The following is a 60,948-nucleotide window of genomic DNA, read 5'->3' as shown; positions in this document are numbered from 1 at the left end:
TCCAAAGGAACAGTGAGCTGCAGTCACCCCCTCTCTGAAGTTACTGAACTCTATGGATGTGTATTAGAAGTGAATTTGGCTCAGTTTTTAACTACTGAGCTGATAAAAAGTGTAATACACATAATAAATCTGTCAATTTATAGGGACTGGTGCTTCTTGCAAGGAGCCTCGATTCCCAGCACAAACTGGTCACCAAGCTAATGTTCTGAAGGAGAATCTTTTGTCCCGATTTCCTGCATTTATTGAATTGTTTATAATGCAGGCCACAGGGTCTTTTCTGTCTGTTTGGTCAGATGTAGGTCAGCAGTTCAGTGGATTTAAATGAATGATTGATGGCAACCTCCAATTGGTTTGCACGGAAATGGCATTGGGCCAATTGCCCTATTGTGGAATGTTATAGGAGCAGAGGAGACATAATTATTTCCAAATTTGGCCACAATCCATATTATATCCATATTTATCCATATTTTGCTGCAAATGGCCTTGTTTTCTTTGGCAAGATATCCCGTGGGCAGAGAACATATCCTTAGTAACTCGCTGTTCTTATGCTGGGTATATATCACTGTTTCAGACTGGGTGGAGTTTTCAACAAGCTCTCCTCTGTGGAGAGGCCAAGACTCATGACCCTTGATAGGCATGCAGCTCTCTCCCAGAATCAGGCCTCTGGCTCCTTGGCAGCCTGCCTCAAATGCTGCTGTTTATGGGATCATTCACAGACCTTTGAGTAGCAATTAATTATTTAATTAATTAATTATTGGTACAAAACTGTTGGCAATAGCCTGGGTTTCTGCCTGCAACATTTGTGTGAGCTATGGAGTACCAGTTGTATTCCTGTGAAATTTTTTAGGCTGATCTAACACCTTGATGTTGAATTCAACCATCTCACCTCCCAGGAAACAATCATGACCACCACAGGACTTCCACTGGTGCATAAAGATGCTCATTGTGCTTCCCATTGCACTGGTATTGCTCAGCTGTGAAAAACCACAATCACTGTTTTAAACAAGAAGATGATTGCTAAAAGAGAGGAATCTCCCAAGGGATTGTAGGTGTAAGTTGTTCTATGTGCAGAAAGCAACAAGCTGTGTTGATATCTGCCCAACACACATATAGGCTTTGGACTCATTGATGTTAAAATAATTTTGAAGATCAGGAATAAAAGTGTGTGACTGCCTGTATGTATTTACACTTTTCTTGCAAAAGACAAAAAAAAAAGAGATGCCTGTTTTTTTGATGATTAATATTGTTTGTCTGCATGAAGATTGTTTTCTCTGAGGTTTGGATGCATGATCTTTTGCAGCTACTGGGCCGCTCCACTGTAAGATTCTTCCAGAGGATACTGCAGAGGAGCCAGCTGCAATTAAAAGTGAGAAGACTGTGTCCAAGTACTTTGACTTCTAATTCTTTGACTTCCATTATCTTTAAATTATATCTTTAGTGCTGTCACTCTGTCAGAGTAGGATCACCCTTGCCTAGATCTTTGCCCATGGTTTAGTACAGCCCTAACCTGACTAGGAATCTGATGGTTTTCTCTTCATTTCACTGGGGAGTATTAAAATGAATTATCCTGATATAGAGACTATAAAATAGGTTAAAAAAAATTCAAGCACTGATTCTCTATGCGCCAAAGACCTTAATATCTTGAACCTCATCAGCAATAAAAAAAGTTTGAAAATGCAAAGTGTTGTATGTCTGAAGTCTTCAGGTTAAACAAAATGTCATTGTCCCTCTGTTGAGAGTTCATAGTCCCAAATCTTTGCTCAGTCTTTAGCTGGAAGAAGTGGACAAGGAACTTAAAGTGGGCTAGAACACATCAGGACTCCTAAGTGTAGTCAGGACTCCATATAAAAATAATATTGTCTTGGAAAGTAAAAAGGCTGTGTCCTGCATCTGCTGAGCAAGGGCATTCAATCTCTTGGTTCTTTCCTGTGTGCTGGCAGGTTCACAAAATAGGATGCATTCTGACTACAGCTAAACAAGCAGCTGGAGGGATGTTGTCTCTGTGCAGAGACCACAGGCCTGTCGCTTTCTGTGTGCAGATGTTCTGCCCATTCCCCATCCTTTGTGTAAAGGCTCCAGCCTTACAGGAGGGTGAGCATGCTCACATACAACATTGGTGTGACCTGAGACTGAGCCCAACAAGTGCCTTCTGTCCCACTCTCCCAGAGCTTGTAATTTAATCTCTAATGTGTGTACATTTTGGTAAAGCACTCTGAAACACCCATCAGGATCAATCAGACTTTGTGTAGGTAGTTATCATTCACCATCCCTGGTATTCAGCCCTTTTTGGAATCAAGAGAGGGGATTGTCCAGCTCTGCCCTGCAGTGGTGTGGCCTCACCTCGAGCTCTGTGTTCAATTTTGGGCACCACAATATAAAAAAAGGCATTAGTCTATTACAGTGTGTCCAAAGGAGGGCTATGGAGGTGATGAAGGGCCTGGAGGGGAAGCCATATGAGGAATCGCTGAGGTCATTTGGTCTGTGCAGCGTGGAGGAGACTGAGGAGAGACCTCACTGGGGTCTTCAACATCCTCACAAGGGGAAGTGGAGGGGCAGGCACTGATCTCTTCACTCTTGTGACCAGTGACAGGACTTGAGGAAATGCCATGAAGCTGGGTTGGGAGAGGTTTAGGTTGGATATCAGGAAAAGGTTCTTCATCCAGAGGATGGTTGGGCACTGGAACAGGCTCCTTAGGTCAGTAATCACAGCACCAAGCTAACAGAGTTCAAGAAGTATTTGTACAATGTCTCAAGCACAGGATGTGACCCTTGGGGTGACCTGTCCAGGCCAGGAGTTGGACTCGATGATCCTAATGTATCCCTTCCAACTCAGCATATTCTATGATTCTATGGTTCTATGACAAAATGGTAAGCTACACACAAAACTGGCAACTCAAAGCAGCTCAGGTCAGATTTGTTTGCTGCTGTAAGCTCCTCAATATCTGTGGAGTACCAGCATTGTTTCATCTACATTCAAGTGTAAGAGACCACCAAGGAATGAAGGCTCAATACTGAGACATTTGTCATTTCTGGTGCTGTTTGTAAATAAACTCCCCAGCCAAAAGCTATTGCATATTTTGAATTCCAAGAAGGCAATGTTCTGTGTCTTCCTACATGTGCCAGTTAACTGCTGAACAGTTAAAAAGGGACAGTGAAAAAAAATTACCCTGTTCAGTCTAAGAAAAGTGATACATCTGTTCTCTTGAAACACAGTTCTGCTTTATCTGGCTTTACTTTCAGTGGAAGGGGAGACACACAGTGCTTTCCTATTGCCACCTGTTTCTGGCAATGCAGGATCTGCTTGTAAGCCACTTAAAGTTCCCGTAAACAATAATTACTTCGGATCTTGCTAATAAGAAACTGCTCTCAGCAATATGGAAAAGAATGAAAAGTAAATAAAGGCCACATGTTTACAGAGCCCTTCCCATGTCATTAGCATTTCTAGTTGATAAAGTGTATTGTTTCTTACTCCTGTGTGTCGATGATGCTTGCACTGCCTGTGGAATGCCAACAAAGGATGTTGTGCAGGTGCTCCCTAAGTGCCTTGGCTTCTTCAAGGGCCTTTTTTCAGATCTTTTTTCCAAGCCAAGTGGGAAAGGTGAACCTCTGTGGAAGCAAAATTGCAAGTGTCTTCTTTATTTTGTTCAGCACTGAAAGTTTTGCTGGTTTTTGCTTTCTTAGGGTGGTAGTTCCTTTCCTAATAGGTACTTAGGGAAAAACACCTGGAGTCATCTATCTCTGGTCTACTTTTTTCATATCTGGTTTATCTATTTTTTTAACTTCAAACAGGGGATGTGTATGTGTGTGAGAAGGAGATCAGGCATCTACATTTAGGTGTTTGGTAGGAAGTGAGTGTCTTCAAGGTTCCTTTATAATCACTGGAGCTAAGGCCTCTGGAAAACCATTCAGGACATCAAAGTCATCCACGCTAAATCATCCTCTGGAGAAGCATCTCTCCTTCCACCGCCTTTATAGGGAACCCACAGAGACCAGGCTGAATTACCACAGCTGAAATAAGATGCTGCCAAAGGTGGCATAAATACACCTGCACTTTGAGCTACTACTCACCCACTGAAAGACTTGAAAGGCTTCCAGTTTTCCCATTAATGCAGTCACTCTGCTCACCTAAGCAAAAAATTAAAAAAAAAAGAAGTCTTTGCAAAAAATTATGTATTAAGCACCAGTCTTTATCGCACCAAACAGCACTTTTAAATCCTCTCCTGAGGAAGCTGTTGACACATGTTGGAGTCACTCTACCACCTTCTCCCAGTAAACGCGTCTGTAATTGTATTTGTGTCTATGGTTACACGTGGAGGTGTTGGCATGCTGATCTAGGCCTGCAAGCCAACCAGCACAGCCTATGGCTTCATGGCCCTATATGGCAATTCACCTGTAAAGGTAACCAGGATCTCCCTCTGAATCTCTTTGAGGCCTAAACTAAGGATCTCAGAAAATGATAAATGGAGCTGTTATGTGCCCAAGATGGGTGGCAATCTCTGGCAGTGAAATCTGTGACCTCCTGTTTGAAACCTGGCTCACATCACCCCAAATGTTATGAAGAACGCTCTTTTCAGCCATGCCCTCTCCAGAACAAGATGTCCTCTGTGGAGCAGTATGCTCTGAAAGGCCAGGTCTGGCTACTCCCTTCCAGCACTGCAAGTAGAAGAAAATGGCTTTAACATAAAGGAGGACAGAAAAAGTATCTAGAGGCTGGCCAGAGGCAGGTGGGAATGGGCTGAGAAGGTGGAGGTCTCTTTGGTCTGGTGACATGGCTGTGTGGATTCACTGTCTAAAATCCCTTGTGAAGAGAGAAAGACATGGAAGGAGTCATTGGCTGCAGTCAGTTTGGGGTGGGGGGAGTTTTCTTTAAGGCTGGGTGCAGGAAAGCTTGAAAGCACACATTTCAGCATACTTAGAGGCTTTTCTGACATGAAGACAAAACTTGATATGCAAAGTCTGTACATTTGGATTTCATGTTGCACTACACCCCCAGATTTGGCCTTTATCTTACCTTTACATCAGGATGTTAGGCAATTCACCACCACCTGCAATTTACTTTGACTCTGGTGATTGTTAATTCTTACAGCATGGATTGAAGACATCTTTTAGAAAAATTTACAGTTTATTATTTGGTCATTAAGTTGAAAAGATCTGTGTGCCTTGTAAAAGGTAACAATAAATATGATGAAAGTGTAAAGAAAGCTAAGTGATACTAAGAAGTTAGGTTATGGTCTTCTCTTTATTCATCCATGAATAAAAAAAATGAAAGGATGAAAGGGCATATAATGAGACAGAAGAGAGGCACATTGAAGACAGACATGGATTTTCTTTGCATGCAGTATGTTGCCATTCCTGAACAATATCCACATGCATAAATGTAACAGGATCCTGCAAAAGGTCAGGCATTAAATCCAACACCGACTGGAATAGCAATGATCAAAATACAAATTTCAAGATTATTGAGTGGGCTTCTGACGTCAGCTATGCTATAGCTGTCTGTCACAGCATTGTTTGTGCTGTCCTTTGAAACACATTCCAGTTAACACAACCAAAGCCTGGGAGCTATTTGCTCTGCCAGTTTTATCAAGTGTAATAGTCACCATGTTCCTGCGATGGTCTGTCACCATCACTTTATTTATATTGGATACCATAACAGTTTGGTGGGATTCTGGCATTCTGACACTACCCAAGTGACTGCTGAATGCTGTAAGTGTACTTTAGTTATTTCTTCCACAAGTGAACTCATATTCTGCTCTGCTTACAGATGCTTGTGTTGGCTCCTAGTGGGAAGTTTCAGACCTCTTCTGGTCCTGTATAAGTCTTGTCTAAACCAGCTCAATGGCAGGACATAATTCCCAGAGAGCCTGGAACAGCTTCTCTGACATGAGACATATAAATGCTTTATGAGACCTCTAAGTTCCTGAGAAATGCTGCTATGCTTTGGCCCTGCACAGCCAGGTCCTGGTTGCCTCACAATCAACTTTGCTGACAGTCAACTTGGCCCTCCTAGCTGTCTGCCTACATCTGTACAGTTTTGTTCCAAGGAATAAGCCTTCCCCTTCTGCAGTCCTGGTGAGGTTTAGTGAGCCAGGGACCTCTGCACCATGCTTAGCTGTGCAACATGGGCACCCCAAACACTGCCTGATAGTAGCTGAGACCCAGGACTGAGCCCCTGAAGGATGCCTAGGGATGACCTGATACTGATGCAATTTCATATGTAATGGGATCAGGTCAGACAGGAGACATATGGGCCTTCTGACCTCAAATCTTTTCATTTTAGAGAGGAAAAGGAAAAGATTCAGCCTTTTCAAAGCTCCCCTCAGAGGACACTCTCAGAGGTAAAACTGCTGTGCTTGCAGTTGTTGAATTTCTGAGCTGTGCATTCTTGCCCTTTCCTTCTACACCAAACAATGAAATGTTTGCTGCTACTGTCCAGGAATTCATCTGTTGGTATTTTAATATGCATGTGTATGATCGCCCAGTTTCTACAATTACACTGTGGGAATCTTGTTTCTAAAAATACACCAATCTCTGCTGCTCTCCAACACTAACATGCAGTAATGGATAGTGTTCCCTAGTTGCCAGCCACACATAGGAAGAAGTCAATCAATGGAGCTGGCAATATATAAAGACTACAACAATTATAATTACAACTAATTTCCCTTTCACTTAAAAACATCGTCTTCTAGCCTGCGTTTTCACAGCTTAAGCTTTACAATGCATTAAAACAATCATGGGCTTCCCTTTGCTAAATAAAATCCTGTTATTTTGCTTGAGAGCATCTTTGGAGTAGCTCAAAATGGTAAGGTTTATTATAGGAATCTTAAACCAGCTCCTACTCCAGCAGGTGCTCTGGTGCTATGAGACCCCAAAAAAATATATTAGACCCACCAAAACTGAGAGAGATTTTGCATCACTCAAATTGTGATTGCTGTATTTTGTCTAGGGAAACACGTGTGCACACAGTCTTTTACATTTAAGGTGTAGCAAACTCCCTGATCTTTGTCTATCTCCTCTTCTGCATTATTTAAATCACAGTTGAAAGTACTGTGAGTCAGTGGAGGCTGTGAAAAAAAATGATGGAATGCCATTCATTGTTACTATTATAAAAAGCCATATTTTGGAAGGATTTTGCATTACAAATAGTGCCTCTGATTCCAGAGGAGCTACTCAGTGTATAGCCTTACTCAACTTTAACATTGTATATTTTGTCCAAATAATGTCTGCCTGGTAGGCAAAGGAGGGGGCTTGGGAGCCTGAACTTCAGTGTTGTATCCAAAAGTCACAGCGATGAGACATTGTGTGGGTATCAGTGTATTCCAAATTACAGCACTGACTGCTGAGTAATGGCTGTTGTGTCTCTGTTCTTCCCTCTCCCTGCCCATAGAATTAGAGCAATAATATTAGAAATGGCAAGGGTCATTCATGAATTAATGTTAATTTTAGATTTTGTCAGTGCTTTGGAGTTGTTCACTCAGTGGTACTACATAAAGTACACCTTTGTTTGTGTCTGTTAGAAGACACACAAAGGTCTGAAGCCACCGAAGAGTTCTTCTAGCAGTGGGGTTTCCAGCCATGGTTCTCTTGGAGGGAGAGGATTGGCCATCCCTGAGAAAAGGCAATGGAAACAGAGGGGAATGCACATGGAAGCCGTGTTCTGCACTCATGCAGTAATCCAAAACTGCTCCCAGTTTTACTCCTCGGAGTCTATTTAATAGCCACTGTAGCTCATTGTATCTTTCTTCCAAAAATGGGATGTAAAAGGAACCCCTTAATCCTTGCTGCAGGCTTTTTACTTTTAAATTAAAATACTTTGTTTTCCCCTGGAGGTTGTAGTCAATCTGTTACTTTCCTGACAGTGTTTGTTCTACCTAGAGCCATATTCTGCCCTTGGCTGTGGTCTGGATCTCTCTTAGACAGCCATTATCTTTCCCACTGAACACAAAATTTCTTAGAGAGCTGCCAGGAAAGAATCCTCTCTGCCAGGCGAAGGCAGAGCCACTGAGCACTGTCAGACACCTTCAGCATTCACATCCATGCTTGGCAAGAGGCTGCTCCACAAAAAAGAGCTTTACTTCTCTGCTCCATCAAAGCAACTCCAGGCTGTGGCTCTGCTGTTAGTATCAGATTGCTTATTACTGAAATCGTGTTTTTCTCTGCTGCTTAGATCTAGTGTTCAGCTTCAGTGGAATTTTTCTGATTAACCAGATTTTTGTTTATGCCTTTCAGAGTCAAAAGGAAGCCCTGCTCTACCAACCAGGAGTCAGCATAGCTCTAGTTTGCTGTCACTTCTTATTCCTGAGAGAGAGTAGCAGGTCTCCTCCTGCCTGCTGAAAGACACCTCCTTCTCGGGATCTTTCACAGAATGACCCCTCCTGGCATCACAGCCCTGGTCTAGCAAGGCGCTAGTGAGGAAACTGAAGCCTCAAAACTTCAACAGGATAAGAAATGTGTAACTTCTGAAGAATGCTGGAGCCGCCATGATGTTTCAGAGCCAGCCTCTATTCTTAGAAAAGTGGTGAAAGTCATAATTTAAAAATAAAATCAAGTGCAGTGCTAGCAAAGAGTCATATTGGTGGTATTCCTGTTAGTGAATCCCTCAACGTCAATTGGCTTCACTTGAAGCTCAGAAACACTCCACCAAAATAAGGCCCAGCTGTGAGGTGTCTGTAGCACTGATCTGAACTGCAGAGAAGTACACATGGCTCTTGTCACATCAGATGTCCTCCTCACCCCCTCTCTTCCCCCCAAAACATGCCTGTAGTTTCCTTCAGTATTACAGGTCTGAGAGCCTTCCAAGGGACTCTGTAGGAGTTAGCCCATGCAACTGTTGAAATTTAGCATATACTCCCTCCCCCAGGTACTTTTGCAGGTGCTGTGCTTCTGCTGTCTATTGGGGACTAAATGATGATTTTCTACCATTCACAGCCATTTCTGGTTTGCATTGAGGCTACCAAATGCCATGTTTTATCTCAGAATCTCCAGATGTCAACATATTCCTTCTCAGGGTTGTGTGCAGTAAGCAAAGGGCCAATCTCTCTCTGACTTTGAGCAGGGAGGGCCACAGATTAATACTTATGGCTCAGAGCTAGGAAGAACTTCCTGTGCAACATCTGAATCAGTCATTTTATGGAGAGAAAAAACATATAACTAGCTATATTCAAATCCTGTTCATCTGCTGCTTTAGAACTATATGAATTTTGAGGTTTCCCTCAGAAAACTTTCCCTGTGATTTACAGCCACAAGAGGATGTAGGGTTAAACCCTTTACCCACTTGGGTCACACAGAATTTTTCTAATAACTTTAACTGAGAGAAGCCGAGACCTGAAAGTTTCCTATTGTACTCAGTCAGGGCAACGTGAACTTTACTTATGGTGACACCACAAAATGAAACACCGGATCTCATTAATGATATGCCTCTGGAGATGATCGGGTGGTTTTACTCACCCTCTAACACTTGCCTATGAATCCAGCCCCACCAGAGTGAGATGAAACGTGTGTGAGTTACACCGCTGTTTTACCCTGTGCAGAAGTGATCAGTGACCTGTCTCATAGCCTGGCTCTGCGGTCTGAGTCATGCCTGTTAACTCCTGAGGCTTACACTGCCCAGCGATGTCACCAGGAGTCTTGCAAGAGTCAGCAAGCTGTTCTTTCCTCTAAGGAAGTTATTTGATTGTTCTGCATGGTGCACTTAAACTGTAAAGCAATTTTACACAAACTGTACCAAAGCTGCACATCTCATTCTAAAGTTTCACACTACAGTGTGATGAGGGAAAGAGTCTGAAAAAGTCAGGAGATAAAAAAAGCCAGAAGTTAAAGAAGTCAAGAGGGCATGTAATGAGCATTGATAGTTCAGATAAAAGAACAACCTAGTGAAGATTTCATGTTTTATCATTATTAAAAGTTTATTGTGAAATCAGCACAACACATAAAAATAGATCTGTGGTGAATGATACATATTACTGTTATTGCCTGGTCGTTTTGTGAACACTCTCACTTTTTAAAATCAGAAGGTAATGAATACAAGATGTTTCACCAGCGAACTGTGAAACCAGTGCTCCTGCAGCAGAGAGGCTGTGCTTCATGTTGATTCTATCCAATGTATAATGCAGTCAGAAATAGTCCTCTATTCACATTTAAAAATACACTCAGTTTTAGAGTATGCCCCAGCTGAAAATAACTGGAGAGTGAGAGCTAGAAATAACTCCTTTCTTAGGGACCTATTTCCATGAAAGTCAAAGGGATTTTTGACATGGATTTTAAAAGCAGAGGGACATAGTTATTTGTTGAGAGATGGAGAGGCCTAGCAACAGGAGCTAGGGAAGACCTGTGGCAGAGTAGGAGTTTATTATTTTGATCCTGCACAGGCTGCTGAATCTCCTTGTAGTAATTGTCTATGTTCATTACAGCAGTGATTGCTGGGAGGAGCTGAGAGGGTGTATCAAAGCCAGATAGGGTGTCTACAGCTCTTTTTTTTTTTCTCCCTGTTTGGGTTGGCCTTGGTTCTAACCCTGCACACCATTCACTGCAAAGTGACTTTCACCTGTGTGCTTTGTGATCCACGTGAGAAAATCAGAACAATACCATGATTACAAAACCCCTTGCCAGGTTCCTACACAGGTGTAAGCTTTACTTCCTTACTTCTGTGCTTATCACAGCAAGCATTTAGTGCTAACTTCAGCCCCTGACTCTTGTTCCTTACATTGTCATGTCAACTCCAGGGGTGCTGGGAGGTTGCTGACTGACTCAGCAGAATGGCTGTTCTGCAGTTTTCTGCATGGAAAGGTCTCTGTGCAGCCTCAGTACAGAAAACAGTGCTGGAGTTCTCTGGGGGGAGCATTTCTGTAGATAGGAGGCCAAATGAGCCTCACATCAGATATACTGCTTGAACATCTGTAGGGAAAATATACCTTAGTAGACTGGCTACTCCTATATTCTCCTGTCATTTATTTGGGAGCTTCTTTTACATCAGGCAAGTAGGAACATGAACCAATCTATGCTGTCCAAGCTTGTAAGCAACGCTGGGTTTTTTTGCCACAAGTCTTGGTAGGGGGTTGCAGCAGGTGGCAGCTAAAAATGTGGAAAAAGCCCATCCCTGGGAAGCTGCCCTGCATCTCCATAGCCTATGCCCCTGTCTGGCTCTGAAATGCCCACTAATGAACTCCTGCTCTGTTAGGACTACAGCACATCATGCTACCCCAGCCTCACTACCAAGCTGATGAGTGCTGTGGCTACTCTGGCCTTTTTTCCTCCACAGTGAATAATTTCAAAGCCGAAGATAAAAATCTCAGTGCTATTTCCTGCATGAAAATCTCTGGGCTTCAGTCTCAGCCTCACAGCAGGAGAGTGACAAAGGTGGAAAGCTGGCACAGCAGAACGGTGATTCAGGCTCTCCCTTTGGTTTTCAGGCTGTTTACTCAAAACAGCCCCTGAGAAAGATGCTAGGCCTCAAGCACATGTCACATTCAACCAGTTCAGCAATATCATGCCTAATTCTGCTCAAACTAGCCAGGGAGGGGAGGGAGAACTTCATATGTTAGTGCAAGTTCTCATAGACAACATGTTCATATTCAGTACAAAATGTTCTTTCACGGTGGGGCAAACATTTCTAATTGTGACACAAAAAGAAGGTATTTTGTAAGAGTTTTAACAAGTTGCCTGTGAAAAAGTGTTTGTGTGAAATATATTTAGACAGACTACCTCACATGACACTGAAATATTTCAAGGCTCTTTCTGAGCAAGCAATAACCTAGTTTTTGGGTTTTTTTTAATCAAATAAGCTTTATCACAGCCAATCCCAAACATAACTAAATAACTTGGTTGTGATTTTTATTTTTCATTAATTGTAATTTTTTCTTTTTCCTCTTTGGAAAAACAAAGCTATGCTGAGTGTTTCCACTCCACATGGGTTTTACCCATTCAAGACTTCTTTCATTGCAGAATCAACTTCCTCATTCAGAGGAAACCACAGAAATACTCAGCTAGTAAATTTTAGCATAAGATTTCAAAGGCTTCATTCACTCCTGAAGTCCTGAAGAATTGCAGCTTCCAAGGGGCTCACAGACTACTTGTCCCTACTGAAAAGCGTTTTATAAACCTCGCCTAATTTGGAAACAGTCTTTATTTCATGTCTATTAGGGCTTATATCCAAAACGAAGATATGTATAATCCCTAAATTGTGGAGACTGAAAAATTCAGGTATAAATTTTGCAGCACAGTCTCCTGTTTGAAACATTTGGATTTGACCCAAAGTCCAACTGAGTAGAAATAATTAAGGCCACAGTTTTCTCTGACTTACACTGCATGTGTAAGTGCTCTGTAGTTGCTTCTTAACATGATCAGCCAGTGTAAGTCAAGCACGAGTGGAACAGCCCTTGGTTACACAGACATCATCCTTCCTTTGCGTAAAATCGCCTGGTAGTGCCAAGAGCAAAAGAAAAAATAAAAAGGCTTCCAATCAGGTAATAGACATAGATGTGGAAACTTTCTTTAACTGTGACCTTCTGCCCTTTCTTGAGCTCTCAGCCAAGCTATAACCCATCAGAAGAGGATTCATAGCCATTCTTGCCTCGAAGCCTGGCTCAGAAACCACAACAGGGCAGGATCAGGTGGTGGAGTTATGCAAAGGCAAAACCAGAATCAGGGTCAAAAGAGCATTTTCCCCAGAGAGCAAACTCCTGGAGCAGGAACAAATGGAAGTGCCCAGCACAGCAGGTGGGAACAGGAGCAAGGCAGGATAACCAGGCCCTGGCTCCTACCAGAGATGCCCCTGACACTGCACTGAGTTCACTTTGGCATCCCTGGTGTAGGCACTGTGCTGTGCCAGGCCCCCACGGGACATTGAACGTCTGGGGGCTGTCAAAATCCAAGGCAGCCAAAATGCTTTTTCCAGGATGCAGTAAAGGCATGGAGGGGGCATCTCTATTGGTGGGTGAGCTGTCAGGGAGATTCCCTTTGGGTTTGTGCTACTGTAGGGTCATGGTGCTACTTACACTTCCCACTGGCCCAGGAGGCCAGGCCCAGGCACTGGCCCTGCATCAGCAAACCTGGCTTTGGATGTCCAGCTGGAGAAAGCACTAGGCACAGAGGGTGCTAAATTTCTCTCCAAACAGAATTTATCTTCTGCCTGCATCAGCTTTCATAGGGAATTTCCAAGCTGGAGAAAAACCCAAAATACCTCATGTAGAAGCACCTTTCCCTTGGATTTTTATTATCATACTTTTTAAGAATATATTCTGTACCGAAACACTGTCAGCATTCTTTACACAATGGAAAATGACACAGTCATTATGTATCATGTAAAACAGTAAAAACAGAGCAAGACAGGAACATTTCAGTTCAATCTAGAGTACAAACAGAATCTGACGTACAGCTTAAAAGACACACATCAGATTAAAAAGTTAATCAGGAAAACAAGTTATCTTTTATTTTGGAAAGAGGAAGAAAAGTCGGGGAACGTCAAATATTAAGGCTTAAAATTAAAATTTTAACTTGTATTTTATAGGTGGCAGCCTGATTCTTAATTCATCTGCAGCAGGAGCAGCAACCTCCCCTGCTTTACAAAGAGATTTGCACTTGGAAGAAATAAAAATCAGGCTTCTATGCTTGGATGACTCTGATTGGCCTCAACAGGCTTTGGACTAGAGCCACAGTTGGAATTTCAGCTTGCAAGTCTAAGGCTTCTTAACTGCAGGCCAAATTAGCACAAAATGAGGCTTTGCATTGGCATTCTATCCTTAATTTTGGATATTCCAGTTCTGGTCGCTTTAAACCACACTTTTATTGCAGGTTTCACATAGTTCTGTGTGTGAGATACTTTTTTTGTTTTTTCTTAAATACTGTGCTACAAAGGATGTTTTTATAGTCTGTATTTTAGTCCCTATATTATGTGTTTTCAAAATTGCCTAAATGTATGTTTATATCATGATTACAACTACTCAGAAAGACCCACTAAAGTCCGCTGTGAGCAGCCAAGGAAAAAAGTGTATTTAGTCCTAAAGAAGTCAAGAAAAGTGTCTGTGTTCATTTATAGTGTAGCGCAATGACTGTGTTTATACAGCTATACCTACTATTTAAAAAGCTACTCGAAAAGTTATTATTCATGTGCAGTAGCTGATTTTCAAGCATTAATAACTTGGCTGTCTAGACAAGTTTTAATTGTCATATCAAAGGCCAAATATGTTCCCAAACAAGTGTAAAGAATTTTCCATCTGCCTTGGAAAGAGGCTGGTTCTTTTCTGAACTAAGAGATTACCAAATTTAACTTTTTCTCAGGTTATGAAAGCACAGAAACCCCACAAATTTGCTGTTTAAGTTTTTAAAATAGATTGACTTCAACTCAAACCTATCCTGTGCAGCTAAGTTAGCACACCCTGAAAAACAGATTCTAGTGAATATGCAGTTCCCCCACACCAACTACCATGCCCACGTTTTCCCAGGGCCTAGAGGGCTCCATTAAAATTTAACTAAATGTGCAATAGGAAACATGTTTTTTCAAGAACGATATGTAAAGTTTACCCAAAGAACCTAAGACATTTTGTACATTCAAAATGTTTACACTTTGCTGTTCTTAATTGTCAGTAAGATTGTTCGTTTTTACTAATAATACATACAATGAGTATAAATAAATAAACTACAGTAAGTTTTAAAAATTGTATTAACAATACATTGTGCAAAAACTCATAACGATCTACATTCTATGCAAATACCCTGACTAAAATACACAGGCTGTGTTGATACACCCTCAGTCAGTTTTTGCACAGTCCTTGGGCCAAACCAATGGCTGAGGAAAATCAGCAAAATTCCATTACAAGTTATGGAGGCAATGCTGATTTACACCAGCAGAAGGGCAGGCCCCAAGGTGTGTGCAAAAATGCCATAGAAATCAGTGGGAATTGTGCTTGACTAAGGACTAGACAGTTTGATTGTACCCCATTAAAGTGAGTGGGAGTTTTGCCATTGATTTCCATGGAACCAGGCTCAGGCCTTGGGTAAGGACATCAGCACGTGGCCCTATGTTGTGCTACACGACTCCACTTCAGTGCAGAAACAATATTTGCAAAAGAAAAACTTGTTTTTGTCATCACTACTGTTCAGTAACCGGTTTTAGCGCTGCATTTCAGAGATTGCCTTTTCTGTGAGACTTGAAACAAGACTGCAAATCTTTCTGAATCCATTCCAATTTGATTATCCAGCACAGGTGGGCTACTTTGATCCAAGAAAAAAGCTTAATGTCTATAAACCAACAGTGCTCTTCGTTAGGATAAAAAACAGCCCGGTTCATTGGCACAGGAGTGAAGAACTGCTTGTGGAAAAGGAACAGGGCAGCCTTCCTACCATAGCTGTGTCCAGAGCCGGCTGTCACTGCTCCCAATGAAGGATGGCACCTGAGCTGGTTTGGAATCTGCAGTCCTAACAAGCTCAGCCCAGCTTTGTAAGCTGAAGATCTCCATTTATCTTTATTGTGTCAATTGCTGACAGTGTTTCAACACGGTGGTAAAAATCAAAGAGCTGATGTCCATCCACAAATATTCTAAAACGGGGATGCTCGCAAAGTATCTCAACCTGTAAAAGATAAAATGTTGAAGCATGTTGTTCACAGTGTAATTGGGAAGTTGTTTCAAAGCACACAAAGAGCACTTCAAATAGCGTTGGCACAGCTGCACATTGTGCTATTTAGGCACCACGCAGGAGACAAAGGTGAGACCAGTTGACACCAGTTACACTATGAGGGATCTGCTCTTACTGCACAGGGACATTAATCCAATCTCATGTTGTCGTAGCAGTAAGTACACTGCAACCCAGTCCACTGGCTACTGGAAGATTTTGTGTCTTAGAATAATGCCAGAAACAGACTCAAACTGCTAATCACAGCAGGAGGAAATTTTACTTCCAACCCAAACCTTGCATTCCTTGCAAAGTTGTTGGTTTTGGTAGAGTTTTTTTTTGCTGCATAAGGAGGCAGCTCACTCTCCAATGCTTTCCACACTACTTTTAATTTACTGGAAGGGAGTAAACATGGAAAGGGGATATAAGTTTGTCCTCCCCTCCCACACATACACAGCTGCTGCAGAACTAAAAACCTTTCACTACCGTGGCTGCAGACAGTCCCTGCCAGACTACACTTCATCCTGGGGCTGCAGTGAAGGAAATGCAGTGCAGGATTGCTGTGAATTCAGCTAGGCAGTTCTCAGGAGGATCACAGACAGGATCAGGGAGGGACACAGCTCATCCCTCCTCCTGAGAGACCTGCAGAAATGCTCTGGAAAAGCAACAAAGCCTGGAGCTGAACAAGCTTGGACACGTTAGGAGATGCCTGATGTTTGGGGTGGCTTGAGAGGGTGCACTGTTGAAAAGTTTTGCTGGAACTGCCCCGGCAGGAAGCTGCGACATGAGGGCACAGAATGCACACTTTTAGAGGCCCTTGGAGACCTCCAGGTCTAGACACACTAAGAAGAAAATCTTCAGGGAAGCCACATGTAAATCCTGGGTCATTTCCAGAAGCTGGAAGTCCGGAGTGAAGTGCTACCAGACACTTGACTCTGCTGCTACTACAGTGTATAAAAATGGGAACAGAGCATGGGACAAACTGACTGAGCCAAAGCCCAAGTGACTTAGAGCACGTTGCACTGGGAGAAGTGGCAGCAGGCAGTCCAGGAGAGCTGGAACTCCTGGATCCCTGGTATTGCACCAGGTAACAGGGAAACAGCCATGCTGCCACAGAGCTCCTGTGTCACTGCAGCAGTGCCTGCCTGAGGCCTTGTTATGTAAAAGATATGGTTAACAATGTTCACAGTCCGCTTTTCACATCACCCGCGGCCACACCACAGTGCTAATTGGACTGGATCGCAAGTAATTGGCAAGAGCACTTAATAGTCTAATTTATTCCCTGAGAGGGAGACTATCAAAGGTACAAAGTCAATTGGGAGCTTCAATTCTGTTTGGGCATTTGGGATAAAAGGAGGAAAAAAGGGCAAAATAACTCCCTTTCTACAGTCTCCTATGCTAGATGTGCAATATTGCTGTCCTGTAACGTCATCTGTCATTAGTGGGACACACATAAAACTTGCTCTGGGTAATTTGTCTGGCTCGTCTGAGGGCCCAGCCACCACCCAGTGCAGAAGGCAGTGGAACCCTCTTCAGATGGAGCAGGACCCAGCCTCCAAGCCTTTTGAAGTTCCCACACCACCCAAGGGTGTTGCCAGTTCTGATGGGAGGGTGAGTTTTGTAGAAGCAAGTAGAGCACAACCAATTTGCAGCAAAACCAGTCATAAACACCCTCTTAAGACCAAGCATCTGGGGAGATGCTGAGCTTTTGGGGTTGGGGGAGATTATCTTGGGGGCAAGAAGGATTAAGAGAGTTTGGCAGCTGGTCATAGCACTGGCATGTAGCAGAGGGGCCAGTGACGTTTTGTAAGAGGGATGGGGAGGAGGAGGGGTTTTCTGGGTCAGCTGCATGGAAAAGGCATGCAGCCTTTTCTCCTCAATGTAGTGAGAGGAAAGCAGCCCTCTGCAGCTTCAGTTTGTTAGTCCTGATTTGCAAAGACATCTTCACATAACCATAAACACTACAGGTGGGAATCTGCTTCTAGGTCAGCCCAGTCCATCCCCAGCACCACAGCATTTCCATGTACACCATTTTCAAGTGACTACAGATTTAAATTTGAGGGAAGGTTTAATCCCAGGGTTCAGAAAAGAATATCACTATTGCTTAGCTGTTTAATCTGCTAACACGAAGAGTTATGGCCAACCTTAACGTAACATCCCAGGAGACAAAGGATGAAGATGATCCTTATTAGCTGCACTAAATTGCAAACAGTATGTCCATTAAAAAAACCATCAATATATACAGCACTCCCACTGAATATTAACATTCTCCAGTAATAACTTGTAATGCACTAATAACATAGAGGTACTTCTTAATTTATGGTTATAAAACTAAGCTCAGGAAGTTGCACTTCATCACACAGTATTACAACCTCCGATTTGTCATAGTGCCCAGGTGAGGCATTCACAGCCCCATCTGAACTGCCTGCAGCTGCACGTAGCAGCGGGATCTCCATGCAAATTGATGGATACAAAGAAACAAGCAACTGGTGTCTCAACCAGAGCAGAGCGGGCTACACTGTGATTTCATGAAAGGCATATCAGGTTCTGCTGCAACTCATATCAAATGACACTTTATCAGCCACGGTGCAAGCCACTGCCATCCTGGTACTCACCCTAAAAGGCTGGTCCGGTATAAATGGAAAGTAAGGTATAGATGACTGCTCTTCCCCCCATTCTCCAGCTATACAAGAGTTTCTGACAAACTGTCTCTCTGTAAACACAGCTTTCAGTTCTATGGCTACATCCGCAGGAGGATCTTCTGACTCCCCACAAGTCAGACTGATGCCAAAGCTGCAACACAAACAGAACAGATCTCATTCAGTCAGAAAAAAAACAAATAAGCCCCAAATGCTGTCAGTCTTATTTCTCAGCTTATTAAAGCCATATAGCAGCACAGGCTGGAAAACAGCTCAGCTCGTTCAGAGCTCTCTGAAAGCTCAGCAGGGACAAGAACATGGTTATGGAATATATGTGTGTGTGTGCATGGCATTGTGCATGTATCTGTACATATACGCAAACATATATGTTTGATATGCTCCTTCACTCCGAAGTGAAAACGGGATCCCTTGAAGAAATGCCCCCTCTATGGGTCAAGGGAAAAATCAGCATGCTATATTTAAAATGATAAAAATAATCCTTTCCAGAAAGGAGGGATCCGTGCGGATGTGTGTGTGCGTACGTGTGGGTGGCCGCCCCCTTTCGTCCCCTCCCCGGGCCCGGTGTCCCCGGCACGGGCAGCCCTGCCCAGGTGTTACCTCTCGGGGTTGAGGTCCACTATGCCCATAACTAAGATCTTCTTTCCCGGTCTCATTCCTCCTTTGATGTGCCCACAGAAGGGGACGATCTGGAAAGGACAGGGGGAAGGTGGCGAGGGTCAGCTCGGCATCAGCAGCGGCCGCACTCGTGCAGCCGGAGCTGAGCGGGGGTGGGGGAGAGTAAAAGGGTTGACAAAATAAAATACACCACCACCTCCACCGAAAAGGAAAAAAACCCAAAGGTGGTTTACCAGGCGAGGGAAGTACACATCAGCTTGCACCGGAGATGCCAGGGAGTTGTTTAAATGCCCGTCCTCTATTTTCTGCAGGTAAAAAGGAGAGCGCTGAGGCAGGGCCAGGCGGAGCTCCCCAGCCCGCCTCGCTCTGCAGGTGCCCTGCCCGGACCCCAGCCCCGTCCCGGTGCCCACAGCCGCACTCACCAGCGCGTCCCGCTCCGCCACGGTCCCCGCCATCTTGTGGAAGCGGTGGCGGCGGCGCTGGGGACAGGGCGGAGGGCGGGGGAGAGGGAGGGAGGGATGGAAGGAGGGGGTCTGTGGCAGCCCTGGTGGCTGAGGGGTAGCGGCGTTGCCGGAGCGGAGCCGGTGCAGAAGTAGGAAGGCGAGGAGGAGGAGGAGGAAGAAGAGGAGGAGGGGAGGTGGCCGGCTGGCACTGCCTCGCCCGGCGGGGAGCCCAGCCCTTGGCCCGAGGGGGAGCCGGGCAGGGCAGGGGGGGGCGGGGGCTGGTGCCGCTTCCTCCGCTCCGCAGCCCCGCGGCGGGGCTGTCCCTCGGCCAGCCGGGAGAGCGCGGCTCCGCGGGGCTGGGGGGACGGCGATGGGCCCGGCTTCCTCGCCTGGCGTCTGCAGGTGATGGGTGCCTGGGGAGGGGCCAGAGCAGCCCCGCGCCCATCATGTCAAGGATCACCTTCATGTCCGAGCTTGGACACCTCGGCGAAGAAGATGTGCGGAGCCGGGCGTCCTTGGTGACTCCCTTCCTTCACGGGGGGAGACACTGCTTGGCCCCTCCGAAATGAACCTCCACCCCTCTACCCTCCGTCACGCCCCGTGCCGAGCACCCTCAGGGGGCTGAGACCCCGCGCGGGGACTGTAGGCAGAGCTCAGGCCAGAGGCTGAAGGGACTCTCCCGGCCGAGTGCGGCCGCAGCTCCTCGGGCCCCGCCATGCCTGCAGCCTCCGGCGAGGTGTGGTAATTGCATAAGCCGGCCGTGTCGGTGAGCTGCCATTGACATGCAGTGGCCGTAGTTATGCAACGCGGCCGTGTCTGCGGGCATCCCGCTCTGCGGGAGGACGGCGACCTCCGGCCGAGGCCACCGGCCCTGCTCGTGCCGCGCCAGCACAGCCTGTAGCACAGCAGGGGTGACTCAACCCGCCAAACGTGCTGTCATGGCCCTTTTGATGAGTTCAGGGTCTTGGGTGGGGGGAATTGAGGAAGGCTTTCTTGTCGCTTCTTCACCACTGGGATTTGATGTCATGTGCATCCCTTTAGGAACGTGACACAGCAACTGGATTTAGCCTGTGCTCTGCAGGATCTCACACAGGTGCCTTGGCCTTTTGTGCTTCTTGCTTACACACTGGGCTGGGTTGGTGAATGTCCCTGTCCTTCCTCCTCCGAGGCACTGTGAGGATTAATTATATTGAGTAAAGTGGAGTGGGAGAAGCAAAGTCACTGCAATACTTAGGGTTTCAATATGATGGTGTCTGTTGGGAAACACTTGCAATCAGTAGGTGATGCCGTGAGAAATCAAGAGGTACTGAGTGAACAGATTGTGCAAGTGTTTAGACGCTGGGCTATTTTTTCACTAGTGCCCACTAATTTGGGCATGTTTTCCTCTCTGGATGCCCAGTTGGAAATGGCTCATAGAAGCTCATGTTTGGAAGTCACGTACTGAAGTCATGGTTTCTTCAGGGTGTACTAGCACAGCTGGGCACAGAGGCAGTGAGCATCCCTGTGGCCCAGGTCTTGGCATGGGAAAACCTCTGTTTTCTTCTTGCCAAAACACTGAATGTCTCATCAGCACATGGAAAAGAATCTTTGTGGAGACTGAATTTGTAAATAGTGCAGTAACATGAACCCATCACACATCAGAAATAGCTGGCTTTACAGTGGTCAGGTGAGTGCACTCACAAGTTTACCACAAAGTGGAACTGGTATTAGCTTGATGTGTTTCAGCTCCTGTATGCTGCTCACCTCACTGTTATGGCGATGATGCCAACTGCATTATGTTTTATTTTTCTGTTGGCCTAAGAGAGAACAGCAATCATCCTAAGCTTTTTTTTTTTTTTTTTTTTTTTTTTTTAAATTTAGTTGTTTGGTGTTGCACATTGTCCAAAGAGCTCTTTTCAGAGCCCTTTGTCTTCTCTGCTCTACAGAGGGCCATTTTGTTGGATAAAATTTAAATTCATTGGACATAAAATCAGGTCAGCCAGTTGTTTGTGCCAAAGAATGATGTTTTATGAAGGGAGAGGCCATCGTTATGTATTTGTTTTGTAGCTGGTTTTAAATGAACTTTTTAATTTCAAAATAATAGCAAGACTTGTCCATTTGGCTAGCTGCTTTGCCTTGTGCTTGTCTTTTTGGCGTGTTTTCCCAAAACTAGCACAAATGCAGCATTTGTTTTGTTGGCCGTGGATTGACTGGAACAACCCGCAGTGTGAAATTGTGATGGAAAAGGACATTCATGAGTTTTTAAAGCTCTGATGGCCTGTCTGTTTCGGTGCCATGTAATCCTCTTAGCCTTTAACAGTCCAGGAGGACACTGAAATCTTCTGGACAATGAAATACCATGAACAATGTCAGGCAGCCAGAGAGGAGCTCTGCCTCTGTGTGCCGCTGTCCTGCCTGCGTGACTCTCACTCCTGTAATTTCTCTGAGGGAAGTGTTCTCCAGCAGAAGATTACCTGCATTGCCTAGCAGTCTATGGAGCAGGATTCCATGTCTGGGCAGCACTGTGCCTCTAACCCAGCTTCCTAGAAGGTTCTCCTCTGCAAAGAGCTGCAGGATGAGTGCTGCACCTAAGCTCCTCTACTTGTTCTTCTGAAACAGGAGAGGTCTGAGCCAAGTCTATTCCCTCACCCATATAGTCCTTGTTAAATCATCTGTACAAAATAGCTCTCATTCAGTATTTTTAACAGCTTTCTTGGCAGGGAAGCTCTTGAGTTGTCATACTTGAGGGCCTGAGCTTGCAGACCTTGTGGCAGTAGCTGGAGCAACATGATAAATATTTGTGCACCACTGAAATGGTGCTGAGGTACAAGCTACCGAACTTGTCTGGTTGACCAAGTGCAAAAAACCTTGTGCATAGGTATTGTTTTCTATTTCTGGGTTTGTACAGCCTTTTGCTCAGTGGGAGCTTGGGACTCTTGAAATGCAGAGAATCATAAAAAGATTAAAAAGAAGTGGCATGGCATGAGCACCATTTGGGAGCAGTTAATGACATGCCCAGCCCAGCCACCAAAGACATTGCTGAGAACTGGCAAACCCAGAACTTCATCTTTATCCCAGCACCTTGTATCTTGCAGCCACTCCCTTTGATGATTTGAAAAGGTGTATCTAATTCTTTGCTGGCCTTCACTGGCAAGGAATGCAGCACGATTGCAAATTTGGTGTGGTATAATTACCCTGCCTTTCTTGCCCCATTACCACTGACATTACTCTCCTGATGCCTGGGTTTATAAGCTGACTTGTAGAACCTCTCTGGTTTGTTTTGCTTTTTTAATGACAATGTTGAGATGATGGGAGGTGTTTGCTGGTTTCATGGAAGCTTCCTTTGGTTTCTGGGTGGCAAGGCACTCCACTCCTGGTTTTTGTAAGACTCGGAAACAGCTGAGTAATACAATAAAGGAGAATGTCTGGGAAGAAGTGTGATTCAGTGATTTGAGCCAAGTGTTTAATAGTTCAGAGGAAATGTTGCTTTTCAGAATTACATCTGAATGGCAGTGCTGATAATCAATTATTTGAGTTGTATGGTAGGTTTTTTTTACCTTGCAGCTTTGCCACTGCAAATCCTCAGAGGGGGTCTTTTCAGGCATAAATTTACCCTGGGAGGGGTGTCCAAGGCAGGACTTGGGAGATGATCATATTGACAATTACAGGGGTTTGGTAAGGGCAGGGGGCTGGAAAACAGAGCAGATGTTGTACATGCCCTCTTGCTGTGTGGCCTCAAAGTGTTCTGAGGACAGGTTCTTCTGGCACTGGGCGAAACCACGGGGTGCTGTGTTCTGGTGGAGATGTCCCTGAGCCTGCCCTCCCACGCTCACCCGTGAGAAAGACAAGTGACAGTTATCAGTACGGACAACGTGGAGGGAGTGTTCAGCAGCCTGTGTGCTTTCACAGGCTTGTGCTGTCACATCCCTGTGGATGGAAGAGGAAACTGAGGGCCAGGAGTAGCATCCCTCTCTTGACATTTATTTCATGTGGCTTCACTGCCTCTTTTTGCCCCCTGAATTATTGCGGTCAAGGGTTTTGCCCTTAGGGTTTGAGCTCTGTCTGTGCATGACCCCCTGGAGAAGTTGGTTTTCTGGGGATCCTGGTAAAAGATTGTGTAAACTGGTGTTTAAGGAGATGGTTCTGGTGGCTGAGTCGCTTGGTCAAACACAGAACTACTGCACATCTGGTGCAGAACATGTGTGTATCAGAAATATCTTTCTTGAAGACTGTTTACTGAAGCTAGCCCCAGGGTCTGAGGGCATGTCCATAAATGCATGTCAGATACAGTGGAAGCCACCTCCAGCTCACTGCTTGCTTCTCCTTATAGCAAATAGGGCATCAAACTGCACCCCCACAGCTTCCTCTGTCCCCTGAGCCAGCTCTGGGTGTCATGTGGGAGGAAGAAGCTGGCTGGGGAAGAAGAGCAGGGAGGCTACCACGAAGATATGATATTTGTTACCTGCCTCTTTTGCACTGGCTCCTGCATTGCCAGTTTTGAGTGAGTCGTGGTTCCCACATCCAAGAGGCAGGCAGGAGAGGTTCCCAATTTGGCCCATGCCACTCAGAGGGTAGAGGGAGCCCGAGCTTGGGCAGCACCTCTGTTCTGCCACCGTGCCCTTCCCCACGAGTACAAAGACCCCTCTCTGCTCTCCTTTTGAGGGGCAGCAGGGCCTGAGGCTTTCTGCTCTCTTTCTGCAATGGAAAGAGCAGTAGGTGGATACAGTTCTGGGGTAAGCGGAGGGATGCTCCAGGCACAGCTCGATAGGGGAGCACAGCTCCCCAGCTGGGGAGAGGTGCCCCTGTGGCTGCAGCAGGCCTTGGGCAGCTGCCTGACAAGAGAGAAAAATGGCTTGGAGCTCAGGTCATCCCGTGTCTATTCCTGCTGCACAGGACACCACAAGGAGCCAAGAGAGCCTGGGCAAGCCCCCTGAAGTTGAGCTGCCTCCATGTCATTTAGTCTCTCTGGTCTGGGCTCAGTCACTGAGTACTGGTGCTCCAGCTTAGCAGTAGAGGCATCACTGCACACCTTGTCCTACTCCTTTTTTTCCAGTGGAGTCCAGTGCTGGGAACCTGGCGAAACTTGTGGAGGCCAGCAGAGATGACAGTGAGAGACTTACAGCTGCCTCTGGCTGTGTTGTGGTGCAGGGATGTGCAGCCAGTGGAGTGAGCTTGTGTGGGAGGGAGGGAAGGGAAGTCCCATGGCGCCAGTCAGGGAGATGGAACAGTCTAGGGAGCCACCAGCAACACTGATATGTGCTCACTAGCAGTACTGGTAGAAAATCTGTCACACAGGACAGAGAGCCTGGGAGCACAGAGAGTCCTGGCTCTGCTGTGCTCAGTCTGCTGGTGCCAGGTGACAACTCAGCAGTGGCCCTTTCTACTGAGGGGCTGCTCTCCCAAAGAGAATAAAATCCTGCCTCCTTCTGCTGTTCTGGTTTTCTCAGAGTTCTGTGACTCTGTTGCTCCAGGTGCTGATTCATGTTCATCAGCTGAAGTGCTGTGACTCCTGGGCCCCCCCCGTTGATGTCCACGATAAAATGGTCTTAACTCTCTTCTGACTGTTGCCACAAGATTTTCTGGAATGGGGAGCTGTTGTTTGAGGATGAATCCTTTGGGAGGATTGAGTTTGGGATCATTCCTTATCCCAGCATCCTTCCTAACAGGCAGCTGGTCTGAGTTGAGGTGCTTTAGAAGACAAACCAAAGCAGAGTATCCCACCCAAGTGTGGAGGGTAAGGGACCTATGGAGGTCTTCTGGTCCAAAATCTGCCTCAGCAGGATTCCCTAGAGCAGGCTAGCCAGGTACCTTGTCCTGGTGAGTTTCGGGGGTCTCCTTAGAGCAGAGCCACTTGATCAGAGGGCAGGACATAGGCAGGGCATGGTGCCAGGAAGGGCTGTTATGGATTAGAGAACCTGGGTGTTCAAAACCTAATGAATTAAGTGGTGAATGAGTGAAATGACGTGTTAGGTTCCTACGTACAAAGGAGATTGAGCCTTTATTTGTCAGGGTTTTCTGTTTGCTTTTCTAATGAGCTCATAAAATATAGTTGAATTTATGAAGTACCTGGTACTGCAAAGATGAGGTATCCAAACATATCATGACACTGCTCAGTCCAGAAGAGGCTTCCTGTAGCTTTTCACTGTCTGCAGGACAGGGTGGGGGCTATCCACTATTTTGAAAAGCTCTACGGGGAATATTCTTCACCTGTAATTAAAAAAACCTGCCTTAATATTCTTGCTTTTAAAGTACTTTCTGTAAATCAAATGTGGAACATGGGAATCTCTTATTTATGTTTTAATTGGTGTCCCCAGCAGTTCAAGTTACATGCAGATCAAACTCTGCACTTAGTCATATGTGGGTAGTGCAGTCCCTTCTGGATTTCCTGGACACCACAGGTTTGTCCAAAGTGGTTTGCTGGTTTTGGTGCATTAGGAGCAGAGTCAACCTCTGAGCTCTGAACATCTGCAGGTACAGTGTGAGACTCACAACTTCTCTTTCTTCTCTTTATCATCCAACAGTGCGTTCAGAAGACCCCATTCAGTCAGCACATCAGGCCAGGCCATTCCTGTGAGGAAAAGGAGAGATGGGAACTGTGTTGAGTGGTTGATCCAGCCAGGTTTCCCAGCCTGTGCACCTGGGCTTCAGGTGCTGCATTCTCACCCACCACTTGTTGCAGACTGAACTCGTCTTCCTGTCTGGGTCATGTGAGGTACCATCCATGAGCAGCACTTTGCTCTTACAGGCATCCTGCTGTGCATTGCAGCAGTTCAGAGCTAAATAATTGATCTAGGAAGAATGTTTTCTACATGACTTAGAAAATGGAAGAGAAGAGGAATATTGCAACAGCAAACTGCAGGGTGGACAAATACATTCTGCCTCTCGGTTTCTGAGCATTGCACTTTGCCATTTTTGTTTCAAAATTGCTTTCTCTCCCATAATTATCTTCAAAAGAGAAAGCTGATCCAAAATGTTCCCTTTTTTCTTTTATATTTTACATTATTTTATATTACATTTTAGGGTGGTTCATTGATTTCCATTTTTAACAATAAAAGTGAATAAACAAAAGAGAAAAGCCCCACAGCGATGTATTACCTAGTATTTAAGATACAGATAATGCTCATATGTGCGGCAGCACACTTCATTTGTGGACATCAAAGTGTCTCCCAGAGGTCGTAATCCTCATTGCCAAGATGAGGAAACAGAGGTGCTGAGAGAGAAAGTGGCTTAGCAGGTCAGATAAAATGCAGGGCAAGAGCCCTCTGAGCCTGTACTGCAGGCAGAGGTGAGGGAGCAGAGGAGAACAAACCTGTCCTCACCTAATCAGGACAGCTGAGTCCCAAGTGCAGTGAAGGCACAGTGACACTGCAGGGAGAGCACTAAATCATGCCACAAGCCATAGAGCCAGCAAAGCCTGGTTTCTTCCAGTTTTGTGTCTAGTCCAGTAGCCAGTCCAGGGTTGTCTGCTGCTGGCCTTTGATGTCACAATAATGGGGTTCCACTCGTCTTTCTCTCACTAAGGGCACTGGGGGAGTCTGGCTTCTCAGCTTTGTTGTCGGTTTTCCCAGAACTTTGGGGTACTTGAGAATTTTTGAGCCTTCCTGTTGTCTGTGATCACTGAGGCAATGGAGACACAAAGAACACATCCTTGCATGTACACACAGGTATGTTGGTCTTGGCATTGCAGTTGAGGGTTGCCTTATCCTATGGAACTACTCAATCAGTCAGCACTTTAATGCTGCAGATCTGTGGCTTTGAACATTTTCTGTTCTGTAACAGAGTTCTGGAAGTGGATAAAGGGTGGCACAATAAGGATGTTCACAATGTTGGTTCAGTAACCACTTATGGGAAAATGTTTCCCAAGGGGAGAGACACAATTGGACTTTCAGCTCTGTAGCTTCAAACTCTTTGAGCCCTGAGAGGCTCACAACACATTAAGACTCATTCATGTTATTCATTTGATGAATAACTTGAGTGAGAAGGCTTCTTCATGCCTGCAGCCATGCCCCCTTGGGTCATGGTCATCTCTCGTCTTGTTACCTAGAGAAGGAGAGGTTCAATGGGAATTTTGGTGGGAAGATCTAATGTAGTGGGCTCTAAGCTGTCTTGATTTGTAAACTCTGGAAATACTCTGGTGGGGCTGTTCAATTTCCTTGACGGTAAATTGAAACTTGCTGATAAGAGGTTGGTTTTCTTAACAGACTGTGATAGGTTGACTTAGGAAGAAGAAACTCAGAAGAGGTTCTTCCTAAGGGAATTTCCTCCGTGGGGGTTGGGATACCTGCAACAGCCAATTAGAGAAAGTTAGTTCGCTCCGTGAACACACATTTTGAGGAAGGTAATCCGGAACTAAGCCTTTTGGTCTTTCCGGCGGCTGAGCAGGTAACATCAACCCAAGCTTCCCCCTCCCCCATGCGGGGGTGGGGGGGAGGTTCGGGAGGCCGCTTGCGCCCCGTTTGCCAACGAGGGGGACCCGATGGCCGGGGGGAGAAAAAGTTGTGTGATAAGACCTTCACGGCTTCCTCCTCCACGGGCCTGCGGCTCTGGCGTGGGGGGGAGGCCGACTCTTGCTGCTGCCGGACGGGCCGGGCCTGCCCGGGTGGCCATAAGCAATATGGGGCTGCAGCCCAGCCCCAAAAAGACTGATTAACACCTCAGCTACCCTCCCCAGCACGGCCTGAGCCTGGCCCAACTCTTGTAGTTATGTTAAATTTTAACTCTTTAGTGTTCAAATAAGATTTGTAAAGCCTCCAACCTTTCCTTTGAATATGAAAGGGAATAAAAAGATTTCTGAAGTCAGTGATGTAAAAGCTAAGGTTTTAAGATGGAAGGAAAATAAGAAAATGCTAAAATAGCTGAAAATCTTTTTATTCCCTCTCTGAGGACTAGGTGACAGCTGCTGGATGAGTGGCATGAGTTTCATGGTGTGATATGGCCATAAGTTAATTAAGGTCTTGGAGTGTTCTCCATAAAGGGATTTGCCTCTGGAACATAGACGCAATTTGGGAGATTGTGCCACTCTACTCATATTGTAGGAAGCAGCAGTATCAATGGGAGTTTACAAGTGAAAGTAAGTTTGCTACACAGAATTTTTTTCTTTCTCCAGGTGCTGTGAGCGACACTTCCATTGGGTGCTGCAGTAGGTGGGATCCCTGTGTGTCAGGTTACTCCTGTCAGGATGGTTTATCTGGAGCGGAAGGCCCTCACCCATTAGCTTCTAGTCCACTGGTTGTTTACTGAATGTTTTACATCCCCAGATGCTTTAATAATCTTCCGTTAATACCAAGACTTTTTGCTGATTATCAATATATTCCTTGGACTAGTAAGGCTTTACTGGCTGTTGTTCAAAAACAATTATTTGGACAGCATACACAAATGGTGGTCAAGAAGGAATACCTGAATACTCTCCTTCAAACCTTACCAGAATAATATAATTTTTACTGGACTAGGTGGTCCTGGTCCTTCATCTCTTCTGTCTCATGAACCTAACATTCTTCACTGGCTGCTCAGTGGTCTGATGAGAAGACGAGCCATCTTTCCTTCCCTCCAGCCAGCGCAGGTGCTTTGACAGGATGTGCTGGATTGATCTCAGACTGAAGGTGACATTTCCATGTCTGCCTTGCCTTTGGTGAGTGTCACAGTGCCCTTAGTGGATGCACCACACCTGAGCATGACAACATGAGAGATAAAGCAAGGAACAATCCTCCTTTGTTCCCATATACCAGTGAGATTACAAATCCAGCTGGAGGAGGCAGGAGGTGGGAGGAACATTTTCTTAGTGTTTCCTGGTGGCCATTTTAGGTGTTAATTGCAATTACCCAGCGATTATGGTACCTCATATTGGAGGTGTAGGTGAATAACTGGGGTTTGGGTATTTCCCTGCTGGATCCAGACACACAGAAGGGAGGTGTAGGAGTTTCTGTCACCACACCCAAACCCTTTGTCAGTCTTGGGCCAGAGCGCCCAGGGTGATTAATTGTTAATGATGGAGGAGCTGCATTGTTTGTCCACTGAATAAATAAGGCATATTTTCCAGCTCTTTCTTCCTCCAAGTCTCTCAGCTCCTTCCAACTTCCCCACATAACTCCTTTTCCTAATCTCCCCATCTTTTCTGTGACTTTCTTCTGCTGTTTCAGCTCTGGTGGGCAATTCCCAGGGTGACAGAAGGCTGTCCAAGAGCAACCTGAATGTCCTCAATGCCCCATACAACTCCCTTCCTAAAATTATCTGTGTCAAAAAGTGATGGTTTTGCCTTTTTGCAATGATCACATTTAATTATTAGTTAAATATCGAGGTCAACAGCCACTCCTATCCGTAAAGAAACGCTATGCCTTTTAAACAAGCAGAGCTGGAGGGCAAGGGCATTTAATGATCAAACCATCTGCAGAAGAATTGACCTTTCCATTTGTCCTTCAAAGACAAGGTTGCCGTATTTTCCCAGAACCTGTGATCTATATAGCAAGTTGGTGTCCTATTAGGGTGGCTGGTCCTAAGGTGTCCATGTTTCCTGCCACCTGTTTCAGAAACTGCCATGGTTTCAGCATCCTTATGGAAAACAATTCAGTCATTCCATCAGGTCTTTCCAAAAGCTGGAATGCAGTATGATGAGACACACCAGAACCCATTCTGAAAGCAGTGTGCCAATTAAATGGACAGACCCTGAGGACACTCTGAATCAATATGTAATAACAGTGGTGGTGCATGAAGCTTCCATACCATCAGAGCAGCTCTGTGACATTGATTTGTGCCAGAGAATAACTGGGAAGCTTTCCTCTCTGTAAATCCACTCCCTAACCTGGCAGACTTTTACAGCATAAAGTGTTTGTGTAATATTAGTTCTAGTTTCTCCTATGTATTCTCACAGGGATACATGTATCTAGTCCTCTTTGTCGTGAGTACATCTCCTTTAGAATTTTTTTTTTTTCTGCAAGAGCTTTATTTGGAAAAAAAGTTAATTTTAATGACAGTTTTATGATGTTCAAATATTAGAGTCTTTTCTTAGCAAAGGTACATGTGTTTTTTCTAGCATAAAAATGCATGTGTGCAGGGTTCTGGGAATCAGTGGAAATTATGTTAGCAAGAACATGGGTCTTGTTCACATATTGGGAAAGCCAGTGCTGCTATTGAATATAACTCTAAACAAAAATAAGCTGGGTAGTATTTTTCACTCACAGGCCACCCAATTGAGAAATCTTCTGACCATCACCATATCAACAAGGAAAACTGAGAAGTCAAGTGCTTTGGAGTCAGACTCATCTCACCATCTTCAGCTGTCCAACTTCAGCACCATCAACTTGACACTGAACCGTCATGGTTTCTGTGGAAATATGAAGTCTACAATTATCTATTTCTATCCACAGGGTTTTAAGGGAGCCCAGAACTGCCACTTACAGTGTAAATACCCAGTATCAGCCTAGATAAATCCTGTGTTTGACCCCTGAGATACTCAGTAGATCTCCAGACTCCCAGTCTTACCTCCCACCCACCTGGGAGGTGCAGTGCACAGTGTATATATATATATATATATATATATATATAGCACCAGTCCCTGCTCAGCCTGTCTTAATTAATAACAGCTTTATTATCTGATGGGGACCAACAGAATATAACCTGTGACATAGAAGGCTTCTGCCCTGAGGATGTTTCCCTGTAGACAGATGGTAAGCAGAAAATATGCCAGAAATTCTCTGCCTCAGAAGGTTCCCTTTCAGGCATTGGTAGCTGGTGTGGGCACCAGTTACAGAAGAGATCTTCAAGGCCAAGGCAGCATGGAAAACCCGCAAGGGAAAAACATGAGACCAAAAAAGGGGAAAAGACCTAAGCAATTAGTATTCTCTAGTGAGGGTTTTATTTCAGCCTGTCGCTCTCCCTCTTTGCTTAGCACCATGTGAGAGAGCAGCTCTGCCCAGGGAGATGTAGCATCCACACAGGCAGGAGAAGGGGTGGGAGACAGCACATACTCAGCTTAATTTTACAGACTAAAAACAGATTTCAGCAGCTGACGTCATGACTGGTATGAGGTTGGTGGGGATGTCGGCAGCAGAGGCAATAATTAAACCCTTGACGTTCTGGCCAGAGGCACGGTCATGTCCTGCTTCATCTGAAGCAGAGTTGGTCTAACACAGCAGAAGCCTTTACATAACGAGGCCAGATTTTCACTTTTGGAGCAACAGTTTCAGAACTACAGAAACTACAGATAGGATTTGTCGTTACTTATGTGCAGGGGTGTGAGTGCACTTCTGTTGCCTTCTGTCTCGCACCTCACTGGGTGACAAGTATGGGAGTGAAAGCTGGTCTTGCAGACTTCAGGCTTCCATTTGCATTCCCATTTCCTCTGTGCTTTCTGTTGGGATAGCAGAGGTTTGCACTGGCATGTGAGACATTTTCTTATTGCTCTCTATAACTGCAGTCGCATTTCAGAAGTGTTTTGGCATGTTGCCCTACTGGCAGCCCACAGTCGCAGTAGCAGCTTCTCAGGCTGAAATGTTTTTGTTGCAATGCATTAGCCCATCTCTATTATTGCACAAGCTTTTCCTTTCCCCTCACTTGCTCTGGCCATATCAGGAGGAATAAACCTTTTCCAGGGAATCTTGAAACTTTTTCAGCATTTGGAGTGAACTTGAATAAACACTTCTTAGGTAAAAAAGCTGAATTGGAAAGACTTAGTGTGTTTCTTGACTTGTTCTGACTGACACCATCTCTTGCAGATACAGTATTACAACAGCAGTAGTGCAGCAATACACTTACAATGGCTTGGTGCATGTAAACACGGTTGTTTGAAGGGGGAGGAATCATACTGACATGCCTTCTGACTCCTCATATGGTCATTGCCTATCCCATGAGTGTGCTTTCCTTGTAGACACACTCACCCAGTGGTTTCCTGGAAAATAGAGGCTTAAAACTGATAGGCATTTTCTAACAACACTTAAAACTGTGGGATAATTAAAGTCAAATGCTTTAATTCATCGGTTCCCTTTTCAAGTAAAACCATTCAGCCAGAGGAAGAATAGATGACTCCACGTGAGTTCATCAGCTGTAAATCCAGGGTGTAAAGTAAAACAAACACATCATGAAACTTCAGCCCTGTTTTTTTCCCCACCTGTTCTTTAGACAATTCATCTATTTTGGAAAGCTCATTAGTTCAAGACTTTAAAATCAAGGGCTATAAGTGAGGAGCAAGTATGATATGCAGGCAGAGGACACTGAGGTCTTAATTTGAAGTAGGGGTGGGAAATGTTGGCATCCTTGTTGAGGAATGAAGTGAGCCAGAGAGCAGTAGGCTGGGGGGACATGCATGGTTTGGGGATCACTGCCCAAGTTCACAGCATTTATGCAGACGCTTGCCTGTAATTATGTATTTAAACACAGACCCGAAGATCTTAAATACGTGCACAAACCTAAAACTCTAAACCTGTCACCTCAACGTGTGCCTATATGATTTTCTGAGTCAAAGCCTGCACAGTGAGGTGGGTTTGGTGAGAGCATTGCTGGGATACAGGCTCACAATGATTGGGACTGGCAGTGGAGAGCTGGAGTCTTTTGTAGGAACTCAGCTACAACTGTCAGAGTCTGTAGAAGCCACAGTCTCCAATTAACATCTTTAATCTTATTATCTCGAGCCTTTTATCTTCACATTTTCTTGTCTGTTTGTTTGTTTTCTTTAAATTTGTTTACATTTACCAAACTAAAAGTTTTTCTGGAAATGCTGGTATGGCTTTTAACTGCAGGAGTGATTCACAGAGAATAATTAATTCAAAGATCTTGGCATCTCTTTTCCTTGTTAAAAAAGGTGGTGGATATTCTGTGATTTTCTTGAAAGATTTTTCCCCCTGAATGTGCATGTTTACACTCACACCCACACAGACTCGAACACATTTGCAAATGCAGACTGTTCCCTCTTCTTTTGGAGCCTTTAAGTTCTGGAGCAGCACATCTGACCTGTACAATTAACCCTTTCTGCTATGTATCGCCTTTGTTGATGTCTAAAAGCAAGACAGCTTTTGAGGTTGGTGAGGCTCATCCTATAGGCTTTTGTCCACACCTTAAACTTCTTGTGCTTCTTGCACTGAGCAGGCACATTCAAACAGCAAGGAGGATCTATGCCCCATGCTAACTGCTGCAGGAGTGGTAATTTCAGGCTCCATCTAAGACACTGCTGCTTGGCCTGGGTTCAAACTGGCCAAGGAATTAAACAGCACTGATTGTGTCCCAGTGCCCAGGATTGTTCCTCAGTGTTGTTTAATGTATTAAATATTGCTGTTGATATAAAGGTTATAGTTGCTCTCATTTTACTATCTATTAGCAGCAAAAGGAGTGAGTTCTACCTCAGACTTTGTAAGCCCTCAGGAGTATTCTTAGGCAATAAATTAAGCCTGGACCTTGCAAGTCTGGAAAACAAGCTCACACAGAGCATAAGTGGTAAGATTTCCTCAATGGCCCCATAAATGAAGTCTCTTGGAGTGGCTTCTCACTGTAAATATTTGAACTATTTGCTTATTAGAGCTCACAGTTTTATTTGAAATTTAGGCACCTAAAGAAAAAAACAAGGTACTAAACACCTTTGAAGAGTAAGATCTTATTTTTTCCCTTGTTCTGAACAAAAGGTCACTTATGCAATGCCAGAATTCCTGTAGCTTAGTAATTTCCAGTATTATTTCAGAAGTTAAAAGCTATGATGCTACTTTTTAATCACCATCACAGCATGACAAAAATCCTACTTACTTTGCAGTGATGGTCATACCATCGCAATACTGACAGTTCCCTTGGGACCTGTGCAAGGTAACAAGAAGGCTGGAGGTGAGCTAGGTTCAGCCAAATAAACACAAGGAGCCCATAGCAGAATAGGGAGTCACTCTGTAATTATACTCCAGTTTTTTCTGCCTTGTCTATGAAGCAGAGTCACTGAAATAGGAGACCTTTTTAAAATTCAGGGAGGACCAAGATTATTATAACTAACTATAACAACTCTTGGCTCTTTGAGGGCATTTATTCAAATGTCTTCAAGCCCTTGCTCTTCACAAAGAGAGATAAATGTAATTATCACAGTTCTAAAGTGAGGAAAAATGAAGCTTAATTAACTACTCGTGGATATACAGCAAATGAGTACCAGAGATGGGAACAGAAACCAGTTCTCCTGACTTCCTCTGGTACTTGAATCCCAGTGCCATCTCTATCAGGTACACACCACAGTAGGATAGGCAAGACAAAAAGTACCACTGGGTCAAAGCTGAGACCACAGACGATCCCAAGTCCAGCTGAAGTATCTCTGGGATGCATCTATTGCCTATGGTCTGACATTTAGTGAACACAGCCTGGAATGAGGAGCATGCATATTGTATATGTGAGAGACCAGTTTGATTGTCATAGTGTTGTTGTACCAACAAACCTAAAGTTTACTTGTGGGAAAGAGTTACCTGCTGAGGCATCACTCACCTGGCTGCTCTCTGCTGCTCCACCACTCCAACTGTGCCAGCCAGGGACTCCTGGCTTTATCCAAGTCAGTGGTTTAGGATGCAGTCATAGTGATACAGACCCTACACCATGCACTGAGGGTTCTTGGTTTCCAGCATCTGTCACTTTTGTTCCAATGGCAGGAATGTTCAAACAGGCTCAGACAGGACCTGTGGCCGCTGAGCCATGCACTGGGAGACTCCTTGTTCCAGAAAACTGAGCTGCATGCCTGGAAGAAGAGGCTGTACTAGGAGCCACTCCTAGTACACCGGAGATGAGATAAACCAGGCACTGATTCCTCAAAGGCAGAATTTAGCTGTTGTCTTCCCGAAAGACTGATGACGGAGAAGGATAGCTTTAAAATGTTCTGTTCTGAATAAACAGTGCCAAAGCAGAGAAAGGGATATCTCTTTCACCCCTCTTCCTGACTTTGGGGCAGGATTATTCAAACTCTCTTTTTCCTCAATACCTACACAGCCTGGGTGCTCTGTCTTCCTTAGGCACTGCCAGCTGTCATAACAGCTCTGGTAGTCAAGGTGCTCACGGTATCTCCACAGGCTCTGTGGAGGTTTATCCACCTGTTTGTCTTAGGGTTTTCTTTTCCTATGGTTGTGATAGAAGTTGTCTCAGCAAATGAGGAGAATTCATTGCTACACAACTGAGATCACTTTCCTGTTTGGGTCAAAATGTAACCTAGACTTTTCAGATTCCACTTGCTGTGGCTTCCTGAGTGCACTGGTGTGTGTCTGCAGCCATTTATCCAACTCCAGGAGGCAAATCAAGTTAAAATGCTCACAACAAGGTTTTTTCTGGCTTTTACTCACGACTTATTACATTGCAGCAGTGAGGCTTTCAAGACAAGAAGGTATTTCTACTCCAGGCTGAAATAACAGGCTTTAGCACAGCCATCACGTGTCTTGCTGCTCACAGTCTGGGCAATATCTGCTTTTGCTGAGAGTGGAAGTAGGTACATCTGATGCAAGGGGTGACTTTGATGGCAGAGGGAAGCCTGTAAATGGGAATCATAGCTTTCACTGCCTGTTTAGAAGACCTACTTAGCATTTGCTCAGCTTCCTACAGGAAAATGTTATTTTTATCCCACTAAAGCTTAAAGGAGAGCAAAGAAACCTTTGAAAACTTGCCTTAACTAGGTTGAGTCGAAGTGGTCACTGACCACTGGATGCTACATGCAAATGCATGCATGTATATGTAGGTATCTTCTATTGAAGGTTCTCCAGTGTGGCTTTATATTCAGTGCTTACAGGTCAGATGGCACTTACAGATATTCAAGTGCTTGAAGAGAGAAGTGGAGACACTGACTCAGTGTTCAGGTGCCAGCCTGATCCATCATCCAGATATTTTCTTCCAAGGAAAAATTTCACAACAGAAGTAATTAAAGTGCTTATTTGTGAGAAACAACCTGAAGACTGGAGGGAGGACGAAGGGAGAGAGGGAGAGAGGAGCAGCAGTAGCCACCACCTGAAGGTGGTGTGGGTGGAGATGCTGCTGTAGCTCTCCTGCATCCCCTTCCACTCTGCAGATGTTAACAGCTGTAAAAGGAGCCCTGGGTGTAGTTCAGGTTTTACTGTCGTCGCTGATTCCAGAAGCTATTCTGGAATGCCACCTGCTGGCATTTTTCCTGTTAACTACCCTAGAAATGAACTGTTGTGTGGTCACATCCCAAGCCTGGAAGCCAAGAGACAAAAGTTGACCTTTTCCGTCCTTTTCAGTGAATGTCCTTCTTGTTTTATTTGGAGAGATGTTGCCCCGAGGCCCTGTGAAAAGTCCAATTATGTAAGGGGCAGACTTGTTATGTGGGACCGGGAAGAGGGATGCTGATGCCAAAAGAAGCTATGAGAATGGATGCGGGTGAAAGAAACAAGGAAAAAAGTAAAACAAGAGAGAAAAAAGTCTGCAGGCACTAGTGAGGGATAAATGAGGTCTTCTATCAAGCACTAGTCTAGATGGCCCTTGAAAAGGAGTTCATCAAAGTTCATTATTTTGCTTTTTCCATCAAAGTTTATATGGCAGAGATTTAAAAAAACCCCAACATCGTTCTAATTTTTAGTTGAAACACTTTGGAAAGGAAGAGGAGGCACAGCTTCTGACTGCTCTGCTCTTTGGCAGCAACACCAAAATCTGCAGCGCTGATGTTTATAGTCCCTGACAGTCCTGACAGCCAGACCAAAGCAAAGAACAAAGGCCCGTAGTGGTTAGTCGCCCTCATTCATGCAGCAGGCAGAGCTCTGCATGCTGCTGCTGCAAGCAATGGGAATAAACCTCCCAGCTGCCATTCTGTTCATGGATACAGCTGCTCCTCCAGCTTCCTGGTTGTGACCTGCTACAGCTTTGAGGTTCCAGTGAAAAAATTCCACCAAACTCCCAAAGCACTCAGAGGGTCCCGAGTGCTCTGAGAAGCCCCAATGGGAACCTCCACCCAACCCTCTACCCAGAAGCTTTAATTGACCCCAGCCCTGAGCTGCCTCGCAGGTGGGTTGGTCTCTGGTTTTGCTGTCGGGACGGGCCCTTGAGGGGATGTCTTGTATCTTGTCTCCAGACCCCACTGATTCAATGATTGCACCCCCAGGTGACCCCTGAACTTGGGCCACCCCTTTGCTGTGTCTGGGGCTGTTGATGGAAGCTGCTACCAGCACCCAGCTCTGCTCAGGGACTGTGCTGTGGGTGAGGGCATAGCCTGTGCTGGGTCTCCTTGTCCCCTTTCATGGGACAATGCTGCTCCCTGACATAGATAAATGCTGCTGATAATCTTCCTTTTTTTGTTGCTCAGGTAACTATCTCCTCCAGGGTTTTTTCAAGAGAAGGCCCTCCCATTAAATTTTATATATATGTATATAGTTCTATAGTCTTCTTCTGTTCATAGGATGGTCTCACAAATTTTCTTTTAGTAAGTGCTGTGAATGAAATGTTTTTTCTGAAAATCACTGTGTTGAATGATGGTGAAATCTTGCTGTCTGTGCCATGAATTAATAGTTTTGAGCAACAACCTCTAGCCTTATCCAAATCACAAAGATCCCAGTATAGTCTATTTGGGAGGCCTTGGTGTCGCATCCTTCTGGAATGGTCTGAGCTCTTTTCCAAGCTTTTCTTTTAAGAGACCAATGAACTTCTGGGTGTAAGTCTGATTCTCACTGATGGTTGGGAGGGCAGAAATATAACTGAACAGGACTGTTCTGCTGCTGCTGTACATCCAGTGGTCAGAGTAAACCATCCATACCTGCAGAGATCCTGCTGGCATGTCTGAAAAGCCTCCTGCTCATGGTCAGGTAGGGGAGGCTACTTGGACTTTGAGGGGTTTTGTTTAGCTTTACATATTTATTTTCCTATATGTTAGATGTAGAAGTTGATGTATAAAAGATTTATCTGGTATGTGGAGCAGCCTTTGGAAGTGGAGCTTCTTCAGTATGGTGCACTTAGGGTGTGAGCACTGCAGAACAGCTTTTAATATTTAGAATTTTATGAAGTGATCATGATGCCTCTTCCACCAGTAAAGCTGAAATTCTCTTCTTTCAGACACTTTCACTTTCTGTTGTACGGCATGTTGCAGAAAAAAGCTTTCACTTCTGTGCCATATCATCCAGGGCTCTCCTTTCAGGTGAACACTGCCAAGTGACAGATGTGTTCCTGCAGAACACTCATATGCCTTGAGAGCAAATCTCTGGCTCAGCAGCTTTCTCTGATTGGGAAAGTGCTCTTTTGGTGGGGAGTAAAATATGAGTAGATTTATAGCCTCTACTGATATAGTGTGATCTAGCATGACAGTCCTTTCATCATAATGAATGATGGATCTTGTTATTACTTTGTTTTACTACTGTAACAGGTAGGTTTGATCTACACTTGCCACAAAGGATGAACGTGTTAGGAAGGATAACACTGGAGTTGTTGTGGTTCAAACCCACTTAAGAAAATGCACTCTGCATGTCAGGTGTTTATGGTTTTATGTTGGTGGAAAAAAAGCCAAAATAAAAACCCTCAACCTTTTCTGTTTTAGTTTACTCTTTTCAGTGTGTATTTCCTAATTTTTGAAAGTGTAATTCCTGTGTTCTGCTTCTCACATTGTTGATGAGTTCTGTGTGGAAGTATCTGTGGTCAGAGCAAGTCTTTCAGCAATTGGCATGAGTCCTGATTGTCCTTGATTCACAGTGGGTGAGTTTTTCAATGCAGGTCTTAGTTTTCTGGTGTTTTAACACAGGAGCTTTGCAGGGCCATGTGGCAGACTGGCAGATTATGTAGCCTATAAATAACCTCTTTTGGAGTAATAACCAGTGTCTTTTTAAAAAAATACACTTGGTGAAAATGATCCTGTGTTTATCTGTAGGACCTGACTCCGTCACTTCTACAAGCTTTCAAACAAAGTGAGTCATGATACACTTCAACTTGTGTCTGAGCTTCTAAAGCTGATGAGAGAGGGGTGGGCACTGACTGGCCAGTCGTCTGGGTCTTGCATGGCCCACTTTACATGCCAGTAAGGTGCCTTAGTCTGCGAGATTGCCAAAGCCCTGTGCTGACGACACTTTCACACATTTGGAAGCTGTAATGCAGGAGAAAAGGATATTGTCCTATTATCCAGAGAGCTGATAGTTGAGCTGGCTTCTCAGGCATGACGGCAAGCTCGCAGTGATGGCACTACTGAGACTTTGTGGATTGTAGACTGCAGACAAGCCTCAACAGAATAACCAGATCAAAACTGCTAACACCTTAAGTTTCACTTAAAAATTAGTTAGTAGGAAGGAGGAAAAGGAAGAAGAGTCGACAGTGCTTTGATGATTGAATTACAAAAAGTAGCAGCCTGATAACGCTGTGAAGGGTGTTGGGGCTAAGATAACATAAGGTTTGAAAATATGTGGAAAATACATTAAGAGGCACCTCTCCAAATGTGCACAGGGTTTGGACTCTTACTGGCTTTTTCTGACACTTGTAGGAGCTCAGGCCTCATCAATTTGCTGCTAATCGTTTTTGAAAGAGGTAGCTGATCACATGTTTCTGACCTTTCTGGATAATTCTGATGTTCTGAGGTTTAGATTGGATATTAGGAGACATTTTTTCACTGAAAGCATTGCCCAGCCGTGGCATAGCCTGCCTAGGGAAGTGGAGGAGTAACCATCACTGGATGTATTTAAAAGATGTGTAGATGTGGCACTTGGAAACATGGTTTAAGGCTGGGTTAACATTTGGACTTGATGATCTTAGAGGTCTTTTCCAGCCTAAACAATTCTAATATCCTACCTTGCCCAAGAAAAGGATTCCAGTCCCTTCAAAGAACAAGCCAAAGGACAAGATAAGGCATCTCAGGTCCAAAACACAGGTTAGCCCAAATCACCAGCTGCACTGGGGTTTCACTGGGAGTAGGTTCCTCATGGGCATCTGCAGGAGCAGGCAGGCCTCCTGTGGTGGGTGGCAGGGCCTGGGAACATTTGTGTGTTGAAAAAGTCTTCTGTGAGAAGCGGCATTTCACCTTCTTGAGATGTAAAGCCCTTGTGTTCAGCTGACTTTCCATGGACATATCTGGTCTTCGGCTTGAAGGAATAAAAATACCTACTGAATGACTCTGGGGAGGCTGCAAAATGAGGTTCTGAATATATGGGTGTGCATGCACATGTCTTCGGTAACATGTGCATTTACTGTAGGCAAAAATTTACACCATTGTTTGCAGCTACGGCTTCCTTATTCTTCCCGCTAGACCTCCCTTTTTTCTCTTCTGACTTCACCAAAATTCCCACTTTGGCTGCAGTTTTCCCTTGTTGCTGCAATTTTCCATTGTTTCTTTCTTGCCTCAGGCTTAGTTTGTTTCTGTGAAGTTGCAGTACAAGAGGTCTCCATGGTTTTGACTAAGCTTAGAAGGGAACTGATGTTTTGTCTTAAATTTCTGTCTGAAATAATTTTTTTCATTATTTGAAACTTCCATGTTCTGAAAGTCTGGAAGATGAACATGGAGCAAAGGGAGTGCTTTTTTGCCTTCAGGAAGTAGCCAAATTATTCTGTTGAGTTATAGGTCTGAAGATACTTTTGCACATCCTTGTGGGAGAGGAGAGGGTAGACATTGACAGAAACTAGCTTTTGGAAGTGGCATTTCCTCTAAGGGAAAGGGGATGGGAGCAATTGTATGGAATACTGAGAATGAGACAGAGGAGCGGATGGAGAAGCAAGGATAAGGGATGTGGGAAGGAGGGTGAATGAAGCTTGTGTGGCAACATATAAATAAGAGAATCACTTAAAGGGGCTGCTGCCTAACATTTGCCACAACACACATTTTCAACCTCTGCATTTCTTCTGGCCAGCCAGAAGCTGTGCAATTTGTCGCCGAAGTTGTTCCCTCCCCTGGCTCACAGAAGTTAACAGCTTCCAAATTGTGCCAGGATCTCTCCCTGCTTGATGTGGAGGTTTTTTAGCAGAAATACCAATACTGATGTGAATGGAAACGCCTGGCTGAAGACTACAGAAAAACAGCAGATGTAGGGTTAAAGGAGTAGCATGTATTAATTGCTGCAGAACCACGACATGTGTTCCATGCAAATAAATAACCAGAGGACAAAACCCAGACTGGAGCCTTAGAGATAAGGTGACAAGATGATGACCCACAGTAGAGAAACAGTGAAATGCCCAGTTAAGGGTAACAAAAGGATCAGTTTTGCCTGAAACTCTTGAAGGGTGAGACACAAGATCATCATATCCACTGCTGAAGGGTATAAAATATGCACACTAAAATGAAGAAGAGCCCATCCCATAGATGCAGTGGAGTGGTGGTGTATCCTACGTGCTTCCTGCCTGTACCTGGCTGATCCTGAGCAGATTGATGCATACAGTCCTGTGCATGTGAGTATGTAGAAGGGAGAGTGGGAGTGGTAGGACTAACTTAGTGGAATCTTTTTCATAAAAAGTCACCTTCTCTACCTGTAAGGTCTTGCAATGAGTTTTGTTCCACTAATTTCCCACAGTAATGAGACTAAATGTTCTAGTTCTGCTAATAGTTCATGTAGGAGGTGATACAGATCCATATTATGATGTTTTATATAAACTCCAGTTGCCTTTAAAAAATACCTAGATAATTAGGTTGCAAAGTTGCTATGTTAAAGGAGTATTCCTAGTAAAGTGAGGCACTCAACTGCTGTGAATGGAAGTTGTCTGTTCAATCTTTGTGCTGCCCTCTTGTTGGAAAGCTGCTGCCATCCAAATATTTCTCATTTTCTAAATGCTCAGATTGAGAGATGCATTGAATGCTGCCAATTATAGGTGACATTACTCCATTGAAGCATATAAAGTGCCACAAAAAAAGCACCATAAAGAAAATCAGGCCACCCGAGTTACCTCTCAAGCAGGCTTTCTGCATGAGAGGTTCTGGCTGACCTGAATGATGCAGCTATAAAAGGAGGCAGTTCTCTGCTCCCACAGAAGTAAGAAAACCTTGTGCTCTGACCACCATTCAGGTGCCTTTCCTCCCTTTCTATATATCTCTCTTCCTGGCCATGCTGTGGCCATGTAAGCTCTGCAAAACAGCCACCTGTATCCAGTGAGGGCTTAGAGACAACTCCACTGCTGTCAATGCAAGGGGCTGGCTTTTGCTTTTCTCATGGAATAGTGGGGAGAGAAATAATTAAATGCTTGTGAAGCATTCCTGGGTGATAGTGATGAGGTATCCAGGAGAATAATACGTCTTTGTTCTTAAAATCAATAAGGATAGAGAAGTGACACTGAGCAAACAGAGTGCTGAATGAATGCTCTTGGTATTGTGATTCCTTCAGTGGTGGAGGAGGACATGGGACAGTCCTGTGAGCAACAGTAATGCCATGGGATTGAATAAAATAAGCTTTTTGCAATTAAGAAGTTTATAAATTGAGGATACCCAGCCAAATATGTGTCTTTGTTCTTTGCCGCTTAGCTCTGCTGTTTTCCTCATCTCTTCACAGCCATCCTGTTTGAAGGGGTGGGTTGTACAGGTGAGTTTCTGGTTCTTTGTGCCTTCCTGCTGCCATGCTCCTGATCTGATGCTGTGGATGCTGTCTGCCAGACATTGGACACTGCTGCACATAGACTCTCGGGTTGCCTTTGAAGAAGACAAACTTACCAGTCCTTAACCAGTAAGTGAGAACATCTGGGGATAATATTTTTATTACGTCTTAGAAGCTCAGTTTAGAGAAAGAAGTGCATTGTCTTTTACCCTTTTTCTCTCACAACAGTTGGCAGGGCTTAGTTTGAGTTACTTAAATGTTTGCAATAATGTCCTTAATCTAGAGTTCAATGAAAAGATTTGGAGATCAGTCAATGATTTTTAGCATGGCAGCTCAAAGTCTGGTTGAAAATATGAGATTAGTGAGTTCCTTACTCTTCTTGCTCCTTTAAACATAGGGATATTTCCCTGCTGTCAAAGGGTGGATCTGCTCTGCTCTCCAACAATGAAAAGCAGATGATTTTCCTTCTTAAAATATCCAAAGGGGATTGCTAACACAGATCCTCTTCACCGTGTGCCCATCTTAATGTGCACAACCAAATCCCATCCCTTCTAGCAGCAAGGAAAGGCAAATCCCTGGCATTGAGGGCACCCAGATTAACCCACTGCAGGATTAGGATGCTTGAACTGTTGTTAGAAGATTAGTATATTTGGTTGTCAACACTTGCTGAACTTGGCCTGAAAATTATTTCCAGCGAGGTCACTGACTCGTGGATGCCAGTTTGCCCAGCACATTGGGAAAGACTGGAATTAAAGCAAGTGGCCATAAGGATTATACTGGAGCACTGAGTGTGCAGAATATCTTTAGGATTTAAACCTGTCATTGCAACTGGTGGGGGCTAAAGGCTCTGGCAGACTGTTTGTAATATCTGAGCTCCTGCTTTGCTTGGGAGGCGTTTCTGGAGCTTTGCTTTCTGGAGTTTCCTGCTGATGACAGTGTGTGCCATTAAGTGGGTGAGCTGCCCACAGATGAACTTTTCTCAGCTCCCCCACAGTGCAAAATCAGTTTATATTGAGGACAGGGCCTCCACAGGGGCACCTCTAGGTAGAAAGCAATTGGCTTCCACTTTCTGTTCCAGGACTCAAACTGTCTGTACTCATAATATTTTATTTCAGCTACTAGCAGGAGGATTAATGTCGAGGGTTTTTTTTAAATGTAGGATCTTCCTCTTGTCAGCAGGGCATTAATACCAGCACAAAATCTGCTCATGCTAGCTCATCACCTTTTAAATACTTACATGGCTTTCCAATGCATGGGGGAGTGACAGTGGAGCTGTGGTCCAGGGCAACCAGTCCTGCTCTGGTGTGTGTCCTGATATATGGGGTGCCCTGCTGCTGGTGGAGCACATCTTGGTGCTGCAGAGTGTGCATGGGGGAGGGATGGGCATGGTAGATCTCTCCTTCTTGAAAAGCAGCTTTTTTTCCTATTTATTTTCTTCTTCTTTTGAAACAAATGAAGGCTCTAAAGAGTTTAAGGATAGACCCTTTAAAGATTTTTGGTAATACAGTAGGAGCCTGTATTTTCCTCTGTTTATTAGTGGAAAACTGCCCTGATGATAAAATAACTGTTAGTTGGAAACTGTTTTTCTCTATCATGAGCCAGATGAATACAAACTCATATTTGATTCAAAGCAACTTGTCTTGAAAAGTACCAACCACTGCCTGTATCATGGAATTGGTTCCAGTGATTTCATTCAGCAGCCTATCTTGATTTCAAAACACATCCTCTTGTAAACATAGATTGTATCATGCTTCTCTTTGTACATACAAACATTAGCAGCCATTTCTTGTCAGAAATTAATATAACTGCATTTTCCACTCCTCTGACAATATAATTTTATTTCCTCAACAGGCCAACAAAGATATTCAAACCCGTGTTGAAGAAATAAGCCTAAAAATTCTCCCATAAGAGATACACTATAGAAAGGTAGGGCCTTTCCATAAAAACTTCCTTTAACTCTGGTATCTTAAAGCTACAGCTGTCCTGAGCATTCCCACTTTTGGGAATGCTGTGAAGCCTAGTGAAGCAAGATACATTCAATTTTAATTACTTTATAACTACATTGTTCTGTATTTTACGAACATACTTGAGGGGATTTTTGTAGAGCTGCATGATAAAATAATTTAAGGTATTTTATCCAAGGCTGTGTTGTGATTTATTCTGAAAAAAACAAAGTCTTCTGAAACCCAGAATGTGGGCTTTAAGTTTCTGCCTGGATTACAGCGTATGGCCAGAGGACAAGGCCACCACTGTGGTGGCATTACTTCCAATTGTCTCACTGCAACAAGAATAACCATCATGGAATAACCAGCAAGAACATGGGACAGCAAGGTGGGGGGGGGGGGGGGGGGGAGGGGAGGGAGGTGGGTGTATTTTGGTTCTTCCACTTGTCCAATGTTTCCTGCATGCAGAACTTCCCCTAGATTTAGGTCAGCATGGACCTAACAGGAACATTTATGGTAAAGTGGTCTGTATCCAGTGAAGAATTTCAGGGCACTCATTTGTTGGATGAAAATGTAATGTTTGACATCATGCTGAGGTAATTTGGACTATCTGATGAGTAAAGGCATATATATGCCTCTACACACTTGATATATATAAGAGGGTCATAAATAAGACATGGTCCAGTGTGGGAAAAGGTGCATTGTAGATTTTAATCTACTGGGAGGAGAGGCTATACAGTGTTTATAATGGTTCTGCTTGTATTTCAGCCCATGCTTACTGCAACAAGTGCTTACAAACTTGTCACTTGAAGGCAGTTTCTAGGACATGGGCAGAGTCACTGTGTACATATCTGGGGGATTCATAAAGTGAAAAAAGGAGAGAAAAATGCCAATACCGCCATGCTCTGAGCTCAGGCCTTTGTCTTCTTCAAGGAACATGCTATGCACAATTAGCTCAAGCAGCTCTTGTTTTTGATCCATGTGTGGAGCACAACATGTTATCTGGCTAATAAGAAATAACCATACTTAAACTACTGGTTTCCACAGCAGAATACCTCTAAAGGGTGGACCTCAGAATGCCTTCAGAGGGTGGACCTCACACCTACACTGATAAGTAGACAGCAGCAATGCTGGCTGGATGGCCTGCACTTCCCACAGCTGGCAAATCCATGTTCATATAGGCATCCACCTTTCTCAATGGCCAAGAAAACTCCAGCTGGGTTAATTTCCAGTCCCATGATGTTGTTTCCAATGGATGAAGACAGATGCTAGTTAATTCACTGCCTTTATATTTGACATGGGTCAGTTCCCAGCCAGACTGTCTGCTTTCTATGGCTGCACAAGGTAAATAGCATTTTGATGCTGAAGAATATTTCAATTTGGCTATAAATTTTAAATTTGAGAGGAAACAAGCAGAAATATAAAATGTCAGGAGTGGATATGGGGAGACGGTGGCTCTGTAGCACATAGAGGTGCAGGCAGACACTGATCAGCTTGCATGGCTTGCATTGCTTCAGTGGGGTGGGCTTGCACTGGGGGGCAGGAGCCTTTTCTATATCAAAGAACAGAAGTTTGCTCGTGACCCAGATCAGACTATGGATCTATGCTACTTATGGTTAGACTGGATCTTAGAGGTCTTTTCCAACCTAAACTTTTCTGTGGTTCTGTGTATGATATCTGTGTATTCCTCTCTGGAAATGTTTAAAGCCAGACTGGGTGGGACTTTGAGTAACTTGGTGTAGTGGAAGGTGTCCCTCCCCACAGCAGGGGGGTAGTTGGAGCCACATGATCTTTCAGGTCCCTTCCAATTCAAGCCATTTTTATCTCCATCTTCCTCAAACCCCAAATCCATTCTGTTTGACCAGCACCCCCTGCCAGCATCTCCCACTCAGGAGCTCTAAGATTTTGAGATGCAATATTTTGCATTAAGTGCTCAGTTTCCCTCCTCCTGGCAGGGATGGGGAAGGACAAAGCAGGCAAGAGGCCAGAGCATGCACTCATTAGCCTCTGTCTGCCAACAAGTTGGGAACATGCAATGTTATACCAAATGTCTGGCTGTTATAAAAGTCTTTGGTTAAGTAATCACATTTCTCTTGCATAAGCGCTTGTTTTTGGGAGGCTTTAGCCAATCGGAGGCTGCAGCAGCACACAGACAGAAAGCATGTCTAACTTCTATAAGTTTTTATTTTTCTTTTAATAATAAGGCATTATTAATCTGCTGAGAGTTGTATGAAATCTTTTTAGGTAAGGTTAGGAGGCGGAGACTCCCCAGCACTGCTTCTTGTAGCTGAACCACAACTGTAAAACGCTGCCATAAAGCCCGTGTGGATTCCTGTGAGTAATATATCTGATTCTTCTAATGGATGTTTGTGACTGGGGACTGCAGGCAGGAAATATTTCAGACATTTATTGCAAGCAGTAAGTTAGAGGGAGGCAGGAGGTGAGAGACACTAGTGAAACTATTGACCTGTTTAATAAGGCTTTCCTCTTAGACTTCTATAAGCAAATATGGGTTTCTCTGAAGCTGTGCAATCAAGGTCTTCCAAATATGCTAGTGAAAAAGAAATGTGATGCTGAAGCTAACTACAGGACTATGGGAGGATAGAGCTTTGGCCTGACAGGGAGATCACAGGACCATCTAGTCCTGTGTACTGGTTTGGAGCAGAAGAATGTCCTATTCTTATATTCTTTCCTTGATCATTGACAAGTGTACAGTGATATTTTTCTCCTACGTTTTCATGGCTTTCAGAAATCTGCATGTCAGTTATTTCCTGAGCCAGAAACGATATCTCTAATAGTACAATACAATAGTACAACACAATAGTACAACAATGGATTTTTCTTGCCAGAATTTGCTAATTTAGTGTATCTGTTGAAGACAACATGTTGTTCTGTGATTTGACTGACGTAAATCGAGTTGGGATTTCATATCTTGCATTTTTCCATATGGGATTTTAATTTTTATTTTTTAAAAGGTTTTTTTTTCTTAAGCTAGAACTGAAAAGGGAAAAACATGTATGGATTCACAGAAAACAGAATTTCCCTTCCCACTTCCTTGTGACGTGTCTGGAGGAAGCACATTCTGTGAACAAAGCCTGGAACTATAAAACAATCCACTGAAGTGGGAACTAGAATTTATTATTCAAGACTGAGCAATGTGAAACAACTCAATTGTTACTCCTGCCAACTCTGGAAAGCATTGAAGGGCCACTGTAGAGAGAAAGCAGCTCAAGTGCTGAGCTGTGAGGAGAAATAAAGCTGTTGCCTATAGTTGGGTGCATGTGTACTTATTCTTAGAGGTGGCACTGAACTTCTGGGATAGAATAAATGCTGGACTAATGGAAATCACTTGGGAAAGCTCAAGTCACTACTTACCAACCTTGAAAAATTGTAGAATGTGGATTTTATAGTCAATAAAGTTCTTGAGACATGCTAAAGCATTTAAAGCTTATTTGCAGCCAGTAGACGAGGAAGTAATACCACCATGAAAGGAAGCTCATTTGTGGAAGTTATAGGATTAGACAGGTAAATGTGAGAAGTTAAGTTGAACTAAAAGGCACTTGGCTGCAAAGCAAAGACTTCAACATTTTCATATTTGCTTCCTAGAGTGGGCAAAATTGATAAGTCTGCTTCAGTAAAACTGCAACAGTAATGCCAGATAAGCTAATTCTGTGGGCTAATTATTTAGGTCTTTGTGAAAACCTTAGGCAAACCTAAGTTATGGCTCTTGCAATGGAGGGTGGCAGAGCAAGTGGCTCTCCCAAAGTTTCCTATTTCCATTCTGCAACCTCACGAGATCTCTTCAAATGGAGATGCTCCTAGCCCATCCAAAGGCCTCTTTAGTTCTAATGAAAACTTCACAAATAAAAGTTGGTAGTTAAAAATTTGTGAATTTACATTATTTCTAAAACAGTCTCTGGAATGTGAAAACAAATCCAGGCTTCCTTTAGGATAAGCCAACAATATCTCCAATGTGTTTCAGAATAAGATGGATGCTCTACATAAGTTGAAGATTTTGGTGATGTTTCTGTCTCTGGCTACTTTCACGGTCATGGTGATAATGAATGCTGGAAATGCCACTGGGACGTTCAAAGGTAATGCCAGCAAATTTTCTTCATTCATGCTTTATATCATGCAATGATACGAGGTGATTTACAAGGGATAGATGTGTTTGCTGCCTCATCAACTCTCCAAATACAACTTGTTCTGTGCAAGGTGGAAGTAGCTGGTGCATCCTTCAGGTGTTACAGCCAAACGCCTGAACCTTATCTAATCCCTTGAAATCCAAGTAAATGTCCCCAATGAACCTGGATCTAGTGGTGGTTGAAAGGCAGACCCTTGTATCCGTGGTGGAAGATGTTCAGGCTGCTGCTGTGGGTTTGTAGATGACAATGGTGCTGTGTTTGAACACTACCTGGCTGAATCTGCCAGAAACTGCCTTCATGCTATCCTCTGGATTACACAGACAACTGGTTTTTCTGGTTCTGTGTAAGAAGGAAGGTGCATGGTGTTCCCAATAAGGGACCGTGATTCCATAATGGATGTCTAAACCAACTGCAGCACATGGCTGGTTTGCATCAAGGGCATGCTCTCATCCTCCTTGAACCCACTGAGGTAGGGAGGAAGACTGAAGGTTGAGGAAAATCAGCAGTCTTTCCCCGTCATCTGGATGTAACACTTTTGCCTGCAATAACATTCACCACTGCAGGTCTGTTCAGGACAACCCCTGGAAACATCTCGGCCAAGTACAGCACTGATTTCACACCAGCTGGCTGGACTTTCCTCATCTGGAATGTTATCTACGCCTGGCAGCTTGCCTGGCTTCTCTACGCCTTGTCAGGGATCTGTCGAAGGTATTTTCCCTATTTACTGTTTACAGTATATATGAGAAAGGACAGTGACTCTTCCCTTTCGGAGTAGCTCAGTCTCTTACCTCCCTTTCAGGGGTTTCTACAAGAGCAAACCCATTGCCATTTATCTTGACTTGACATGTTGATCCTCTAAAGTGTGGACAGATATCAAAGTGTGTAAACTCCTCTGTGAGGCCTTGTTTCCAGCGATTCAGGGAATCTGGCAGATTTATCCAGTACCCACATTTACCCACTGCTAGAGGCTGAGAATACACAGGAGCAAAATTAGTGGATTACAGACCTAATGCTTTGAGTTTTCTTTCTGTCAGAAATCAAACAACCAGTACTGGGGAGTCTCTTGGTTTGCTGAACTGGACTGGAAGCTTTTCCTGGGGCTATGAGATCAGTAACTGCCTGTCTTGGTTTGAAAGACAGGTATTTGCTAAGGAAAGGCAAGAGCCCCCTTCCTGAGATGCAGAATGCAACCCCCTCCCTTTTAATTATTTTAGTTTTAAATCAGAGGCCTTCAGGCAGGAGATGTGGGGATAACAGTTCTTTACTGATATCTAACAAGGCAGAAAACAACAACAGCTATAAAAACTGACAACAGAACAGAACAGTATAACTCAGTTCCAGTCCCTTTTGGCCGCAGGCCGTCTCCCTGCGCTCAGTTACCGGTGCTGTGGGCAGGGCAGGTCCCGCGCAGTCGAAGAGGGCTGGGTGATGGAGGCAGCGGCCCAGGGGTGAGAGGGATGGGGAGGCGACTCCCCCTCACGGTGTCGGTCGTGGTGCTCAGCAGAGTGTCCCGAGGTAGTAGGGTGAGGTGGGAGAGCAGCAGAGCGATGTCCAACGGCAGAGAGCGTGGATCTCAGCGCTGGGATGGCAGGGGAGAGCCGTCATCTCCCTCCACGAGCCAAGCGAGAGAGTCTCCAGCCCGCTCCCAACCCCCGTCCCACCTTTCCTTTTTCCGGTGCCCCCCCCTCCACCCACCTCCCTGCAAGAGAACATTACCTTAAGGTGTAGCCACTTAGCATAACAATGGGAGAAATTTCACAGAAAGAAAAGGGAAGCATTCAACCCCCAACACTGCCTGATAAGGAAAGCCACAGGTATTTCTGTATTGTATCAAAGAAGGACACAGAGGAGAAATAGTCTGATTTAAGCCAAAATATTTAATTCCGATGTAAAGTCCCTCTAATATAAGGAAATTGAGGCCAGAAATGTTTGTTTGGTCAGTGCAGACATTGTTTTCCTTTCTTCATACCCACTTACCCACTTTTTCCTGGCAGGAATGAACTTGGATATGACTTCATAAAGCCAGACTTGCTGCCAATACCTTTTTATGTGGCTTGGTGTTTGAATAATGGCCTCAATGTTGGATGGCTCTTTCTGTGGGACCGAGAGTAAGTTGTCTTTTGTTACAAATACTTTCTAACATTTTTGATGGGATTGCCCTAGTACTTTTTTTCCCTCTATGTTTTTTTTCCTCTGTGTGTGAACACTTAAACCTCTAAAACTCTATGCCAGGCTTTGACAAAATGTAGCCTTCATAAAAGTCTGGGGGTTTTGCATTATGTTGTCACCTTGCCCATGAAACAGATTGGTCACTGAAGTCTAAGATTTCCTCAAAGCTGCTTTTCTTCTACATTTTTAACTCCATAGGTAAGACAGGAACCATGCCTCTCTTCATTAATGCAGTTAGGCTCCTTGCCTTGGATTGTTTCCATAATGATGGACACATTAAGGGCTTATGAGAGCACCACTGTCAAGAGGTAAAGAAATCACTTGCAGTCTGGAAAACAACTTCATGGTTAAGAGATTAAAACAGCAACAGCAATATGTCAAAATGAGGACTATGTGTAGTGATTACCTTTATTAAAGGCTGATTAACTTAATGCCAGCAAAGGCCAAACACTAAAGCTATAAATTAGGGCATTGTGACACCACTGAGAAAAATGTGATGTCTATTGTGTGCATACATGTTCTTTGTCCTAGATACCTTCTTCCAGCCCTGGTGTTCCTGGCAGTCCTCTCTCTTACCACATGTGCTTCCCTGTTTGTTTCCCATCGAGCCTTGAGCATCCATTCCTCATGGTTTGTGAAGGGTCACAGAGCTGAGCTCTGGCTCATCCGCATTCTGGTAGGTGGCTTTTGAGAAGCTGTGCTGTGGGTAAATGGTAAAAAAAATCCAACCTCTGTGCAGTGCTGGAGGTATCAGAGAGAACGATCCAGTGGTAGAACATAGTTAAGGAAAGATTTCTGCCCTGCACAGAAAAACTCTAGCAACCCTTCTGGAAAGACATCTACATGTCTTGGCACAAACTGGGAGTGGGCTCTGTTCTTTACACTTCCTGAAACAGCACTATAAACACACAGCTGGGCTGGATCTCTACAGCCCCTTGGGACTCCAAGACTTAATTTCTTCTGTGTGTTGGGGGTCTTATTCTGCAGCTAGGTCCAGAAGGCTGGCTTTACTGCACCGGGGCCTACAGGTGACCAAAGACAAACAGAGATTACCTGTGTGTCACGCTTGTCCTCTTGCTGTGCTGCATGGCAGGTCCAGAATGGGCTGGCACTGTACGTGACATGGACCAGCATCGCCATGCTGCTGAACTTCGCCGTCGTGCTGATCTACAAATGGAATGTGACCAATGAGAAAGCAACCACTGCTTCCCTGAGCATCCTGGCTCTCGGCCTGGTGGTATGGTAAGTGACCCCAAGGGTGCCCACCGAGCCTCAGAAACCCCTTCCACCTCTCACCAGTGGTGACTATCTGTTCCAATTCACTCATTACTTGTCCCTCTCCCAACACCGACTACAAAGGCCTCTGTTATAATTCATGGCAGATGAATGAGAGTCTGGGCAGAGCTTTTATCTCCCAACTTTTGCAATGCCAATAAGCATTGTGGGCCAGGAATATGCTTTTGTGACTTGCATGAGCCCAACCTTCCTTAGTTTTACAGGTGAGGGTGTGATACAGAAACCATATGAAATCTGGCTTTATTTTTCCCTAAACTTACTTTAAATAAATTGTTTATGAATTTTTTTAATATTAGTAAATGAAGAATTTTGGACTCTTGTCCCAGCTGGCCCACAAAACCCCCCTTCTCTAATTCCTTTCTTAGGGAATGGAAAAAAAATACAGAGGAAATTCTTACTTGGGTCACTTTTTCTTCACAGGTTTTATCTAGAAAACTACTTTCTTGACAAGTATGTCTGCTATAACCTCACAGTCTACCCAGTGGTCATAGCAGCTCTGACTGGCAGTGCGTGCAGGAACAGGTCATTTTCATCCCCACTGACCAACGACGTCTTTATAGGTGAATCTTCGTAACTCCAAAGGCCAATAAACAATTCACATTCTTCCTCTGTATTGAGGGCAGAGAGACTTGCCACTTGAAAAGCATTATTTGTTAAAAGCAGAACTAGGGGCATATTTGAAGGTATTAATTTTGCTAAGGAAAGAGCAGAGCAGAAATCATTACCCATGAGCCTTGGGGCTGAACCCAAACCTTGTGTTTTCTCAAATTCACTTCCTAGTGCAATATGTTTGTCCTGCAATCTTCCATCACCCACTTGGCTCCTCCAGCAGCTGCATCTGACAAAGGGCAGGCCAAAGGAAAAGCAAGGCTGGGATGAAGGCTGTGGACTTCCATTTGCCCTGTATTGTTAGGCATATTGGAGCAGTGCATGAGCTCCTGACCCGCAGAGGGCTTCACAGTGCAAACCCATGCACATGCTCCTCTCCTATGCAGAGCTCAGGCTAGCCTTAACAAGTTTTCCTGGGATTATCTGTTTGCTGCGAGCCACTCTAGCAGAGTTGAGTGTAGTCATCTGTGGTAAAAGGGCTTAAGCTGTCTGAATTCTGTACAATCACAGTCTGGCAGAAGCTGTACCATTATAAACAGCTTTATGCTGGCATGAAAGGGACTGATCTGTGTGAACTCTGAATCCTGCTGGAATAGTTTGAAATACCTATTTCCACCACAGGGTCAGCAGAAGGGAGCATGTTCCCACCCTTCAGCCTTCCCACTGCCACATAGCAGTGGCTAAAGCTAAATTCTGGACTGGCATCACCACTGGAGTTGCTCCAGTACAGTTTCCTTTGCTGTAAGTGCAGCTGGAGCCTGGTCATGTCTGAAAGCACCCAGCAGGACTTGACAAATCTTGTCTGCCACAGTCACAGGGGCACCGGAGGCTTGTCTCCTGATGGTTGTAGCCATCAGGAATGTGGAGGTGTGCATGGTCTCTGGCAGGTAGCTCTGTTCCTGCAGTAGGTACATTTCTTACCAGCAAAACTTCATTATAAGTGGTTCAGCTTGTTTGGCTGGTAGGATGAGAATGTGCTTTTCCCAAGCTAGAACATGTTTCTTTATATAGTTTAACTATTCTTGGAGTATTTTGTTAATGTAATGTACTTTAACTCCTGTGTCCAGGAAGCCTCCCCCTTCACCTGGAAGCATTGGGCAAGTTTTACTGTATATCAGTAAAACTCTGAGAGATACAACTCTGGGGGTAATGGATCCTGTACAGGCGATTGTGGTTTTTTTCTCTTTTCCTGAATACCCCCTGTTCTGGGAGCATACTTTAGTATGACAAGAACCACTGTCTTTTTTTATGCTCTAATATGCTTCTGTGTTTTTTCCCCAGTCGTTCTGCTGGCACTGACATGCTTGATCTTTGCTGTTCGGCTGGGACTAGTCACATGGAGACACTGGAAGAGGCCACTGGAAGCTTCAGAATCCTGAGGTCCATCAGGCACAGTGGCCTGGGACCTCTGGCACATTGTGGCCGATACTTGAAAGGGAGAAAAAAGAATTGGGCATGTGCTGGTCCTTCCTTCCTGTATCAATTTCTTTGTGCTTTTCTCTCTTATTCTCCATTCCAATTACAGTCTTGTGTCTGCAAATGTTTTGCTCCCACATTCTCTTGGATCAGCTATTCACAACCCTGGCTTGAATTCCTTTAGTTTTACCCTGGAAAAGTTCAGGAAAAGGTCCTGAGCAGCCCCGTGCACCTTTGTGATGCCTGGGCTGTGGCTCTCTTCTCCTGCCAGTGCAAGGAGGGCTGCCAACAGGCACCCAGCACACTTGCACACACAGTTGATCTTGTTCTTTCCTTGGTAGCTCACTTTCTTTGAAGTGCAGATCCAAGTGGACTCTCCCTGGGATTTCAGGGGAGCAGTGGGAGGTTTGTCATTCCCTTGGCCATCGGTGCAGAGCATCCTCAAGCCCTGGTGCTGTCAGCAAATCTCCTGCGGGCAGCCACGGCTCCTTTCCCTGCTTCTCTTCAGCGTGACAGGAACAGATACCACAATTTGATGTCTACCTTTGCAGTGTCAGCTCTGAGATTTGATATTCATGGGGGCAGGGGGAGTGACTGAAGATTTCTGACACAAATGTGTTGCCTTTCCCTGAGCTGTGCACAGCTTGGGCTGGCTGGATGTCTCTCACTGGGGGAGGGTTTGTGGCTACTCTGGAAGGAAACGAAATGTACAGATGAGCAGGTACCTGAACTGGGTTGAAGCCTGATGCCTCAAAGGAAGCCTGTTTAAAAAAAAAAAAGGAAAAACTGAACCGGTAGAGCAAGTTCATCCTGGATCAGTGCTTTCTCATGTGGCTTCACCACTTCTGAGTTGGGATTAGGAAGCCTAAAACTAGATTGACTGAATTTTTTGACCACTGCCTCTCCTTCCTGTGCCTAATCAAGAGTTGGTGGTGCGTCACAGGTGTCTGGCAAGTCTTTGCACGGGGAAGGTGTTTTCAGGTGTTGAACATCTTGCAGTACTATTAACAAAGCTAAATTCTAAAACATGTGCTGTTGTTTATGTTTAACAAAACCCCAAACAAGTGTAATACAGTTCCTCTCATCATTCTGGTGTGTTTTTTTTAAATTTTCAAATAAATCAGTTAATTCTACCACTCTGCCACTAACTCTGTAAATCATCTAAATCAACTGTCCTGGCTCCCACCTCACTCATGCCCAGGGTTCTAGAGTGACTCTGGATCCCCTGCTAGGATCTCATGGATGTAGCTGCTTCCACTGATGACGAGCCTCAGAGGTGAAGAGTTGGAGTATGTAGATTGCAAGGTATGATTTAAACTCCATTGTCCAGCATGCTGTTCATTAAGTTTCTATTTTATAAGCTCTGCCTCCCAAGAGCCCAGCTAATAAATTCCCAGCAGCCTCTCTATTAGCTGCCTTCTTTAATACAGTGGTGTTAAATCCATTTTCATGGGGATTAAGGGGTCCAGGCAAGGTGAGAAGCTGCTGTGAGGTTGTGCAGCAGTTAATGCATGGGAAGGTTTTGCATCCTCCTGAACAAGAAAACAAGCAAACAGCTCCTGGACCAGGGCAGCTGCACTGTTTTTTCACATGACATTAAAAAATGCCTTCGGGAGGTTTCTTGGTGTTTGTACCTCATGCCTGTGCTAGCCAAATGACCAGAAACTATATCAAAGAATGCAATTAATTATCTGGGGAGAGTTGACAGGGCTTTTGCAAAGGGAAGTCACATCTCACAAACCTCTGAAGGGCTCAAAAAGCACAGGCAAGGGTGGACTGTCTCATATTTCCACTGGCTTCTACAGAGGCACAAAAGCTGTCACAAAAATCAAAGTCCTCCCACTGCAGATTAAATCTAGGAAGCAGAGGGGGTGTTTCTCCAGGAAGGGAAGTTGCTTGTGCCATATGTCATGGGCTGGATAAGGTGGTCACTAGAAATTAAGGGATTGCTTCATGATGGACAGTTATTTAGGATGGTAAAGAAGGTAGACTGGGGAATTGCAAATAGCTGTTATGGAACTCAGAGAGGACAGAAGTCATTGCAGGAGTGTACTAAATGATGCTGTGCTTCAACTTGCAAGTGGCACGCTCTTACCTGGTCCCTGCCACTTGGACACAAGAGTTCGGGGTATTGGCAGCCATTCTCACCCAGACATTTCCTCATCTGGCAGCAGTGGAGGTAAACCATGTATCAGGAAAGGTAGGAAAGGAGGAAAACTTAGAATGCCCCCTTGCCTCTCTAAAGCTACTGTGCGTCAACATGTTGAGGGCTTTGTGCAGCTCTGGTCCTTGCACTCGCAGGAGATTATTAAGGGTTTGGGAAGAGCAATGGCATCAGGGAGTGAGGTGCCTCCCTGCCCATTCATGCTCCCCAGAGCTGAGGGGCAGCTCAGGAATGTGAGTCCCTTCTCCATGGGCACCTTGATGTGGTGGCACAGGGCTGGGTGCTGCTCTTCCCCCTGCTCTCACCACTCCAAAACCAGCTGTGACGAGAGACTCAAAGGCCCTTTCCTGATGAGGTGCTGCAGCAGCACACACTTAATCTTTGCAGACCTCCCTGTGAGAAAGCCCCTGATGACTGCCCTGAAATGATAATACTGAGCTACCCCAACCCTCATTTGGCCACTCACAAATAATTTCCTAGTCCCCAAAACCCTCTCCAAGCTCTATTTTCCCATAGCTGGTGCAGACAGAGCTTCCCGCATCTGTTCCAGCACAGAAAGCTCCAGCCAGCTTTGGGGAAAATGGCTTTTCTTGCATCTGCAGCAGGAACAGGAGCTTAAAAATAAAACACCTGCCCCTTTCTCCTTCAGTGGGCAGAGGGAAAAGCAGATGAAAAATAAGTGTGACCCTTCCTCTTCCAGACTTGGGGATAAAGACAACTTCAAAACTATTTTTAAAGGCTTTTTCCTTTTCTTTTCTTTTTTTTTTTCTGAAATGCCTTATTTTTACTTGTCTTTCCAAAACCACCACTACGTGATTTTACCCACAAAAGATTTTTCTTTTGGCAGAGCTGCATTTCAGAAAGCTGGAAGCCTGCCAACATTTCTGCAAAAAATAGCCAGCTCAGCCTTTGTTTCCATGAGGGATTTTGGGATTTGGGTGAATTTTACAGGATTTTGAATTTCTTGGAAAGCTGGTGGCCTTAAGAATGCAAGTCCTGAAAAATTAGTTTAGTTTGTGAAAAGGTGGCTCTGAAAAGGTTCATATGCCTTGTAGGCCAGCCTGGGATGTCACCCAAGTCCCCTAGACCAATGGGGCTGGAAGATGGATGGGGCTGGCAAAGCTAGGTGTGATGAGATTCCCAGGACATGAAGGTATACTTTGCTTTCTTATACAAAAACTGGGTTTACACTTCTCATCCTCTGCAGAGATTCTCTCTGTGGCTAAATGGGGAAATAGGGAAAAGCAGGGTGATCTATAAAACACTACTGGGTAGACAACTTCAGTATTATGCCTGGGGATGCATGGGGATGCTCCTTCCCCAGTCTGGGGCCAGCTCCTGCTCAGGCAGCTTCCATCTGAGAATGACCCATCAGCTTACCACAATTTTTCCATAGGGGTGTATTGGCTGGGCAGGATACTTCTGAGGCTACTGGACTGTTGTTTTCAGTAAAAGTTTCTGTGAAAATCTGGTTTAAAAATTGTTGTATGTGTTAATTCAAAAAGAATTATTTAAAAAAAATAGATTATAAGATCCTGGGTCAGGCTCTCATTAAAGCCCACATAGCTTCCAAAGAAAACCATGCTTCATTTCTTGTCTTAGGACTCAGCTGGCTCCTCTTCAGTCATGATGAGAGCTGATGGGAGGCTGGGATCAGGGCAGCCTCCCTTTGACACCTCCCACCAGCAGCAATTTGCTCCAGGCAGGGCTCCCCGGACTTCATCCTGTCTTCAACCCCTGGACACTGCACCCCCTCGTGATGCTCTTGGTTACAGAGCTCAGGCAGAGCCCAGGCAGGAGTCTCACCTGCTGGGCTCCCAAAAAACAGAGCACCCAGGCAGAGGAGACGTTATGTTACAGCCTAATTTGTTCTTGGCTTAATGCTACCTTCAGGACTAATTACTTTATATTAAAGCATCTTGAAATGGAGTAATAAATACATAAAGCTGAGCCTGCTGGCGAGATGTTACTCCACAATGCAAAACATCAGAACAGAAAGCAGCATTGTTTTTCGTCTGCAATTCAGAGCCAGTTTGCAAACCTGTCTCCTGGCTGCATCCAGGGGCAAGGGGCATAGTGGGATACAGGGATTGTTGCTGAGATATGGGCACAAGTGGCACCAGCCACAAGGACCACCATCACCACCAGGAAAACGTGGAAACAGGAAAATGCTTCTCATGTCATCTTGTTGGAGGAATGCCGGCAATGGAGAGGGAACACAAAGAAGGATGGCTCCAAATGTGGCACCCCAAGCCCAGCCCCTGCTGGCTGCGCCTCCATTTCCTTATCTGAGATGCAGAGATGAACAAGACAAACCTCTCTGTGGAGGACTGTGAAGAACTGCAGATAAAAGCGTGGAATACATACGAGGATGATTAAAGACAGCAGCACCCTTTGCTATGCACTCAGTCTAAACACGCTGGGCCATCCCGGGCTCTTTGAAAACTGTTAGATGTTTTTCAGCTAAATATTTATTTTCTCTGCCAGGACAGCCCTGTGTCGGGAGATCAGCTCACTCCCTCTGTCAAAGACATCTCAGCAAAGATTTATGGGCTGGGAAGGACTCATGCATGGGCTGAACATGTGGGAAAAAATGCTGGAGCAGCCTCAGAGCCTTACCCTGCCCCTGGCAGAGCTGGGACACTGCTCAGAACATGCATTGGCTGTGTGATAGCACCATGGGCCTTCTCTGCTGGAAAATTTGACTCAAAACTCTTGGATAGCCACACAAGGATGCTGAATTTTCTCCCTCCTCTTTGGGGAACAAGGGTCTTGAAGGCCTTTGGCCAAGAAGTTGGTAAAATGTGATGTTTAATCAATGAAGAAGGGATATTGCCTGCTCAGGATGGGACCGATTAGGGAGTGCTGGAAGTGACAGTGACATTAGCTGGCAACTTGGGTTGTCTCAACACTGTTCTAGTAAAAACATGAGTTTTAAAAAAATGGCCATTACTGGAAAGTACTTAGGTTATGTATGTGGTCCATGACATATTTTTATTCAAGAGAGGAAAAAAAAATTGTGTTTGGGCCTGTGGTTGCCATTGCTTACCCTGGTGGCAATGCATATTTTGCCACCTATTTTGCAGGAGCAGAAGGGAGGAATAGTTTGCTGTGAAATGTTCTCAGGGCTAAGAGAGGAGCACAGGGATCGAACAAAGGCATGTGAGAGCTGTGTCAGACTAACTTGATAGCCAGAGTCTGAGTTTCCTTGTCCTAATGCTTCACCTTAAGCCCATTAAAAAATGTCATGGACAAAACACCTGCATGCTGTTGTTGTTTTGACTGTGGTCCAGGCCAGAAATGCAGCCTCCTGGGAGATCCACTGTGCTTCCCCTTATTTATGGGGTGCCTTTCGCCCTGCAAATTAGTTTCTTCCTACAACCCTTGGCATGAGAAAGTTCCCGCCAGGAGTGGCAATGTATTTGCTAAGAAAATTCCCATCAGACAGAAGCTCACCACAGACGCACTTAAAGAAGACCAGAAACCATGAGGAGATGCCCACTACGTGCCTGATACCAGCAGCAAGGGTGAAGTCATGGCTTAGGGCTGCACATGTCCTCCAACACTGCTGTAGCAGGTGGAGGTGTTCCATGAGGCATTTTTGTCTGATGGCTCCTTGATACCCAGGACAGGCCCTGTACACCAGTCATGCCAGGCACATTCCTACCCTGATGCACCAAACCACTGTTTGGACGCTTTTGACATCTCCTTGGGAAAACAACACCCAAGTTGATTTGGGACAATGTTTCTATGTATCTCTTTGCATTATCACTCCATCAGGAACACCATCGCTCCGACCTGGAGTTCACCTGACCAAAAGATGATAGGAAATGATGGACACATTGTCCATATAACACTAGCCAGAGGAATGTATCCTACTCAAAACAGTAGGAACAAAAGCTGCTAGCATGGTTTATGGAAATCAGGAAAAACGCTGTTGTGGTTCCTCGCACAGGAACATCTTGTTCAGCCAAATGCAAAGGTGTTCCTTGAGGACACTCCTGCAGAGACAAGGAGACAGGGTGATGCAGTGATGTTGGCGCCTGGCTGGGAAAATGTAAAGGAAGCATCTGAGAATTATCACAGCATTACCACAAAACATATGCAAGCAGAGTAGGAATGAGGTCAGGACTTCTGCAGCATCTGATCCTCTTCCTTTTTCTTCCGGCACTGGCACCATGTTGGAGGGGGGGAACGTGATTCTCCTGCCCATATTCCAGGCTGAGGGCAGGGAGGATCCCTGCTGCCCTCTGGGAAATTTGGTCTCATGGCTGCTACCAGAATGAGGTGTCCCCAGTGCTGGAGCTGCTCCAGCTTACAGTGGCAGTGGGGACACTGATGTCAAGCAGCACCTGCCGCCTGATCCTGCAGCAAATCCAAACCCTGCAGAGCCAGCCATGGCTGCTTGTGTATTTCTTTGCTCTCTGCAGCAAGTTTTAGACTGCAGTATCGGTTGCACGTTATCAGCTTGGGCAGGGAGAAGCTGAAA

The 60,948-nt window shown here is 44.7% G+C and overlaps 2 protein-coding genes across 6 annotated transcripts; one reads left to right on the top strand and one right to left on the bottom strand.

Annotated features, from left to right (window-relative positions):
- Nucleotides 1–13,183: 13,183 nt before the first annotated feature.
- Nucleotides 13,184–19,529, bottom strand: LGALSL (galectin like). Its single transcript, XM_014890203.2, has 5 exons — nt 19,304–19,529; nt 19,115–19,186; nt 18,864–18,952; nt 18,222–18,399; nt 13,184–15,564 (listed from the first exon to the last, which is right to left on the bottom strand). The coding sequence occupies exons 1-5, from the start codon at nt 19,334–19,336 to the stop codon at nt 15,421–15,423; spliced, it is 516 nt and encodes a 171-aa protein (XP_014745689.1). The 5' UTR covers nt 19,337–19,529; the 3' UTR covers nt 13,184–15,420.
- Nucleotides 18,984–55,428, top strand: LOC106861670 (uncharacterized). 5 transcript variants are annotated; one of them, XM_014890204.2, is made up of 12 exons: nt 18,984–19,192; nt 42,676–42,846; nt 44,569–44,643; nt 45,708–46,004; nt 46,905–46,994; nt 48,643–48,754; nt 49,369–49,513; nt 50,800–50,913; nt 51,506–51,650; nt 52,068–52,216; nt 52,691–52,830; nt 54,161–55,428. In XM_014890204.2, the coding sequence occupies exons 6-12, from the start codon at nt 48,649–48,651 to the stop codon at nt 54,256–54,258; spliced, it is 897 nt and encodes a 298-aa protein (XP_014745690.1). In that variant the 5' UTR covers nt 18,984–19,192; nt 42,676–42,846; nt 44,569–44,643; nt 45,708–46,004; nt 46,905–46,994; nt 48,643–48,648; the 3' UTR covers nt 54,259–55,428. The 5 variants fall into 5 exon arrangements, with proteins under 5 accessions (XP_014745690.1, XP_088017082.1, XP_088017084.1 ...); XM_088160956.1 differs by lacking the exon at nt 52,691–52,830 and having other exon boundaries at nt 18,985–19,192; XM_088160958.1 differs by lacking the exons at nt 45,708–46,004; nt 52,691–52,830 and having other exon boundaries at nt 18,985–19,192.
- The last annotated feature ends 5,520 nt before the right edge of the window (nt 55,429–60,948 follow it).

The sequence above is a fragment of the Sturnus vulgaris genome, chromosome 3, assembly GCF_052056855.1.
Source record: "Sturnus vulgaris isolate bStuVul1 chromosome 3, bStuVul1.hap1, whole genome shotgun sequence".
In the NCBI taxonomy this organism is placed as follows: domain Eukaryota; kingdom Metazoa; phylum Chordata; class Aves; order Passeriformes; family Sturnidae; genus Sturnus; species Sturnus vulgaris.
The sequence above is the reverse complement of the archived record's forward strand: the minus strand, read 5'-3'. Positions and strand labels throughout refer to the sequence as shown.

What these genes read in the sequence shown, in the direction of transcription:
- LGALSL (XM_014890203.2), bottom strand. Translation starts at nt 19,336, where the DNA reads ATGGCGGGGACCGTGGCGGAGCGGGACGCGCTG. An exon ending in TGGCGGAGCGGGACGCGCTG is followed by an intron (nt 19,187 to 19,303) that starts GTGAGTGCGGCT and finishes TTTTACCTGCAG; the next exon opens with AAAATAGAGGACGGGCATTT. An exon ending in TACCGGACCAGCCTTTTAGG is followed by an intron (nt 15,565 to 18,221) that starts GTGAGTACCAGG and finishes TATCTTTTACAG; the next exon opens with GTTGAGATACTTTGCGAGCA.
- LOC106861670 (XM_088160959.1), top strand. Translation starts at nt 48,649, where the DNA reads ATGGATGCTCTACATAAGTTGAAGATTTTGGTGATGTTTCTGTCTCTG. An exon ending in CTCTTTCTGTGGGACCGAGA is followed by an intron (nt 50,914 to 51,505) that starts GTAAGTTGTCTT and finishes TCTTTGTCCTAG; the next exon opens with ATACCTTCTTCCAGCCCTGG. An exon ending in GCTCTCGGCCTGGTGGTATG is followed by an intron (nt 52,217 to 54,160) that starts GTAAGTGACCCC and finishes TTTTTTCCCCAG; the next exon opens with TCGTTCTGCTGGCACTGACA.